The sequence below is a fragment of the Dermacentor albipictus genome, unplaced genomic scaffold, assembly GCF_038994185.2.
Source record: "Dermacentor albipictus isolate Rhodes 1998 colony unplaced genomic scaffold, USDA_Dalb.pri_finalv2 scaffold_80, whole genome shotgun sequence".
In the NCBI taxonomy this organism is placed as follows: domain Eukaryota; kingdom Metazoa; phylum Arthropoda; class Arachnida; order Ixodida; family Ixodidae; genus Dermacentor; species Dermacentor albipictus.
The window spans coordinates 147,303-219,391 of NW_027225634.1; the positions used below are offsets into that span (position 1 = coordinate 147,303).

At 46.7% G+C, this 72,089-nt stretch overlaps 1 protein-coding gene and 1 long non-coding RNA gene across 4 annotated transcripts; both read right to left on the minus strand.

The window, feature by feature from the left end:
* Nucleotides 1-10,400: 10,400 nt before the first annotated feature.
* On the minus strand, nt 10,401-17,321 carry LOC135913893 (uncharacterized). The gene is made up of 3 exons (XR_010568145.1): nt 16,976-17,321; nt 16,120-16,206; nt 10,401-10,562 (listed from the first exon to the last, which is right to left on the minus strand). It is a non-coding gene; the product is annotated as an uncharacterized lncRNA (long non-coding RNA).
* A 14,965-nt stretch (nt 17,322-32,286) lies between these two features.
* Nucleotides 32,287-41,877, minus strand: LOC135913894 (regulator of G-protein signaling 2-like). 3 transcript variants are annotated; one of them, XM_065446574.2, is made up of 5 exons: nt 41,740-41,877; nt 34,981-35,057; nt 34,443-34,558; nt 33,425-33,588; nt 32,287-32,972 (listed from the first exon to the last, which is right to left on the minus strand). In XM_065446574.2, exons 2-5 carry the CDS (start codon nt 35,043-35,045, stop codon nt 32,796-32,798), a joined length of 522 nt encoding a protein of 173 aa, XP_065302646.1. In that variant the 5' UTR covers nt 35,046-35,057; nt 41,740-41,877; the 3' UTR covers nt 32,287-32,795. The 3 variants fall into 3 exon arrangements, with proteins under 3 accessions (XP_065302646.1, XP_065302643.1, XP_065302645.1); XM_065446571.1 differs by lacking the exon at nt 41,740-41,877 and adding an exon at nt 37,517-37,588; XM_065446573.1 differs by lacking the exon at nt 41,740-41,877 and adding an exon at nt 35,136-35,502.
* Between the last annotated feature and the right edge of the window lie 30,212 nt (nt 41,878-72,089).

Below are 72,089 nucleotides of genomic sequence, written 5' to 3' on the forward strand. Positions count from 1 at the left end.
TCTCTTTGCTATTCTAATAATTCTAGAACTTTGAACCGGTACCATGACCTTTTATACGGTGTCCTGCTCTCTCCAAGTTGTTACTTTGACCACTTGAATAAGCCGCCGCGTCGAGAAAAAAGATCTTGCTGGTGTTGCGCGACCGACGTTTTTTACATCGACGGCGTGAAAAGCAGAGTTTTGTGAGCGAAAACTTATTGTCTAGTTATCCCTGCCTGTGTTCATAAAGCTGGTTGTTGAACACGAGAAGTAAACAAAAACCCATATCTGGCCGCTTTTGTGAGGGCTAATACGGTAACCATTCACCCTTGTCATTTAGTTATTGCGCTTTATGCGTACTGTGCAAGCTACAGTCTTGCGGCAGTTTTACAGCCTGCGTCAGTCCTACCGCGTCTTGCGTATAGACAGATCAAGCGATACACAGCCGATATTTGCCGGTCCGGGGTAATGCTCGCTTCATTCTTCCAGTCATCTTCATAAAATAATATACACGCAAGTCAGCTGACAGTACGCTACGTGAACAGTGCACAGTAGTTTAACGCTTGTTGGACTACGATTTGTTACCTTACGACTGCAGTCATGTGCGCCTGTGCACACGTTGTAGCCGCGCGTCGATGTGGCAGACGACAAGCACGAATTCTAGGTCCCTCTACGCCTGGGTCACTTTGCATCGATGCACAAATGAGAAATTCATCTCTCTGTTGGAAAATGGTGGAATGTCAAGCCGGCGTTGCAGAACACGAACGCATGAGCGAGAACAAGAAATTTTGAAGCAGTTACAAGGCTTCGCGGAGAATGTTTGTGTTCCAACGTAGCCGCAAAGGCACGAGTGGCAAAAACGCAAGCATGAATCGTCCTACAACACATGTAAGTTCAGATTGTGCATTTTTTCTTTCCCTGCACATAATATAGTGCTATGCCTGCGTCGTTATGGAGGTGCGTCTATTCGTGAATTCAAGTGCTCGGAATCGTCACTCATCTGTCGTATTCCAAAAAAAAGTCTTCCGTCATGAAGTGCGCATTCCAAACCTTCATCGCTTCTGTGACAGATTTGCCGATCCTCAGCTTAATAATCCGTTTCTTCCTCATGGACGCAGTCAGTGGGAATGAGTGAAGGCTCACTTCACCTACCGCATACTTTTTGCATTGCGGCACGCAGCAAATACGGTTACTTCTATGTTTGCTCCTTGTGAGCACGCTAAGTGTCCTTCAGGATCACACGGGAGCTTTTAACGCGTTAAAACATCAACCAAAAGTGAAGGAAAAGCGTAGACAACACCCATACGCTACACGAACGGGCGGCAGCCAGCGGCGAGTATAATAATCTTTCGACTGTTTCCGGCCGCCGCCGCACGACTGCACCACCATCTGTGAAAATTGCGAACAGAGACTTAACGTCCCACTCGGTTGCACGTGTTGAAGCACGTGGCGCGAGAGGGCGCTCTGACTACCCTGCAAAAGCAAATGTTGTAAGGATTTTGGACTCAATCCCCTTGCTCGTAATCAGTTGTCAAGATTGGAGTCGGTCATGAATGAGAAGATAGCTGACCCATGCCGTCGTCCAACTTATCCACGCTGAGCACGTTGTTGAAGGGAAGGACTGCTTCTCATCGAGAACGAGGAATATGGGTTTATTTACAGTATCTACATAAGGACGTTGCAGTTCATCAGTCTAGCATGATTGCGAGAGAAAGTGTTCTGAGCGGCCGCACAACAGCGGTTTATAAACTCTCGGTCCTCCCTCGATCCCAAGGTGAGGGAAACGTACGACCAGTCATCGTAAACAAGTCGCCTCTCTGCGCGAGGGATTACACACACACACTTCCGTACAGGTTCACGGTCCTCAACTGACGTCAAACGGACTTCGTAGAACTCGTCAGGAAAGGCGCCTTTTATTCACCGAGCTGACCCCCGCAGCGCGGCCGCCGGTTGCCCATTGTCTTGCGCCTTGAACAGCGCGTGAGAAGGGGCCTCGAACTACGTTCCCTCGGGGACACCCTTACCACCCCGCCATGCTCTTGCTATTATACTGCTTTATGTACTAACTAGGTAAAAAAGAGAAAAAGAAAAAAGTATGAACTACAACAACCCACAGCAGACCAGATCAGCGGTGGCGGGTTCAGGCACAAAGCCTGCTTCGTCGAACCCATCTTAGCTCCAGCGACGGAGAGTCGAGGGCGCGCGGGTTGTTCTCCACACATAGTCGACTTAGTGACGTCGTGGCTAGAGGTTTGCGATGGCGTTCCAGGAAAAGTTGACGCCACTGTCGCAACTGGCTGGCAAAACTTGCAACTCAGCGCGCCGTTCTTAGCAATGTACACGAAACACACCCATGCACACGAAAAAAGAGAAAAAGGAGGCAAACTCCCTAATTATTACTTAAAGGCTAACAAAAATCTGCAAATCAAAAACAGCAGCAAGCTCAAAGCATGCACAAAAACGTATGATTTCGTCGCCGCCACGGAGCCCTGAAAAGCACGTCTATTTGCCCCAAAATTTCAAGCCGCTCTCAGGATGGATGGATGTATGTTATGAGCGTCCCCTTTGGAACAGACCGGTGAGTTGCACCGCCATGCTCTTGCTATTATACTGCTTTATGCACTAACTAGGGAAAAAAAAGAGAAAAAGAAAAAGTAAGAACTACCACAACCCAATTTTCTGATCCCCTATTGCGAACTTTGCTTTTGTACGTCGACGTTTTTTGTCGTTTTCCCGCCTATTCTTCCCCCAATCTTCCCATCGCATCTTACTAATCTTTATTGCAAACATGTTTAGATTTCCACTGCTCTCGCTGAACCCAAGGGCTGCAAGGAGGCCAGTGGTGCCTAAATCGACCGCTGGGCAGACATTCTAATAAAATATGCTCCATCGTTTCCCTAGCTTTACCGCACCAAGCACATGCTTCTTTTTCCTTCTTATATCTCGCTTTATAGGTGCGTGTTCTAAGGCATACCGATCTCGCTTCGAAAAGTAATGAGCTTCCCTTTGAGTTATCATCAATTGTTTCTTTCCTGATTTCATTTTTTGTTCTTAAGTAGTTATTCATGGCAGGTTTCTTTTCCATTGCCACTACCCATGAGATTATCTCAGCCTCTCTGACTTTCCGTTTGACGTTCTTTGTTGCTGTGTTGCCCACCCTACAGGTCGCATACTTGCTGGTAAGCTTCCTAGTTCTTTCCCTCCACTGTGAACCGATGTTTTTCCTGTAAGGATACCTCAACACTCCCCAGCCCATTTACTTTCTTCCATAATCCTGAGTCGTTCTTCATAATGAATTTTATTGCGAGCTTCCCTCACTTCAGAACTAGTCCAGCCCATATCACCCTACACAGCTTCATTTGTAGCCTTCCCGTGAGCACCCAGTGTGAGGCGTCCCACTGACCTTTGGTTCCCATCGAGTCCTGATTGTACCCCTGATTTAAAGCAAACAAGCGCATTTCCAAAAGTAAGTCCCGGAACCATTACACCTTTCCACATACTCCAGAGCACCTCATACCTATTGTATCCCCATAGCGCTCTATGCTTCATTATGGCTGCCCATTTCTCTTCCCCTTCACTGTCATTGTTTTTTTTTTCTCATGTGTTTCCATATATCTATAACCTTCGTTTATCCATATACCAAGGTAATGATATTGCTACGGGGTCGTATTCCCCCTGACGAAGAGCCGCGCAGGAAGAAGACGAAGACGACGATTGGAAGCTAGCGCGGGCGCTGTTACCTCTTGGTCAACTGCGGCGTATTGCCTTGTAAATATACTTGTAAATAGCTTTTCGTCGGTGTCTTCCTACGTAACATATTTGGTGGAGGTGGACGTTCCCTGTACCTCGTCACGGAGCTTCGCAGTGGACGGTCCGTCGAGCCTACCTTCATGGCTCCCGGCGACGCCAACCCGACTCCACCGGCTCCGACACCTGCTGCCACTTCGACGACCTACACCACTCTCTCCGCTCCCCGTGATCCTGGCGTATTCTCGGCAAAAGATGGGGAAGACGTCGAGGACTGGATCAGCCTTTACGAACACGTCAGCCGCAATAACCGGTGGGACCCAACTATCATCCTCGCCAACGTCGTCTTTTACCTCGGTGGCACACCTCGAGTTTGGTATCGGACGCACGAAGATGAGCTGACCAGTTGGGATTCGCTTAAGCAAAAGCTTCGAGACTTGTTCGGCAACCCCTACGGTCACCAACTTGCCGCGCAGAAGGCGCTTTCCGGTCGTGTGCAGACGTCAACGGAGCCCTACGTCACGTACATTCAGGACGTCTTGGCTCTATGCCGCAAAGTTGACGCACACATGACTGAGTCCCACAAGGTCTCCCACATCCTCAAAGGCATTGCCGATGACGCCTTCAACTTGCTCGTGTTTAACAACGTCGCGACGGTGGATGCAGTTATAAAAGAGTGCCGCCGCCTGGAATTCGCTAAAAGCCGCCGTATCGACCAACAGTTTGCCCGTCTGCCCAACAGCCCAGCGACATCTTCCTGTGCCGACGCTCCTCGTCCCAACAACACTGGCGATGTTACCAGGATTGTCCGGCGTGAGATCGAGGCCGCCTATCCGGCTGCGTTCGACTCCAGCCCCTCCAATGCACCTGCAGTCACTGTTTCCCTGATCCAGGCAGTTGTCCGCCAGGAGTTCGCCAACATGGGTATTCACACCATCTGCTCGGCCCATCGCCCTGATCCCCACCCGACATCTTCGATTCCACCCCGTCCCGCACCTTCTTACCCTCCACGTTTCCGCAACCCCTCTGAATGGCGCACTGCAGACGACAAGCCAATTTGTTTTCACTGCCATCGAATTGGGCACATTTCTCGGCACTGCCGCAGTCGCTGGAGTTCCCTGAACCAGTCTACATATACTGCCTGCTCTCGCCCCTCAGGTGGCCGTTCTCGTCCCTATGCTGCCCGCTCAGATAATGCCGCCACCGATTCTCCTGCGCCGAACCGACCCTATTCTCGTTCGCCTTCGCCCCAACGACGACAATCTCGCTCTCCTCAGCCCCGTCGTTCCTATTCGCCGACTCCCTTCGGATGCCGCTCCCAGCCGGAAAACTAGACGATGCAGCGCCTCGAGGTGACGCTGCATTGCTCCCTACGCCGCCAAATCCTCTCCCGACGTTGCCCACACATCTGAACCTTCTTGACGTGCAAGTCGACGGTGTTCCTGTATCAGCTCTCATAGACACTGGGGCGCATTTGTCGGTAATGAGCGCGGATCTTCGTAACCGGCTGAGGAAAATAATCACGCCCACCACGACGCCTGTTGTCCGTGTCGCCGATGGCGGAACAGCCCCCGTAATTGGTATGTGTGCCGCCCGCGTCTCCTTCGCCGATCGCTCCACTACCGTGCTATTCACAGTCATCGCTCACTGTCCCCACGACATCATCCTCGGCCTCGACTTCCTCTCCGCACATTCTGCTCTCATCGATTGCTCCGCCAGTACTCTCCGCCTCGACCTGCCTGTTCTGGATCCCGCTGAAGAACACCTTCCTCGCCTCAGTTCCGTCGACTTCGTTCGCTTGCCACCTTCGGCACTGACTTACGTTGACTTCGTGTCATCCCCGCCAGTGCCCGACGGTCACTACATCGCGGCTCCTATGCAAGACGTCCTCCTTACACACGGGATCACACAACCTCATACTATTTTATCTATCACGGCGAATTGCGTCTGCCTGCCAGTGGTCAATTTTGCCTTGACGACACAAGTGCTGCCACGCGGGATGTCTCTGGCCCAACTTTGCTCATTCGAGGATCACTCTGTAGCATCGATTTCAATAGACGACAATTCAACCGATCCTCCTCTACCATCGCAGTCGGCGACTTGTACCATCGCCAACTTACAGAAAATGATTGCACCCGACATGCCGTCCGAGCACGCTCGTGCGCTCTACCGCGTTCTCATTTCCTACCAAGATATTTTTGACTTCAACGATCGTCCTTTGGCCCAAACAACAGCTGTTAAACATCGCATTAATACCGGAGATGCCCCTCCTATTCATCGCCGCCCGTATCGAGTATCACCGGCTGAGCGTCAAGTGATTCACACCGAAGTTCGCAAAATGCTTGCCAAGAACATTATTGAACCGTCATGTAGTCCATGGGCGTCACCGGTTGTGCTGGTAAAAAAGAAGTATGGCTCATGGCGCTTTTGCGTGGATTATCGGCACCTTAACAGGGTTACCAAAAAGGACGTGTATCCCCTACCTCGGAATGATGACGCCCTTGACTGCCTCCACGGTGCTCGCTATTTCTCCTCTATTGACCTTCCCTCCGGCTATTGGCAGATTGCCGTGGACGATCTCGACCGCGAGAAGACTGCCTTTGTAACACCCGACGGTCTTTATCAATTCAGGGTGATGCCGTTCGGCCTATGTAACGCTCCTGCCACTTTTGAACGCATGATGGACTCCCTTCTTCACGGTTTCAAATGGTCCACGTGCCTGTGCTACTTAGACGACGTTATAGTATTCTCCCCAACATTCGCTACGCACCTCGAGCGCCTCTCAGCAGTCCTGGACGTTTTTCGGCGAGCCGGTCTGCAACTCAACGCATCGAAGTGCCAATTCGGCCGTCGCCAGATTACCGTCCTTGGACATCTCGTTGACGCGAACGGAGTGCAACCGGACCCAGGCAAGATCCATGCTGTTACGCACTTCCCTGTTCCGAAGTGTGTCAAGGATGTGCGCAGCTTCATCGGCCTTTGCTCGTACTTCCGCCGTTTCGTCCAAAATTTCGCGGCCATAGCACGACCACTAACCGAGCTTTTGAAAAAAGACGCCCCTTTCCAGTGGGGCGATAACGAGGCCTCTGCATTCTCGCTTCTCATCGATCTTCTCACAACGCCCCCCGTTCTGGCCCACTTCGATCCTTCTGCGCCTACCGAAGTCCGTACTGATGCCAGCGGTCACGGAATTGGCGCAGTACTGGCACAACGCCAGCGTGGCCACGACCGTGTTATCGCTTACGCCAGCAGGCTCCTCTCACCCGCGGAGCGCAACTATTCCATCACAGAGCGTGAGTGTCTGGCCCTAGTTTGGGCGGTTGCGAAGTTCCGCCCATACTTATATGGCCGACCCTTTTCCGTTATCACAGACCATCACGCGCTGTGTTGGTTATGCTCATTGAAAGACCCTTCAGGAAGACTTGGTCGCTGGGCCTTACGCCTCCAAGAATATTCCTTCTCTGTCACCTACAAATCTGGCCGACTACACAAGGACGCTGACTGCCTGTCTCGCTACCCGGTAGACGAGCCTGACGACGCCGACAGTAGTACCGCCGACGGCATTTTCTCTGTGTCTGCCTTCGCTAACATCGCCGATGAGCAGTACCGAGACCTATCGCTGCGAGTACTCATCGAGCGTCTGCGCTCTGCACCTACCGGCGCATCCGTTCGCCGATATGTCCTCCAGGGCGGCATTCTGTACCGAAGGAGCTTCCTCCCTGACGGCCCTGATCTTCTTCTTGTCGTGCCACAACATCTACGACAGACTGTGCTCTGTCAGATGCATGACGCACCCACTGCAGGACATCTTGGCGTAACCCGCACGTACGACCGCGTCCGCCGCCGCTTCTATTGGCCTGGTCTTGCTCGCTCCGTCCGACGCTATGTTGCTGCCTGTGATCCCTGCCAGCGTCGGAAAACGCCTCAGGTGCTACCTTCCGGTCATCTCCAGCCGATCGCCGTCCCTGTGGAACCGTTTTTTCGTGTTGGATTAGACCTCCTCGGTCCCTTTCCCACGTCATCCTCTGAGAACAAATGGGTAGCCGTCGCAACTGATTACGCCACCCGATACGCTATCACGCGGGCTCTACCTACCAGTTGCGCCACTGACGTCGCGGACTTTCTCTTGCGTGACATTATCTTAGTGCATGGCGCCCCGCGACAGCTGCTTACTGACCGCGGTAGTAACTTCCTCTCGAAAGTTGTCGCCGACATTGTGCGTTCCTGCTCTATTCAACACAAGCTGACTACCTCATACCATCCTTAAACCAATGGCCTGACAGAGCGCTTAAACCGTACCCTTACCGACATGCTGTCCAAGTACGTTTCGAAGGACCACCACGACTGGGACGTTGCCCTTCCTTACGTCACCTTTGCTTACAATTCTCCCCGGCACGACACCGCCGGATTTTCTCCATTTTATCTACTCTACGGTCGCGAACCGACCTTGCCCCTTGACACGGTACTTCCTCCTGCTGCGACCTCAACAACCGAGTATGCGCGCGACGCCATCGCCCTCGCCGATCATGCACGTCAGCTTGCCCGTGCTCGACTGACGGACTCGCAAACCACGCAGCAGCGTCAGTACAACGCCCGCCACCGTGACGTACAGTTTTCGCCTGGTGCACTCGTGCTCCTGTGGTCGCCCTGTCGTCACGTTGGACTTTCCGAAAAGCTCCTTTCGCGATACACAGGGCCCTACCGCGTGCTTCGCCAGGTGACGCCTGTGCCTTATGAAATTGCTCCTGTGAGCTCAACCTCGTCATCTACTCTGGCATCCAGTGATGTCGTGCACGTCAGTAGGCTCAAGAGCTACTACACTGCTTCCGAGTCCAGCCTTTAGTCGCTCCGAGACGGCGCTTTTGCCGCCGGGGGTAATGCTACGGGGTCGTATTCCCTCTGACGAAGAGCCGCGCAGGAAGAAGACGAAGACGACGATTGGAAGCTAGCGCGGGCTGTTGCCTCTTGGTCAACTGCGGCGTATTGCCTTGTAAATATACTTGTAAATAGCTTTTCGTCGGTGTCTTCCTACGTAACAATATTCTCTTACTCGAGGTATTTCCTGGCCCTGTTTTGCCACTGTCTGTTCACTGTTTTCATTGAATACTATAACATTTGATTTTCTAACACTAAATTTCAAACCTAAGTTCTCGCCTTCCTGTCCACAGATATTATCCAGACGTTGCAAATCACTTTGCTTGTTCGCTATAGCAACACAATGTCATCCGCATAAAATAAACCTGAATGCTGCTGCTCTCCTACTGTACCCGCCTGTTTGTATGAGAGATTTAACCCTTTGAGGGTCGATTTTTTTTTCGCCATATGCGACCGCCCTGGGTAGATTTCTTTTATTGCAGATTTCAATTCTTCTTAGGGACTTCTTTCTAAAAAGATTTATCGCAATTTTTCTAGGGTTACCGTAAAGTAAGAAAAAAGATATTTTGCGTTGGTATATATGTACTCTTCATTCATGAATAATAAGAATAAAAAAGGAAATAAACTGATAAGGATTATAAATTTCATGTATTTTTGTACACATAGTTTAAGGCCTTAAAAATGCACACACGAGAATATATCGCAAGACTTAAATGTTCCTGCTCTTACACTAATACCTAATATGTACATCCATAGCGTAATCGAACTGCGTAGGTGCGCGCACTTAAGGAATCTGTGTGGTTCTGTGCCCGTCAAAAAAGCACGGGTGACAAACTTCCGCTAATCTTATCACCAACCAGAGGCAATTAATTTTCGCGAGTGTCAAAAATAAAAAGCAACGGAAACGCATGCACGGCGGCATCCTTCCTGTGCGCACCCCTGTGAGCACTCAACGAGCAATAAAGAGGCGGTGGCCCTTTGAGCCATTAGTAACGAGTTAGCCATCAGTTTTGCAAGCACAGAAAACCGACACCGCCCGCGGAACAAAAGCCGAACCACCACCCACCCGCGCACCAATGCGTCAGCGGTAGCATATAGAGGCGCGGGAGCAAACTATCTCTAACACAAGCCATGCAACGAAAACAAAGAGAGGGAGGTGCGCGAAAAAAATTCCCTGTATTCCCACATAACGGCAGCGCATGACAGAAAAGAAAAAAGTTAGGAAATTGGCGCGCTTTTTAAACGTACAGACGGTGCCGTAAATATCCCTTATGAAAATATGAGATGAGTTTCACAAGATAGTCTGACGAGTTTTGACATCAAAGCCATTAGACTTTCTGATGAGTTTCTTTGGAATTTTCTGATGTATTCCTAATGTCATTCTATAACATATTGGCCACCGTCTTTCTGTAGAATTCTTGACGAGTGTTTTTCTTGTGAGCATGAAATGTGTTCCTAATGTGCGCTCCAAAGCAGTTTTCTTGTGATTTTCTCACGTCTTCCTAATGAATCTCTAATGAGCTTATACATTAGACTGCTGGTGCTCATATTACTCCTATAACAAAATTGGCCACCACGTGTGGTAACATTTTCTCATGTGTCCCAATGGCAGTCAGACCTTATTTAAATATGTTACCTGTGCGTGACTGTCTTTGGTGCTTGATATATGCAGCCTGTATGCATGTATGTATGTCCAGCGAAGATGCAGCACTTTTGTCAACATTTACATGGGCCCTACATATGCTGCATGTTAGACATTACTCAAAGAAAGATATTTAACAAAAACATTTATTGGGCATATCAATGCTTTCTTAAATGCAGAAGGAGGTTAAATGGAAGGAAAACACAGTATCAGTCTGGTTACGGATGTGATATTTTCCTTTCATTTAATCTCGCTACTTATCACTGAGGAGAGGCTGTTCTTGAGGTGGAGTGTCGTCATCTTGAAGTGCACGTGTACCCTGCATGGTAGAAAGCACAGAAAATTAACAAAACTTGGCAATCAACCACAGAAATACACGCTGTAGCACTTGCTGCAGAACGATCTGGAGATGTTATAGATAGTTCTGCGAAAAATTTATGTGGGGTCGGTTCACACAAAGTTGTTGAGGAACCACTGTGTGGCCTTTGGGTGGAGCAGTAACTACAGTAAGCAAAAATTGCTCTTGGCTGTAAAAACGTGCAACGTGGATCAGCTGTGGCGTGTGTACATTTCGTGAACTACTTCAGCTATATCGGTTTCCACTTGACAAAGGACAGCAGTGTCTGTGGATTGCTAGCATGAATGAGAAAATCTCACTAATTACTTGGCTTGGACATGAGCGTAGGAGTGTTTGTGCACGGGCAACCCAATGCATCCCAGAGACATCCAAGTGCCAGTCGTTACAGAATATTTGCATCAGCTACGGGCACAGTTCTCATACATTCCAAGCCTACCATGTCATGCATGTTTTGGCCTCCTGAATGACGGCATACATCCAATTCAAGAAATACACCCCACCATTCCTGGTGTTTTAATCATTTAAACCCGAGCGCTGCTTTCAGAGGGAGGGCACAAGTTGAAAAACAAATGCGTAGAAGCATGATGAACACGCTTGCATAAAAATAATTTAATAAATAAGCATGGTGGTTGCTATCCCACGTCATTATTGAGTATTCCTCTGTCATGCAATCATAATGAGCGTTGACTGACACATGTCCCATTTTTGGATGTGGTATTCCTCACTGATTTTGTTGTATCAATCGGTCGGGATCGAATCCCGGCCACGGCGGCCGCATTTCGATGGGGGCGAAATGCGAAAACACCCGTGTGCTTAGATTTAGGTGCACGTTAAAGAACCCCAGGTGGTCAAAATTTCCGGAGTCCTCCACTACGGCGTGCCTCATAATCAGAAAGTGGTTTTGGCACGTAAAACCCCAAATATTAGTTGTATCAATCGGTTGCCATAGGCGAACGAAACAGATAAACAATCTAAATCTAGTGCACAGCTTGTCGTGTCAATGCATGGTCAAATGGGACGAGCACACTGGTCCTTTGAGTGAATTATGGTGCTCTCCTAGGCGCATGCTGAGGCACCGGCTAGTCAGCGTGCCCAATGTACATTGGACCAAATATGCACGTGATCAAAAGAATAGCCTACATTGCCCCTCAGAGATACAAAACAAATTTTGGGTATCTTTAACTAAGCAAGCCTCCAATGTCTGGGTGCCTTTGTCAATTCACTTGTGGATTGCAATGCACATATATTTCCCGCAAAAATAAATTAGGCAGCATATGCACAACAGTCATGTTGTGTGGTCTCCCATCCATCGCTGCGCAAATTTTGTCCTGAAAAGTTACATGAACTGATTGAATCGAAAATTGAATCGAGAAAGGCAAGAAGGCAAGCGAGGGTTGCTTGGTTAAAGGTGGCACCAAATTTGTCCAGTACGTGTCAGAGGCACTGTACTGTATTCCTTTAACATGTGGTCAAATGTACATAGTGCAGACTGGCTGGTGCCTAAATATGTACCTATGAGATCACCATATTTCACTCAAAAGACCAGTATGCTCGTCCGACTTGGCCACACATATCCGCAATGGGGCTTCAGGCCGGATTAGGATTGTTTATCTGTTTTCACCCATGGATGAAAATTGGCAAGAGAAATCAGTCAGGCACACCACATAAATAACAATAAGTGTCAGGCAGCCCCCATTATCAATGCATGAAGAAAGGCATCCTTTGTAGATTACAAGGGATAGAAACTAGTGTGTGCCGATTCACTTACTTCTTTTTATGCAAACACCATTTATCATGATTTTATGCCTTTGTATTACAACTTCTGCCATCCCTCAAATTAACTGGTGCAAAACGAGTGCTATTCTTGTTAGTCCTTCCTACAACTTAAAGAGTTGTTAGCCAAGGTCATGTTGCGTGGTCTCCCTTCCCTCGCTGCGTAAATGTTGTCCTGAAAAGTTACATGAACTGATTGGCAAATTCAAATACACACTACAAGTTTTGCCGAGTGGACACAGCTGGTTCTCAGAAATGCACAAAAACAGTGATGGGTATCTGTTGGTATCCTGTAGTGTGTGCAACCTAGCTGTGACATTGCTGCACTAGACACACTCACAACTGCTACAATGCCTACCAGCATTAATAGGGGCAGCTTGCAAAGAAAAGAATACGAAGAAAGTGAGAGAAAAAATAGAAAGCTTACCAGAAAAGACCTGACTACTTAAGGAACTGCAGTACAATGAATACTGGCCTTCCTATTTCATTTCAAGAAATTCGAATTCTGAGAACAAAACAGACATAATTGTAAATATCAATGTTAAACAATGGTATGCACACTGCGTGCTTAGACCTGTGACATATATGGCACACTACACTTCGAATTCTTACATGGACAAAAACAGCACATGTGTGTATCATAAGCAGAAAGGAAAACAGGGAAATATATGCTGCAGCATAAGAAACAGTTCCAAACAAATAAAACCAAAATAAAAATGAAACACACTGCGTAATAGGCAAAAATAAAATGGACTTGCAGCCAAGCAATTGATGCGAGAAAAATACTAAATGTCAGGACATGCGAGGTGTAGTTTTAACAGAACAAGATTACGTGTGCATAATGTCTACAAACACAAATAAGCAGCAAGTGGAATAAAGTTGCATAAATATTTAGCCTATTTAGCAAGATTCATTAAGTAATATGTCGATACACTTATCCACTAATGATATCGAAGCCCACTTTTGTGAACACGTACAGTCGTAAAATTTATGAGCGTGAACACGGGAAAGCGTGCCGAACTGTACAATCAGCGCAGTCTAGCGCTCGCTGGCAATAATTTCGCGAACGAGATATTCGCGGCTAAGGCTGTTAGATTAGCGGATGCACTCCCTGCCACCAATGCGGTCTGTTGTCCCTTCTAGACCCGCAATCTGCTGCGTTAGCTATCTGCAACACGTGGTGATAACTGGTCAAGAAAGGCGCACTGATATGAACCCTACATGCCGAGCGCGTAACGATAAGAATACTGACGTGCTGTCCAACTCTGGAGTTTTTGTGCTTTTGTTTACAGCGCAGCTCTTATGCGCCCGTCCTCTGGTTTAACCGCGCCGCCGTCGGCGTTCCCGGTGCAACCGAGCAAAAGGGCCCGTGCAGCTAAAAACGGCCGAAAGAAGAGCTCTGCGTCGCTCGCTGGTTGAGACGTTTGTGATTGGTTGAATTTCTTGATCATAAAATAAAACACACATGCTTTGATAACGCTGATACAGTTTTGCGTATAAAAACATTCCTTGAGCGGTTTTCTTTCACTTCTTCGGGAGCCACACCATGGCGCGTGTACCCGACGAACAGCGACGGCACATCATTGACCTAGCGTTGAAAGAATACAGCCAACGGTCTATTGCGGCCATGACCGGCCGACCGCTCAAGACTGTCAACAGAATATGTCAAGCCTATAAGACAGAAGGAAGAATCGGCGATGCTCCACACCGGCGCCGACCAAGAGCAACGACGGAAGAGGAGGATCAATTGATCATTGCGGCTGTGGCAGACGATCCTTTTCAGACAGCGAAGGAAATCATGGAAAATATCGGAGTCAATGCCCACCCAGCCACTGTGCGGAACCGGCTGAAAGAAGCGGGCTTGCACAGTCGCGTCGCCGCACAGAAGCCCTTCCTCAACAGTACGGACAAGACCAAGCGACTCCAGTTTGCAGAACAACACGCGTCCTGGACGTCTGAGGAGTGGAAAAGAGTAATATTTACAGATGAATCCACCTTTTGCACCAAACAAGCCCAAAGGAAGAGAGTCTGGCGGCTAGAAAACTAGAGGTGATGCTTGCATTTGTATTTTATTTCCCGTTGAGTAGTCTCAATAGAATTATCCTAAATGTAGGAGGAGGAAGAGGAGAAAAGCTTCACGCAATCAATGGCTTCTTAATTAACGATGTCGACTGCAGCTCGAAATTGAAATCTTCGGCTGCAAATGCTAGAATGAGTTTAGTGTTCGCCAGTCTCATTCAAGAAGCTTTATATCCTCGTTGCACATTTGTGCTTATTGTCCGTGCGCGCACTCTTTATTTGCCGGCACCATCCGACCAATATTCAAAGCGTAGCCGCAAGCGGCCGCACAACAGTAAATACCTGGGAGCCCTCTCGCATCTCGGACTGGGACCGCTGGTCCGTATCGAGGGCCACTTGACATCCGCCCGTTACAGCGAACTTCTAAAGGACGTTATGCTGCCTTACGCTCGCCAAGGACCCTTTCCCAACGGCAGTTTCATCTTTCAACAGGACCTTTCCCCTATACACACGTCTCGCCGTGTCAAGGAGCTGCTGGAAGACGAAAGTGTAGAGGTCCTGCAGTGGGCTCCAAAAAGTCCTGACCTGAATATTATAGAGAATGTTTGGGGGCGGATGAAGCAACGCTTGGTGCGGCGTCCGCTTCAAAGTACGAATGCTGACGGCCTTTGGCAAGCGGTGCAAGAAGAATGGGAGCGGCTCCGTGAAGATGGCGCATTTGTTGCCTCCCTCTACTCTTCTTTACCGAAGAGGATGGCTGATGTCATTCGCCTAAAAGGCTGTGCTACTCGCTACTAGAAGCAGGCGAAAATGTCCACAGTTACCTTAAGTGCAGGATGCTTTCCACAGTTCTCACTGTAGTGCGAGTAGCAGTTGATTTTTGCTAAATTCTTCTTTCTCCTCCGCTCTCAATAAAATGATTCTCCTAACCGCAAACTGTGCAGTGCTTGTGTTTTGTCTTTGACATATATGCACGCAAACTAGTCAGTAGTGTTTTACTTGAAAACATATCTGTATATATAAAATATATTCACACATAAGAGAACTAAAAACGTGAGCGTCTTTGCAGACTTAGCTTATGGTCAATTTTTCACACAACTGAGGCCACTACAATACGAAATATTGAGAGAAGCAGCAATGGCATTCCTCGAGATGTCAAAACGTATCTTTAGTTGTAGTAGTGCATGACTGTTGAAGGCGCCACCTCGATGAAACCACTGGTAAAGGTTATTTTAAAACGTAATTTTATTATTTTCTTTTCGCACCCGGAAAGTCGATCTGCAATTATAAGGTATACTGTACTCCACTGTTGAGAATATCTGAGCGGCGATGAAATGGTAATAACATCAAAATGAACATATGCATAGGTTTCCTTGCCATTGGTTACAAATTCGCACGCCCAAGATCCAGGCACTCCTTTTGGAAAGGAACACATGTTGCTTTAGCGGCTGGGAACCCGCATCAGATTATCACTTTGCGCATGCATGGGAAAGTGACAGCCACTTAGTGCCCGCGCCTTTGTTATCAGTTATCCGTTATCGCTGTGCGAAGTAGACAGTGAGCGGGAGCTGGCTGGGAGTGCATCCGCTGATCTAACAGCCTTAGCCGCGAATATCTCGTTCGCGAAGTTACTGCCAGCGTGCGCTAAACTGCGCTGATTGTACAGTTCGGCACGCTTTCCCGTGTTCACGCTCATAAATTTCACGACTGTACACTTAAAGCATACCTGATATGTCCATCCAGATTACATGCCGTGCTGCTGCAGCCATGGCCACGGGTTATGTGGACACTGTTGTGGGTCACGGCTTCACCACTACAAAGAGAATTCTGTGTTAACTTATAGCTGTGGCACAATAAGACCATCACATCGTGAACACATGCAAGGAGCATGTAAAAACAGTCACGAAAACAATGCCTGCACTGGTGCAGGGTGGCAACAGAGCACAAAGTCGAAGTCACTGATGAATGTCACGATAACGGGGACCCCTTCAACAAGGCAAAATTTTACACGCAGCAGCAGCGCATTACATGAATGTTTATTTACATAACGATTCTAGAGTTTCTTTAATGACTTTATGTGACTATCCCTTGTAATGTTTAGTTACGTCAAAGTTATGGCAACACCCCTTCAAAACAAACCTGTACCAGTAGCACGCTGTGATTGCTTACATTTCTTTTCTCCTAATACTACTCCTAAATCGAAAACTTTGTAAGCAGAGATTATCTACAACGTCGAATCATTTATAAGCGAGGAAACGTCATTGCAGTGAGAATCGGTCAAGGGGTAGACGAGTCGTTATTATGCGACATCAGCAGAAATGCGGGAGCTCACGCACAAGCGCGCATGATGAACACGATTATTTCCGAACTTAATCTTTCTCATCAGAAGAAAACGCTTATCAAGATTTTCAATTCCGCATTATGGCAATAAATTCGCGCAACTAAACTCTGACACCCAGCAAGCATAGGCATAGGTTTCACTGTTGTCGTGGGAGTTCTCTTTCCTACGTTCGCAAGGCAACCTATGCCCACACCGAGAAGCACGCACAACACGTGTGTAGTTAGCAAGCACGGTTACTCACCTTTTGAATGGCACGACGCGGTCGAAAAGCGCCCTCCAAGTTGCCGATGCTTCGATGTTACTCCCAGCAGACATACCGGTGCATAGTGGACGAGTGGTGGCACGCTAACAATACGCATTATTTCTTCGCGACGTCCACCCAACTTTCCACGACAACCAGAGACAAAGGGAACGCACTCCACGGCATGAACATCGTTGGTCCACATTTGGCTGGCGCGCCACGCACACGGCGACTTTGCAGCGAGACACAAGCTGTCTGTGGCACTTTTGCGCACGCGAACTAAGTCATATTTAGTTACAGCAAACACAAAAACACACGATCGAACAAGCACATCGTTGCAGCTCGCACGCCCGACCGACTCGTAAACAGAGCGACAGGCTTATTGGATTGGATTGGATAGGAAACGGGATGGTGGGTGGCGCCACCAACAGGTCGGCTGGGGCCGGCCAATGCCTCGGCTAGCGTCATCTGAGGATTTGTGCGGCTGCCTAATTGCGCATAGCTGTTGCAAGACAAGCAGAACCACAGATAAGTCTATATTTTAAGCTATAGTTTGGCATAGAAAGAAATTCTATAAAGCATTTTCAATTTGAATCGTTTCTGCTATCTGCAGACAGCAAAAGCATGGCCTTCGAGATCTGAAAATGTTAACCCTATAGAAAGCCGTTGCGGTGACGTTATTCGAACGATTTTCGCTTCGGTTACCTCTCATAAAACCCGTGAATTACGCATTTCGCTGCTCCCCGTGCTACCTGCGCCATCACTTCAATTTAAATAACTTCCTGCTGTCGTTAACATCAACTATATGGCCTCAGACATCGTTGACGTGATCTCCGAGGGACACATGTGTGCAGTGTGCGATGTTTTAGTGCCAGTTGCAACAGTGTCAGTCGGAAAGCGTCAAATCTGCTCGTGTGGCGCAGCTTACGCCCCTGTCGTCCGTATCTTGCTTTCGTGTTATGCCTGTTTCACATGCTGCGACTGGAACGACGAAAATCGGTGCTGTCGCACGCGTCGCAGAGCGATTTTTAGAGGGCCCATTTCACATGATTGCGATTTTAACAATGCGACTGGTGCGATTCCCAGGGTTGCTTACTGCCAGGTTTCATGGCACACGTTGCACAATTATTTTATTGTAATGAATAAAACGTTTAACTTATAATATTGTTGACTTTTCTTTATTAGGAGCAAATAATATGCTTGTTTTGTAATTTAAAAACGTGTTGAAGTTAACATTTGTTTCGGAGTGCGCGACGGCGGTTTCTGTAGTTCAGTGCGACATCGCGCACGTAAACAATGGTAAACAGCTGTTCGCAGGTAGTTCAGCGATTCTTTATTCTATGGTTCAGCGCTGTGTGTTATTTTATCTACCTTCTATGACCGTTTCGTTCTGCCTGCGCTACAACAATATACAAGATGACCTATCGACAAGTTCATATAGCTACCCTCACCGTATATGCAGTATTCGGAATTCGGCTGCCACGAAGTTGTCGTGTCAGCCCAACAAGATCCTCGCGCTACCCGTGCTCGGCGTCAGCTTCTGGAGAAATGATGCGTGTATATTGCCCGTCATTGCGCATATGTGGTGCCTGCTCCTAGCCATATTCTTACGCCAAACGCAACAAGAAGCACCAACCCGAACGCCCGCGTGTGCCCCTGAACGAAGCCTCAAACGATCTGTGTGATTACGACGTGGAATGAAAATTGTGTTGTGAAATTCAACCTTAGCGCTAGCCTGGTTCGTCCATCGCCGCGCTCGCGCTGCGAATGTATATATGGGAGCCCTCTCTAAATATTTCTAAAGGCGCAAAAGCCGACGCATCAAATGTTTCGAGCAGTTACCGTCACTTTTGTAAAAACCTGTACGTTGTAACATAGCATTCTAAAAGACACGCTTCTCGTCCACTTTGTTGTCCCGTGTCTCGCGCTGGTAGTATACTAGGAACTTCTAACAAGAAGACCATATCAATACGCGCTATTCATAACGCAGGATCGTAGGCCCACGGCAGGCGGACTTGCCGTAGAATTTTTCAGCTTTCTGCTCAGCCTCGCACGCCTCTCAAGGTTAGCCTGTTTTGTGGAAATAAATATTATTATTATATTATTAATGTTATTAGATATTATAGCTTCTTCACTGTAATTTATAGCAATCATCCGGATTTCTTAAGCTAGTCATGCATTTAACCTGTATTAGATCAACATTGTTACGACGTGTTTACGGGAGTCATTTAAAACTAGATTGCTCAGCCAGAGAAAGAACAAATGCAAGCCTCAGTGTTTATTCCAATTTGGTATTCCTAAACAGATTGTATTGGCAGAATTTTATGCCTGCTTGCATTTCCTGCAATTCAATGTTCAGAGCTGGAGAAACTTATTCCTTTTCTTGCTGTCGAAAGGCTGCTTCAATGTCGATAGCAAGCTATAATTATTCATTTCGAAAGTGTTAAGCAATGACTATATGTCTAAGCTTATCAATGCATTTTTGTTCTACGAACACAATTAAGTTTTCTCTCTCCCTCTCATTGACAGCCATGGAGTGAAACTGTTCACTTTCATAAGTATCCGGATGCAAACATTCTGGAGTTTGTCCTGAGCATTTATCTGCATCCTATAGTGTGCATGTATGTATCAAGTTTTTGTGTTACAATCGCAGTGATCTACACATATTGTTATATTGCAACAAACAAATTTATTTCACTTTGTTTTCAAATCTACAATGTGGCCATGCAGTAACGACTGCATTAATAAGCAAAGAAGAAAACTGCAGATTCAGTGTACGTGTTGGAATCTATGCGAAGTGAAGTTTTTGTCAAGTGGTCAATTAAATACTGTTAAAGTAACTGCGATATATACAATTTGTCTTATTTTCAACAATCCAACATGTCATCTTTTGCAAGGTTTGCTTATGCACCGCATAGGTCACAACCTTAATGTAATGTAATTTTTATGCATTACACTGTTCACAAACCATACCGAAACGCAAATGGCAGTTAATGTAGATGCACGCTGCGAGACATCAATGCAGTGACGTTTGTTGAGCAAGAAATGATGCGAGGTATATGCAGATAAATGAATGACATGTGCTTATATACATATTTATTTATATACCTCGCAGGCTGCAAGGTTGGAGTATTATGCGAGGGGGAATAGAAAAGTAGCTACAGAAGGAAGAAGGGCACAACATAAAAAAAAAACATCAAAAAAAGCAGTGCCAATACATTGCACCAACTAGCCCAACATGTTTTACTGGCACAACATTATACAATACTTACCAAACAATAACAGAAAAAGTTACTGCCCGTGCACCCTGTACAGACAGTAAACCAGCAAAGCTGAAATGTGCAGCCCCGGTGTTTATCACTGGGTTAATTTCAATGGTTTATTCAAGTCTTTCTATATTATTGGTTATGTCTGTGTTTCTTAATGAGGTTATGCACATGTTTGGCTTGGGTTTATCACATTGTTTATTTGGAATGCCACACATTGCACTTTGCAAGATCACTATCATGGAAAGTGCAATGAGTGGTTCATTGTGGTATTCCAGCGGGTCCATCAAAGTCTTTCTGAATTATGTTACACACTTGTGTTTTTTAATGCATTAATCATAATGTTTATGACTCAGTTATGCACTGCAGTTACGAAGTGACACACCGGGGCTGCACATTTCATTTAATTAAATACAGGGACACATTTTCGAACCTATTGGGAAGTCGGAGAGAGACTGCTGCACGCGTGCTCTGCTGCTAGAGAGAAACGACGTCACTATCGGTCTAGCCAATGGCCCACCACACCTTTGCTGTGAGATAATAATGACATCATGATCTTGTCTTAACCCCGTCCCCCTCTGTGTCCCTTCCCTGCAATAATACGCAGATAAATGTATGTTTGAAATGCATAAGCATTTCTGTCTACCCAAAAAGAAATGTCGCCGTCCATCATGCAAGACGAATGCAATGGCTCACACCCCCTTAAACAATGGCTCATACCCCTACACTAGGGTTTTTGGGATCGGACCATGAGTGTTTCGCCTAGGCATATACAGCTTCACTGTAAAAAGAATGAACACCTTTCTGCTAGAAACCAAGGCAATCATGAGGTGTATTAATATATGAAAGTTTATTGAACATGCCGAGTAAATGCTGTTCGACAAGCAATAAACCGAATTTACACAAGAAGCAGAAGCAAGATCTGATGTGTGTCCATACAGATTCCAACAGGAAACGCATCCATCTCTGAAAGTGTAACAGTGGCCATGCTGACACAAGATTCTCCCAGTGTGTTTGCATCTACAACATCCATAATTTCTCTAGGCAGCCGATCTCCACAGAATGCTAGCTTCTTCCTCTACAATGCACTCTCCACATCTGAGCGTGCATTGTAGAGGAAGAAGCTAGCATTCTGTGCAGATCAGCTGCCTAGAGAAATTACGCAAGCTGTAGATCTAAAAATGCTGGGTTAATCCTGTCAGCACGGCCTCCGTTAGAAATGGATGCATTTCCTCTCGGGAAACACACATGAATTTTTGATTCTCCTTTTTGTGCATGTTCAGTCTATTGCTTGTCAGCGAGCATTTACTCGGTGTGTACATTAAACTTTTGGTTGTTAGATCATCTCGGTTTTCTTGTTTGTCCTATGTGTTCTCTGGTGCCATCTGCAGCCAGGCTATTCGTTTTTTTTTTTAGACTGCAACAAGTCACTTTAATGGCCCTCATGATACCTTATAAAATCTTTTATTTGGCCAATGTAGCAAGAATGTACAGTGTGAAGCAGTAAGAACAGGGTATGCTAACTTCTGATTAAAAGGTTTATTGTGAAAATGCAGTGATCTATAAAGGTTACCACAAAGTAGTACAGCAATAAAACCTGATAAAGACTAGTGCTTGATGAAACCAAACATAAAAGCAGGAAAGGGAGAAAATACATATAGATATACAAGTCCAGGGAAAAAATAAACATTGTGATCATCAAGTGTGCATGTGGCTACCTTCCAGGAAACTCATTTTTTTCCCAGTGGCATGGAACTGGAAGTATGTGCTTGCATAAACAAGCTGTCAGTCCGTCTATTGGAATAACAACAAAGTTTCTTGAAAGGTGCTGGCATGCAGGATTGGCAATTGTAATGATTTTTTTTCTTCTTGCACTTGGAATTTTTCTATATTTTCTTTCTGTAGCATCTTTATTTATGTTTGCCTGTATCAAGCACCAATTTTTATCTATCCTTCAAAGATGTCTTTCTTTTTCTGGGGAAAACTCGGGGAAGGCAGGAGATGGAAATTCAAGACGATGAGCAACATGAGAACAAGGTGAAAGTAGGAGCCAACGTTTTCACACGTGGACCTTGAAGAAGACAAGTCCATTTGTCGAAACGTTGGCTCCTGCTTTCACCTTGTTCTCGTTTTGCTCATCGTCCTTTTTTTTGTGCTAATTTATATAACTCGCCACATTTTTACAAATGAACCTCAGTTGAAAGTTCGTCCTCATCCATATCTAGTGTCATCCTGTTGATACTGCTTCATGCTATCCACTCTTGCAACATTTGTGTGTGTGTGTGCACACGCGTGGATTTGGATGTGAGATCGGGCCCTTGGGCAGAGGTATCATTCTTCTCCTGTGCAGCCTTATGAATTCATTAACTATACTGCAACAGAAATTCGATGGACAGGAACGAAGTGAACACACCGAGTACTTCTTTCTTGTCTGTTGTCTATCTGTAGCACTTTAGTTAATAATGAATATACACAAACTCATCTAGTTCTCAGTTATTATGTCAGGCTTATAAGCCCGCTTGTTTCCTGAAATATCTGCATGGCTATGTATTCTGTAATTTAATTTCTGGCTATGTGCTTGCAAGTCGCGTGTCAATCTCCTGATTTTCCCGACAATCTTGTGTGATGTGCAGGCCCAGACAGTTTCTGGTGAATCCATGCAGGGTGTAATCTGCACTACAAGTGCTGCTTTGATTGCCTTCAGTTCAGCTTTTCTAGGTGTAGGATGACCTGGAATGGTACTCACTTATATGGCGTTTAGTTTTATGTAGTGTCATACTACTGTTACACTGGTATTGCCAGATGAGTCTACTATATGTGCCTTATGTTTGCTTGCATTTTCATGATTAGCAACCTCCTCTGTGTGTTTGGCAGTTGCATATAGTCTCCTGCCCTAATTGTTTGCCCCCATATTCCACGGTATGGGCCTGTTGTGTTTCAAGTTCAGGTACTCCCGAGGTTGTGTTTCTGAAGGGAGGGGTAGTCATCTTTGCATCTCGTATGCTAGCTGGCATAGTATCTTGGGACGAGGTTCTGAGCTCTTGAGACAAAGAATTTGTGCTGCAGGCTGCAACTCTACTCCGTCTAGGAGCTTGTTCGTCAGCTCTTTTTCATAGAGGTCATCAAGCATGGTACAGTTGGAAAGACCTGTTATTACTACCCGATGCCTGTATTCGATGAGTTGTCTTTTTTGTGTGCTGCTGGTAATTCATACCGTGCCATACCTTGGACACAAGCACAGCATCTGCGATTTTCTATAGTATGCACTAGTCAACCCCCATTATTTCGAGATTATTCTGTTCACCAGGTGTGGAAGTTGCGTCCAGGCATTGCATAATTGTTTCACCCACGTGCTGGCTCTGCCGTCACGGGCTTACACTAGCTGAGGATTTGTGGATGTTGACTTGCGGGCATATTTGTCCAGCTATGTGGATCACAATGTGCAATCTTGGGTAGTTCTTGATTCTAGTCTTTCTTTTTTTTTTCCGACGTCCATATGAGCTGACTTATCAGAAAGCGAGAGGCCAGACTGGCCAAGAAAGTCTGCAGTGTTGTCGAGGGCTTGTTGCATCATTCTTGATTTCTGTATAAGATAGCTTTCCCATGGACTGTAATACACCATAGGCTGTAGTGTTTCTTGTAGTATGCCCGTGTTGTTGGTGTGTGTGCGCCAAATGTACCTCCAACTCTCACCTGAAATTTTCTGTCTTTCAGAAAGTTGCTGTTTAAGTGCTCTACCAGAAATGTTTTTGCTTATCGTTCCTCTTATTAGAGCAGCATGAGGTACTGCTGTTAAAAGCCTTTTCACTCTCTTCACTCTTTCATAAGCAGTATTACACAATGTCCTGCCATAAAGTTTCTGCTGCTTATGTCCCACTCATATCTGCCAGAAGGGACAACTCTCGAAAAAGGTTTTCTTTGTGCTATGTGTGCGACGTAGTATGAGCATTCATGCCTTTTATACATCTGTAGAACCAGCTTCCTGACAGAGTACTTGCTACACCTGCTCATGCTTATTTGTGCAGTGCTGTTGAACAATACATATCGATGCAATGAATATTTACACACTCGAATTATCACGAAAGATGGTTGGTTTACAATTCTGCCCTTTGCTTTCTATTGGTGTTAGATTTTGCATAAGCATGCCCCCCTATGCAATAGTATTTTGAAGTGTAAGGGTTCAATAAAAGGTGATGAACTAAATCTAAGTGCAAGAGCTTTTTTTCTCACCTACAACTCCCATCGAAATGCGACTTCCATGGCTGGCAAATCAACCCCTCGCCTTGTGTTGGCAGCAGAATGCTATAGCCACAGTGGCAGGTGAACAAATTGAAGAACAATATTTCTGTCTATAATTTTTTTTCTTGCCTGTATGTAAGTAAAGTTTGGAATAAATTTGTCATGGCAAAAAAGCCCAGTTTATGGTCTTTTATTGAATAAGCCACAAATTGTGTATAGTTAAAATGCAGAAATTTGTTCTGAAATCCTTGGGTGATATATGTTCTTGCAAGTAGCATGGTATTTCATTACTTATAAAAATAATAATCGCAGCGGATATCGTTATATGGATTTACACACTAATATATGTGATCACAAACTTATTAGAAACTTACTAGAAACATGGAAGGCATGTTTCTGCACACTGGATCCGCTGTGAATGTGCAAGAACTGCTTGTACTGGCTGACTTCACTGCACAGTTTTGATTTACTTTTCTTCAGCGTGTCGTTTTATACTGTTTTATCCCCACAAGAACAGGCCGTTTGCCTGCTTTTCGCATTGTTGCACGAGTTCTACATAATTGTGCTGGAGGGTACGTTGTCACTTTGCCTCTATAGCAAGCAATTTAATTAATCTGCTAGCTGTACAGTTGATTACCTTGCAGAGCAAGTGTTCATACAGATGCAGTAAGGATACAAAGTCCGCAACATAGCCTATGTTTATTGGTTTCTGTGCAAGAAAAAAAAAATCTCCAGAGAAGAGGTGCAACTTAGCGTGCATGTAATATTTTATTCAAGCCACGGATTTAATACTACCGTAGCAAATTCATTACGATAGCCTACACTTTTGCTCTGTCAAATTTAATAAGAGGCAAGATAAGCTTTCAAGATGAATCGGGAAATTCATGCTTGAAAACCGACGAGAAAATGCAACTGAACGGTACCGCGTTCAGCGCAACGTAGAAACTTCGGGTACTTTGCTGTCTTGTCATTTGCCCTTGCCGAGGTTGAAATAATTCAAGCTGCTCCGTAAGCGCGATTTTTGCATGCTACTCAACAAAAGAAAATTGTGACGACCTCGTCGTCTGCTGGGGATCGAACACCTCCTAGGACTGACAACTCGCAAAGGCGCACGAAGCAAAGGTGAAAATGCACTTCATTTGCTGTGTAGCGTGTCAACAAACGCATAGCAATAGGAGAATGCAATCTGTACAAGTTTTTTATTCTCCCTTAATTCGCGCACGTACCTAATTCGACGATCCACGTCTCCGCGATTGCACTGCTCGTGCGAGACGCCATCAAAACAAACCGGCGCAATAGCTCCGTTGACAGCTCTCCGCGCAATTTCGACGGAAAATCGCAGCGATCGGTGCGACGGTGCGACTGTGCGACCAACCGGTTGGTCGCAGCCGAAAATCGGGGGGTCGGCACTGCGACTGCGATTTTCATCGCAAACGACGGAAATCGCACTTCCGGTGCGACGAAAATCGCATCATGTGAAACAGGCTTTAGTGCGTTTAATCTGCGCGGGTTGTACTACTGTCGCTCGTGCCTTCTGTGTTGATCGTGCTATCCACGAAGATTCCTCGAAAAACCCACATGTCTCGGTAGCGTGCATTTGTCCTATGTGGTATATGCCAGAAATGTGCGCTGGCGTACGATGTGCTTTCAACCAAGTACTGCAGTGCGTTCCAGCAAATAGACGCTTACGCGCAGTTTTTTTTTTCTTTTTACCCGTCATGGTTGGTCAGTGGCTATGGTGTTTTGCTGCTGAGCACGAGGTCGCGGCATCGAATCCCGGCCTCGGCGGCCGCATTTCAATGGGGGCGACATGCGGAAACACCCGTGTACTTAGATTTAGGTGCACGTTAAAGAACCCCAGGTGGTAGAAATTTCCAGAGTCCTCCACTACGGCGTGCCTCATAATCAGAAAGTGGTTTTCGCACGTAAAACCCCATAATTTTTTACGCGCAGTTTTCCATGTCATCATCATGTCAATCTGCACAATTGTCGGTTTGCCACTTAAAGACTAGTAACACATCCGAGAAATCAAACTGCTCAGAACAAGGCATACGCTATAGAATTGCACTGTTTACCAAATGTGATAACGGGGTAACACCATCTTACAGTGCTCTTTAAAAAGGAAAGAAAATGACGTCGTTGTTTTGTGCCTAGCCGTGATATATCGGAAGCGTTTCCTGAGTACTCGGCGCTCACGCTGTGTTATATCGTTTTCATCATTTTTGTCTCTTAGACTGTCCCTAACGATGAATCGGAACCACTTCCACCAAAGGCCAAGGGTCCGAGTGACTTAATTAACTGTATCCTAATTAACGGTTCCTTACTTAACATCGTCATCATTAACACCAATGGTCACGGGTTGGACTCCCACCAATAGTCATGTGTCCGAGTGCTTTCATCAACTATATCTTAATTAACTGTACATTAATTAGCATCGCCTTCATTAACGACAAAATTCGTGGGCACAACTCCTACACAAGATCATGGGTTCGAGTGCTTTCAGTAACTATATATTAATTGAATATGCCTAATTAACATAACCTTTAACAACAAACGCCGTGAAATCCAGTGCCTTAACTGATTATATTAATTAACACTACCTTAATTAACATCGCCTTCATTAACAACAAAGGTCGTGGGTTGGATTCGCACCCAAGGTACTGGGTGCGAGTGACTTAATTGATAAATCTTAATTAACTGTGCCTTAATTAGCACCATCTTCATTAACAAAGGCCGTGGGTGCGAGTGCCTCAAATAACTGTATCATAACTGCGCCTTAATTAACACCACCTTCATTAACACATAAGATCGTGGGCTCGAGGGTGTTAATTGCCTATATCTTAATTAACGTTACCTCAATTAATATCGCCTTCATTAACAACAATGGTCGTGGGTGCGATTCCCACACAAGGTAATGTGTTCGAGTGACTTAATTCCTAGATCGTAATTAACTGTACCTTAATTAGCATCGTCATCATTAACAAAGGTCGTGGGTTCGAGTGCCTCAAATAACTGCATCTTAACTGCGCGTTAATTAACAGCGCCTTCATACGCACCAAGGGTCGTGGATACGAGTGTCTTAATTAACAACATAATAATCAGCTGCGCCTTAACATATTAATTAACAGGCTTCGACTTCCACTAAGAGTCGTACGTGCGTTCGAGTGCATTAATTAACCATATCTTCAATAACATTCTTAATTAACGGTGCCTTAATCAACACCAAAGGTCGTGGGTTCGTAGCCTTAATTGCCGCCAAAGGTAGTGTGTTCGACTCCCATGAAAGGTTGAGAGTTTGTAACCTCTTTGTACATCGAGTGCTCACGCCGTCAATGCCGGATTTTGCGGCTCATGAGCCATTTAATGCTATCGCATTACAAATAATTTTTCGCGACTTGGCATCGTACACATTCATATATGATGTACTTTGACATTAGCAATAACACAAAAAAGCTGTACACTCCTCTCATCAGAAATCCTAAGGTGCATTGTCATTTGAGTCTCTGATGTACTTGTGATGCCAAAAAACATTAGACGATGCATTCCTTATGAATGTCTGATGTCACCTTAGGAACACATCACGTCCTCCACAGAAACTCATGGTTCATTTTCATAAGGGATACGGCATCGATCATTTTGGCACTTCTTCGTGGCGCCGTATATTTACATCATTGACCCTCAAAGGGTTAAGCCAATATTACTTCTTTCTAGTGCCCTCACCATGTACATCATAAACAGCAGCGGGGATAAAGAGCACCCCTGCCTCAGTCCCTTATTGATGTAAACTTTCTCCTCATCCCTTTCCATTCAACGCAAACGGTATTTTCTAGGTAAATCTCTCTCAAAATCTGTAGACAATCGTCACCTAAGCCTTCCCCTTCCAGAATATGCCACAAAATGTTGCTGTCTACGTTGTCATAGGCTCCTGTAATGCCTAAAAAGGCCACATATAACAGTCTGCTTTCTACTTTTGATATTTCAATACACTGAGTAAGGACAAATAAGTTATCATCTAAACGCCTACCTATTCTGAAGCCATTCTGAAGTTCTCCCAAAATGCCATTATTCTTTGCCCATGCTTGAAGCTTTAATTGCCTAGAGTTACTGTACACGCTGCCTTTGGTAGCATATACAGTAACTCTACAGCCCATTCGCGTGCGCCACCGTGCGGCTCCACAGAACTAGTGAGACGCGCGGCGCGCTGCTGTCGCACCACCTTTTCTTATTATACGGTGTTCGGAGGGATATCATAGAGTAATATTATAGAGTGATACAGTAAACGTCAAGAGTGGACGGGCCTCTTCGATTTTCGGAGTTTCGGCAGCCCGCTGGAAGCCAGATGGCAGCCAGCTAGTTCCGGTTATGATTGGAAGTCACGTGGGCTGGGATCCCAAGACAACCCGAACCTGCCCGAAGTTTGCAAAATCGAACGCCGGTACAGCTATGGTACAGCTGGCCAAATGTAAACATGCTACCAGCATGGCAGCGCCCGGCGAGGCCGGCGCACGCTCGGCGTAGTGGGCCCATTTGTGCGTTGCCAGCTTGAAAATATTTAGTTGCATTCAGAGATACGATCACTTTCGCACGACTCGGCGTATAAAAAGGCCACATATAAAAATGTACAATATGTATAATATGTATATGTAGTATATATATATATGTAGTATGTATATAATATGTATATATGTATATAATATATATAATATGTATATGTATAAATGTATAATGTATGTATAAAAAGGCCACATTTAACGGTCTGCTTTCTACATTTGATATTCCAATACACTGAGTAAGAACAAATAAGTTATCATCCAAACGTCTACCTATTCTGAAGCCATCCTGAAATTATCCTAATATGACATTATTATCTGCCCATGCCTGCAGCTTTAATTTGATTGCCTGCATTGCTAGCTTGTATATTACCGATGTAATGGTCCACGGTGTGTACGAGCGAATTCTATCTTTCTCCCTATTACCTTTACAAACTAAATTCATTCTACTTTGTCGCCAACTATCTGGTATTCGTCTATCTGTTAAAAGTTTTTTCCACTGCTTTCCCGAGAGCTTCCTTACTTTTTGGTCCTAGTTCATGAATCAGCCTAACAGGAACCGCGTCTAGCCCTGTGGCTGTGTGCTCAGGAATTTTCACTTCGGCTTGCTTCCAGTTGAAATTTGTATGCACCAGCTTCTCTTCCATCTGGTTCTCTTTCGCGCTAATTTTTTCTTCAAATACAATCTCGTCATTGCCTTGGAAAGATTCGGCTGTTATATTTCGGATGTAGTTTAATGCCGCGTTCCCTTCCAATTTGTTTCCATCTTCGTCTAGGATATGTTGTTGTATTGTTCTCGACTTCCTGCCTAATAATTTTATGTGGTTCCAAAATACTCTAGGTGCGGCCTTCTTTTCTCACGTATTTCTGAAAACCAACGTTCACTTTCACCTTTCATCTGCTTGCACCAGTATTTCAACCATAGACTTTTTCTCCCGGTATATTTTCTATTTACTGGCTATATCAACCTGCGGCAACTGCACCCTCTTTGCCTGCCTGTGCTCTCGGGATGCTTTCTGTAGTTCATCGATTGCTTCTCGTATCTCCCGGTTCAACTGGCTTTTCGGTTTGTTTTTTCCTTTCCAACGAACATGTTTCTTTTTCCGTATTTCTGTCGTTATTACACTTAGACGCTAACTATATTCGCAGTCATGGCCATTTGCCAAATTCTTCCTCGACTCTAGTGACTACATTTGTCATTTGTTCAGCGTTCAAATTTGGGCCAAGCTATTTTGTACTCCTTCCTCTCTTTCCCAACTACATATCCGCTTCCTGGTTCAGCAGCGATATGTGGCGTCCATCTACGTAAGTTCCATGCGCTCCCGCTGCTTATTTACGTACCACTGTGGAAGGTACAGATTCCCTTCTCTAAAGCTGGTTCTTTATTCTATGGCAGTGTGGAAGCGCTTTTTATTTGCAAATAGAAGGCTAGAAAGGAGGGTGTGGGTGGTAGCACAGAAAGCCGAGGGGGATGCTTCGAAGCGTTAGCATTCATAGTATGAGCGAGCTACTATATCAACGGTTGGGCGTCTGTAGTGGCGAAAGGTGCCAGCGCGGCGGGGGTGCCACCCGGACGTCCCCCACCCTAGAAACGAAGTCCCTAGAACAGAGCGAACGTGGGTTTTCTGTAGCGCGAATCGTCGCGTCGGGGCTCGGGGAGGCGCCGCCGTGGCCGCAGTTACGTGGGTTCTCCTGCTTAGGCTGGCTTCCCAATCCAGTGCTTTCAGAGGTGAATTCCCTCTTTCTATGGAGGGAGAGAGTGCACAGTTCATTGTGTACGACTGTGTGCTGCGCTGACCTGCAGACCTTAGTCAACAGTTTCAGGCAAAGGCGTTCGTGCGTCTACGCAGGGGGGACAGTATTGCAAAGCAGTTGTGTTGAGGGGAGGAGTACGAGGTGAGACGGCGCGCGAGCCGGTATGCGAAAGCTTGCAGTGAACACAAGCCTCGCGCCAACGTCAATACGCATCACAACTTAGAGAAACACTTTTTCGAATATGTGTCGGAGTCGCCGACGGCGACAGAAGCAAAAACAAAAGTGAAGGGTGGGGAGACAGCAGGCGGCCGGGGCGCGTATTTCCAATTGCTAGTGCGTACAGCAGGGCGTGGCACTTGCGGAGACGACGGACGTTTGCGCGCATGCGCGAGTAAGAGCGGGTGCGAGAAAGGAAATGTGGGGACTTTTGCTCCTTGAATATACGACTCTGCCTAGGCACTACGGAGGAATTTCTTAGCGCGTGTTGCATGCGCTTCTGCCTAACGCACCAGTAGAAGTCTGTTGTTTGCTAATTAAAACAACGTGTCACTATTTCGCATTATTGGCGGCGCCTCCAGGACGCCAAAGCGGCAACGCGGATCCTGCGTCGCCTGCTTTAATATAACCTCAGGTGCTCTCCTGAGGCCTCGGTCTGCCAGTTAAATGTGCCCTCCTGGAGCAGTGCTTGTAAAAAATTCAATCTATCGTCGCGAATAACAAACTGATCCGCGACTTATACAACACCATTCAGAACCTTGCCCCTTCAGAGGGCGTCCGTGCCCACCGCCTCACCGCTCGGGCAGTCAGCGGCTGAGCGTAAACTCTACTCCCCTCCGTCATGCCGGCATGCCTAGGGACAAACGCATGCTACACGCGCAAAGAAACTTCTCCACCGTAGTGCCTAGGCAGAGTCACATGTTGAAGGAGCAAAGGCCCCCAGATTTTTTCTCACACCCGCTCTCACTCGCACCTGCGCAGAAACGTAGAGCGCCGTCAAAAGCGCCCCGCCCCGCTGTACCTACTGGTGGTGGTTTCTATACGTCCCACGACAGTGGTATGTGCTGAACAATAAGCAGTGTCCGTGTCTGGCTGCAGCCATATTCAAATAAGCTATGACCTAATACGAACGCCTGCGAGTTAGTTTAGACGGGCAGAAATTAAAAGCTCATTTTAAAAGGACTGTTGCAGGTCGCCATACTGGCCTTCATGAAAATAAGCAAAGATCAATTAGTTAAGCTCTAACTGCCGCCACTTATATCAAACACATCAGCTTTAGAGTTCATGCTAGTGGTTTGGCAGTTGGGCCACTTGACGCGCCAAGCCACAGAAAGCTACAGAGCTACACATCAATGCAAGGCGGAAAGGATTTGATATACAGGAAAAAAAAAAATACATGAGGCGTTCTATACGAAACGGACGGCGCTATGCTAGCGCTAGAGCGGCCTATAGTAATGAAACATTAGGAGCTTTATTTTTCATCCTATTTTATTAATTGGTCCTTTCTCGTTTTATTGAAAATGCAACGAAGTGATAGGCTGCCAGAGGAGATGCGTGTATAAAGGAGTGAGCAGCTGTGTTGTGTAAGAGAGAAAGAGGCGGCATGACAGACGGGCCGCTTAGGCTTCAGCGGGCTTGGCGACGCCCCTAGTCCGCCGCGCCTCTGCCGAGGAAGGGGCGCGCACCGAAGACAAGAGTTTGCGCCGCCGGCAGTGAGCAGAGACCGACAAACGAGTGGGCTCTATAACCTCAGTTGGCATTTATTTCCTGAGGCTTCCGCTGCTTGTCTCTCTATGTGCACCGACGACGGGGTCGGGGAAAATCAGAGAGCCAGTGAGGAACGAGTGAGAGCCCCTCCCGCTCTTAATGCTTGTACAGCGCGTGTGTGATAACGGGGACGAGAAGAAGGCACCAGTGGAGAGCGATATCGAACGGTGGTTGTGGGTGTGGTGACCAAACGAAAATGAGAAGAAACAGAGGGGGGCTTAGGGCGGCGTACGTCGTCGGCGCGTGCTATGGTGCGGGCGGTCTGCACAGCTCCTGGTACAGATCGCACTGGAGGAAGCGCAGGTAGGCATCTCTCTCCAGCAAGCCCTGGACGCGGCGTTGAGCCAGATCTAGGCAGGTCCGGTCGGGCCTCTTGGCCAGGCTGGCCGTCACCTCGGCTCGCGTAAGGGCATCGAGGTTCACCTGCGCGCAACGTGGGCGGAAGAGGCGTGATGTTTTGGACAGAAATTGCTGCTGTGATCACAAGAGAGAAGGAATGATCTCTTTCGTGCACAACTGTAGCAGAGCGTATTGAAGTCTTCTGGTGCCAGATAGCAGTATTTACGAGTTTTTATGCGTTTTTATTACTAAATAGAAGATGATATTATGCGAATTGGCAGAGACTGAACGAGGAACGAGGAAGTAGAAAAAAAATTAGAATAGTCACCATTAAACAGTATTTCTCTGGTTTGCTTGCGTGATAGGAAAGTAAACAGGGTATGTGCCAGCATTCTTTTCTGTACGATTGATGCAAGAACCGCAAACAATTTCCTTTGTATAATCCAATCTCTAAAACTAGACCGATACTTTTTTCTGTGTCGCTATCAGTTTTCAGTTGCGCTATGCTGCAAATGTACACGTGAGTGTCAGCTCACCTCTTTTGGCGAGTGTGGGGCGATGAACTCGTCGAAGATTCTCTGTGCTTTGACGGAAAGCTTGTTGGGACGGCAGGTCTTGAGCTCTTCACAGGCCAGCCAGAACTCAATGTTCTCCTCGCTGTACTCCCTCGCAAGGAACACGTGGAAGAGGGCTAGGCCATCTGCGTAGATGTAAAATAGCACGCGTTCAGCAAGCCAATTCCACACAAGCCCGTTTCGATTCTGCTGTGAATCTCGGAAGCAGTGCTACAGGCTGCTTCAGCAATATAAGTGTAGGACGAACTGCGCGCTATGTGCTGATAATCTATAATCACACTTGCCCTCTAACTCTCTGTCGGCGTCCAGTATAGTGCTAAGGACGTACCGATAGCGTGACGAAAATTTTATCCGGCTCTGGGCAGCCCAGCGGGCCAAAGAAGCCGCCGAGAGGCTAGAACTCATGGCCGTAACCTCGGAGGGTGCCCCAGCCCACTATTTCGCCGTACACGAATCGTTCTGATTCGAAATAAAGTATTCTCACTCACTCACTCATGATCTCAATGAAGGTGTCCTGACGCACGGGCCAAACAGAAGAGGAACCCACGACGATTTCGACGGCGGTACTTAGACGCGGTGTCAAATTTGCACGGCACCATCCTATAGCGTTAAGCCAGCGCAAGGTGTGGCTGTCGGGTAGAGGCTGAATATTTGTAGTTTGTGGCTGTCCCAAACAGACATCGCCGCAATGTTTACTATCAACGTTTGCTTATGCCTCTACTGACCTTGATGCAAGACAAGCTGTTTCGAGCCGAAATTAGCAAATTAGGAGGTATGCGACTGATAACTTTGTTTTCGAATCGGAACAATAGCTAATCTCGCCCTTAGTACATTCCTTTCTTCGATAGAAGCCCAAAACCTTAGGCATCAAACTTTCTAGCCTGACTACGTCGTCATTACTAGAATAAAGCTTTACATAATAAGCAAATACAAGTAACGGAAACTTGAAAACATGCGCAGTCAAAAAGCTGTCACTCACATTTGGAGGCAGTAAGGTGGCGGAATGATCTGGCCCATTCCTTGGCTTCCTCTGGGGTCGGCCGCACAGATGGTGCCGGGCGCCTTCGAAGAAGGTTTGCCGGAAGCAGTTCAATTCTGCAAAGGGCAACAAAAGGAAATAACATGGCGTTCAGTGAGTGCTGCAAAGCACATCGTGTTTCAGTATTTCGCGGGCTGCTTTAATATTACGACTGTTTAAATTGACAATGACAACAAATGACGTAAGCATTGTAGGCGACGGTTAGTAGCGAAGCTTGAAGCATGTAGGCTGAGGAGTCCTACTTGCCTGCTAGCTTCGCTATCAACCAGATCAGCATTAAGGGTAAATGCACATATGCATAGCGGCGGCATTGGTTGCAATGAATTTAAAGCACTATTTCATTGTTACGCACTGTTTACAGCTCGCGAAAAACAAAGCATAAAGACGAGGTGCGGCTAACACAGCTGTTGACTGTATGCTGCGTTGTATATTAAGTACCCACCTTTCAAAGCGCGACGCACCTAATAAATATACTTACAGGCAGTTTTTGTGCAGCTTCTCCAACTTCTGCTGGGGCTCACTGGTTATGCAGCTAGAAGACATCTTTCTGGAACTCTGCAGCGAAGGAAAACAAGAGCGAGATATAGCGTGCGTTAGACCAGACGACAGCCTAAAGAAATACAAGTGCACTACCTTAGTTCACTCCAGCTGCAGGTTGGACACTTATAGTTTCGTAAGTTCCTATAGCGGTTAGACTGTCGAGCGCAGGTTTACATTAGATCCCACCGATTCGAGCGAGGCCGAACCGCGGGCTTCCATAACGTATGGCGTATTGCGCTACGTCGCAGCGAAGAGATGACACAACTTGAAAGTAATCGGTAACGACTTCCTAACATTTAGGCTAACGTCAAATAGGTAGAGTGCTAGAACGACCCATCTGGAATCAGTTTGCACATGAACACCATCGTAGCGCACTTTCTTCGATAAGGCTTCGACTCGTTATACTGCAAAACAGACGACGTACTGCGCGTCTCATGCCATCTGGAGGATGTTTGAGCAATCACGTCTTACAAACGCTTGCGCCTCCTAGCGTTGAGTGTAGCAAGTATATAATCTTTTGCGGAAAAGGCACCCCCGCCCTTTCCTAAGGCGAGTTCCATCCGGTCGCGATGCCGCGGAAAATTAAACTCGCTTCCGGAAGACGAGGGGTGCACTCCCCTCCGGCGAACGGAAGCTGCGCGCGGACACCCAGGAACCCGCTGCAGCACTCCTCAGCGTGAAGACGCGGTTATAGAAGCGCTGCTGTAGCGAAACTCAACCGGATGTAGTTTAGAGTCGAAATCAATCCCGTTGTTTACATCACAGCCTCCTAACGCTCCTTCGTTATTCGTTTGCGCTGATCCTCACGCGTGAGAAAGTCAAGAAGAGATGAGTTACAGAGCTGCTGCAAGAAACGGACCACAGGCTCCAGGAGCATGTGTTGCGTCATGGTTTTACACCTGGGAAACAGAACGAAGAAAGCGTTCGTCTTTGTCAACTAAAAATGTTCCAAAATTTGGTCGTTGCACGTGTGATTCAGTTCTTTCGATAATTGTAATTTTACGCAGGCATCAGGAGCCAAGTTGCAAGGCACGCATTCTGTCACCTAGAATGGGCGCAGGTGAGAACTCACGAATGATTGGGAGAGATACAAAAAGAAGACGTGACACCAATTGCCAACCTCTTCTTTATTTTATCTTATTTTCTTAATTTGTTTTAATATTTGTCTTTAAGCAGCAAATCTTTCCTGGGCCAAAGATGGAACTTTTCTTCTTCTGGCTCGTTTCTACCATTAAAATTTCTCGTCCTTTTAGCGCTCGCAAAATAACAAAGAAGAAACACCGAAGAAACTTTGCCGAGGTGATAAACAGAAATGGTTGCACCGAACCAAGGCAAGCGTTTTTGACAACCGGTACGAGCCATCGACAGATGCACACTTGCCGAACATATGAGTGAGAGGATGAATCTTAGAAAACAATTTGAGAAGGGAAGTACTGTTTGCGGCTACCAAGCTCTTAACTTGCGCATCTTGGAAGTGCAGCAACGTTGATTATTGCATTAGAAGTCCGCATACGATTTGTCATTCCCCGACTTGACTCAATATTTAGGAAGCTGAACTAACGCCACGTCAACAAACGACGCATATCAGAAACGGATCTCTAAAGCAGCACGAAAGTGCACTTTTGCTAAAGTAATACTAGTGCAACGAAGGGGAAGCGCTTCCATCGCGTAGAGTCACACCTGCCAGGTTCGGCGCTTCGCAGCTTCAGAGTGCTTGAAGTCCGCACGCAGCAGCCCGGTGCCGTTATTTCGCAGGGCCACCGCCGATCGAGCACCGGGACAAGGTGAAACTCAAGAAAGCCTTGGGAGCCGCAACGCTACGAGCGTTGTGTCTCACACGCTGCTGCGCTCGGGTCCCCAAAACCGCCAAGACACATCAAGCCCGGTGAAGCGTTAAATAAAACGGAGAATGTGTGTTTATTTAACGCAAGTAGCGAACGCCTCTCTCATGCACGGAGTAGTTAGCTGTCTGCACAACGGGGCGGCCGCACGAAAATTGCAGTTTATACTTATCAACAATGATTTGATCCCCGCAAAAATGCGCAGGCATGCAAAATTTTAAGTGTTCTGCATCGCACCACTATGCGAACATGCGACTGCGCTACAGTCCACACCAATGCGAATGAGAGTGGGACTGCAAGTAAAACATTCAAAAGTGACGGCTCGCAATTTCCCTGACTTTGAGCATATCCTGCGTCGTCCTCCCTATATACGAAGCCCTCGACGAGCCCATCGCGCTTACAGCTAAAAGTGTCCTACGTACTAACAAATTACTCCATTGCGTGCAACTGCTTCAAGTTGAGCACTTGGAGCAGATGCGGCACAACAGAGCATCTCGATTATGTTCGTCAACGATGCAACGTGGAACAATTTACGGCGGTCCCTGAAAAGACTGTCGAAGCACGACATCCCTGCGGAACATCTGACAACACAGCGCGCGCCGCGTGGAGCCAGCCGGGCCGGCGACCGCTCACCTGTCGCTGGGAAGGGACGGCCGAGTCCGAAGTTACCTCAGGCATGTCTCGCATCAGCTGAGCGGACGGAGCCCGAGGACGTGCTCCTATAAAGCGCCCCATCTGCGTCAGCGATCGATAATCTCCGGTCCGCGCGACGTCAGCGCTGCTCGGCCAACCAGGAAGCGGCCAGCGGGAAGCCGGTAACCTTCTCTCAACACTCTCTCCATAGTCGGGAAAACTAGCTCAGTAGGGACAGCTTTAGACTGTAAGCGCCCGTCTCCAGGAGTAAACCACGCTGAGAACCGCAGAACCGAAGGCACTCAAGAGTGGACTGGAATGCAAGCGGCAGTAAAAGGATTCGCTTCGTTTTGCTAATGCCATGCTTCAAGAGGAAAGGTTCCTCTACGGAACGCAGGCGACGGAATTTTCAACTTCCTGTCGTACTCCTCCTTGCAGCACTTGGGGGTAATAGACGATACCACGGCGAGGTAGACTTATTATTTTCCTTCTTTTATTGGCGCACAATATATGAATGAGTCCGATAAAGAAGCAAACGGCCAGTACATGCTCCTAACCAAGTCAGTGAAATTTATTATCCCTGACATATTAGTTTTCTTCACAGGATGAGCTAACTTTACGAGGTTTTTGTTACGAGCAATATGCTTATCCTTACGACCAGCGGAGAAAGTCAGAAGCAAATCGAGCCATGAAGGTTACCTGGCGACCGTTCAACCTACCAAAAATCTTTGACTTCTCCTTAAGAATTGTTCTGTCACCCACATTTTCTGTTTAACTTGCACAAGTCATCGAGGTTGATGGCGTAGTGTTTTCCACTTGTTTTTTACATTCCGGGTCGCTTTCTAAGCGCTGAGTAGGAGGGTACTCATGCAACGCTGCAGTTTCTCCTGCGGCCTATGTCACCACGTTCATTCCTTTTTTCGCCTCAACATGTTCGATAAAGCGCCCACCGTTGCGACAGCAACCTGTTGCCGCCTCACGTGACGCACAGCGTCCGCTTCAGCCGCATTGCAGACGACGACGATGCAGCTAGTGCGCGCATGAACCGCCAGGCAGCGGTGCGGTCGGTATACATGAAGGGAATTCTGGCGTGCGGGGTCAGCGAAACGGGTGCGCGTCGTTGCCGCACTAGGACGCTTCTCTAGGTCTGACGGCACGCGCCCTCGCTTTCCGCTTCTGGGAGCCCGTTTTCCCGCCGTGACCTCCGCTGCGCCGTGCGTGGACGACCTCAATGAACGAAGGGAAACGAAGGGAGGACGAGGGTACGGTGTGGAAGGGGAGAGGGGAGGCGTACCGTCTCACCTTCTCCCAATCGCCCCCATCTCTCTCCTTCTCTGTGGGCGTGAGATTCGGAGCCCTCCACTCTTCGTCGCGGCACCCCTGGTGCGGCCCCCTCGAAGAAATGGGGTCATGAGTGCGCGAGCACCAGCGATCGCGATTAGCCGTGTAGAATGCCTCCTCCGCATCGCATGCGGTCTCCTCTGCGTGTCAGTGAAAGGCCTATTTCCGCGTGACCGTCCGCTCACCCAGGGCGTCGCAGAAGCGCAAGGAATATTGGACGCCGCTGGGATGAAACGCCTAGTCGTTAAACTGACACCGACCGGTCAATGCCCCCCCCCCCCCCCCACCTCTCCTCCTCCCCCGCCGCACGACGCGTGAGTTTGGCGCGCTTTTTAACGCCGCCTATCTCGCCTATCAGCGGCGCGCGCCAAGGTATCCATTCTCCTTCCGGGAAGCCCGTCCCGTTTCTCCCTGCCGAAATCATACCGCGCCGCGCTTTAGATAAATGCGAAAACGCAAGCGACAGTTTACCGGACTTGAGAGATCTCACCTGTCGTCTGGCCAGGGCTGGGCGGCGCATGCATGACTTCTTCGCGAACATTTCTTCAATAGGCCTCGGCTGTACCAGTTTCTGAGTGATGCAAATTTCTAGCTCCTACAAATACGGTGACATGCTGCACTCCCGCTACCATGGATCCCATAGAGACTGAGATTATTTATTTATTTCTACACTCTTGCTATGTATATTTAGCTCCAACTTCTTTATTCTCTTTTCCCCATCAACGTTCCTATTGCGACTGCCAACTAATTTTCCACGTAATATCCGAATCACTCGGTTACATTTATTTATGTATCAACGGTGCCCGGGACTTTCAAATGTAGGGGAACAAAAACTTTTTTCTTTCGCTTACTTTTGTGAAAATAGTGAGCCAGCAATTCCACGAAGCTGTATATATTCGCAGGGAACATTTGCAGATAAAGAGGGCCAAGAGAGGAATGCACTTCCGGCCATGCTTTCTATATAATCATCATCTTAAAGATATCCGAAGGCGGCCTTACAATTACAGCACAAATGGAACTCGGAGCTGCGGGGCATCCTGAGCCCATTGGTAAGTACCACCAGAGCGCCAACAGGCTGGAGATTTTAGCTAGGCTACAACTGCCAGGTTCTCGCTAAAGGGCCTTTCGCCAGGCCACATAGCAAGTTTTGTTTATACCCTACAACTTTTTACGTGCCCTCTAGGGAGTGTTCTACCGCAAAAATTTTTCAAGTTGGTTCATTAATAGCCGAGAGGAAATATTTCCGTGCCGCTATTCCATGAGGCTAGCGTCACCGCCAACACGGACGCTCTCTCCACTTGCCCCTGTATAGCCTCCGCAAGCGAAATTCCTTCCCTGCATTATCCCATACCAGATGTCGAGGACCGCGTGACGCACACGTCAAGGGCCCCGCCTTCATTTTCTTATTCTTTCTCGCGTTATTGCTGCGCCGCGTACTTCTGTTGGTCTCGTTTCACACAGCACGTGATTGTCAGCGCTACACGAACACCGAGGCAGACGCAAGCGGTTCAAAGGGCATGATGGCGCTATGGAACACGCTAGAAAATGACACAGTTTCGTTCTCAGGGCTAGCGATTGCACGGCACGGGTACACGAAGACGAAATGGAAGTACATTTCTGTTTCTACGGTAGCGAGTAAAACAAAGACACTCAGAGATTCGGTTTGTAAGGGCTTTATAGTTTCTATAAACTTTAATTTATCTATTAAAGCTCCAGATCAAACAAATAAATGTTGTTGCAATGAATAATTCTCAAAGTCACGTGCCACTGTGAGTGACGTTACAGCACGATGAACTCCGTAGGCACACTTGCACGATTGACGTCGCAGGGCGCTTGGTTTCAAATTCAAGCTCATCTCGCGGCGCGCAGCGGTGTAATATGTGACATATATAGGCGGAAAAGTTGTAATTTTTCCGGGGAGGGTGGAGGGAGGCTGGGGCCCGCCCAGCTTTGCGTACCCTACCCATAGATAAATAGAAAAGTAAATAAACCTATAAATATATATATATATATATATATATATATATATATATATATATATATATATATATATATATATATATATGTATATATATATATAATATCGTAAGACGCCAACAAATACTGACACCAAGGACTACGTAGGGGACATTACTTGTGCTTAATAAATAAACTAAGGAAACGAAAAATTAATGGAAATGACAGTGGATGGCCTCACGCCCCACACGTGAGCGTGGGGCATGGCAGCGCAGACGCAGAGGGTCGTGCATCGACGACTACGGCATTGAGGATGGAGCACGCAAGCTACGGTGGCAGCGACTTCGATGTGTGCCCAGCTACCTTGTTTGGACAGTGCCGACTATTGGTCAACGAACCTTGGGCGGATGAAAGCCGTGTCTACAGTGTACAAAAGGCGGACTGGATCAGTGCAGCATCGGGGCGTGAGGCCGGCACCAACATGATTGTGCCACTCACGCATTTTCTTCTGCTAACGCAGGTTGGGGATTATTCTAATGAGAGTTTCACCTTTCACGTATTCATGGTGCCGGTTACGCCCCGTGGTTTAAGTGTGGATTCAGAGTACCGTATTGTGCGTTGTCATGCCAAACGTCGTTTCTTTTTACTGCGAAGATATGCATTCTATTTTTTTTTTGCTTTTATTCCTGTGCGGTGACGTAGAGCTAAATCCTGGCCCAACTACTGCTGAAACACTGAATCTAATTTTGGATGGCCAAAGGGAAATAAAGGCCAAATTACAGGCCATCGAAACATCGCAGAATCAAGGCCAAATAACTATAGAAGAACTTAAGTCACGATTAGATTCTGTGGAAACTGCAATAACACAGTTCGCAAACCTAAGAGGAGCTGTTACTGAATGTAGGAAGAAAACTGAAGATACTCACAGCACGGTGAAGGCCTTATCCCGTAAAATAGACGACTTGGAAAACCGCAGCAGGCGATGTAACCTGATATTTTATGGTGTCCCTGACAGTGAAAGTCGTGAACTGCTTGCTGTCTCCGAGAAAAAGTACAAGAAATTGCATCACGTTTAGCACTAACACCAGTGCAGATTGAAAGGGCACACAGACTCGGCCTGTCCCAGACCAATAAACCTCGGCCGCTCATTGCAATGTTTTCAATTTTTAAAGATAAACAAGCGATTCTAGCCAACGCCAAGAAACTAAAAGGATCGAATATTAGTATATCAGAAGATTTTTCAGAGGCAGTGCGCAGAAAACGATAGTTTCTTTGGTAATTCGGCAAAAGGAATGCCCTTGATGGTGCTCGCGCAAACCTAAAATATGATAAGCTGTTTATTAATGGGCAAGCATATGTATATGATGAAGGTAGTGGCCAGGTTGTGCAAACGACATGACGCATGCGCAGCTCCGTAATAGATGTAACTTTCCTTGTTGACAACTGCCGTAGTATCAAGAACAATATAGATGATTTCCACAACCTTCTGTGCATGACCAAACCAACTGTAGTGCTTGGAACGGAATCATGGCTAGATGAAGAAATAACGAGCAATGAAGTCTTTCCAAGCGGCTACACATGCTTTAGGAACGATAAAAACCGTCATGGTGGTGGGGTCTTTATACTTGTTCACACATTGCTTTCTTGTTACGCTCTCGATATCGGCAGCCCAAATTGCGAGGATATATGGTGTAAGATTCGGTTACCAAACGGGAAAACATAATCAGTATGTTCATTTTATAGGGCTCCTTCAAGCCCTCTTGCTGTCTTGTCTGATTTTTCAAAGACGATAGAGACAATCAATACAGATTACCTTGTCATTGGCGGGGACTTTAACATCCCAGAGCTTTCTTGGAATAAGCATCCTTCTAATACTAGGGCTACATCTGAAGTAGCAAAGGAATTGTTGATGATACTAAGCAGTTTTTCCTTAACCCAGGTGGTAACAGAAGGTACGAGACAAAATAACGTCTTAGACTTAATTTTAACCAATCAGCCAAATTAGATGGATTAGGAAAGTTTTGGTGGTTCCAAGTATTAGCGACCATAAAGCTGTGGTTTGTGAAATGAAGTTGACGTACGAAAAGACGCAAACCTCGGGAGCCCGAAGGATGTATAATTACAGCCAAGCCAACGTAAATGAAACAGGACTTGCATTACAGGAATTCCTCCCAGAAGTGGAAATACTTTCTGCGACAATCGGCGTTGATGAGTTATGGGTACCTTTTAAAGCAAAAATGCTTGAGATGCAAGAAAACTATGTGCCGTCATGGGTGCAGTCCAAACGGCGTGCCAAATCTAAGCCATGGTTTAATGGTGAGCTTCGACGCCTCACTAGTAAAAGAAATAGGATATACAGGAAATATAAAAGAAACTCCATTTCGGAAACTTGCGATCAACTTGCGACCATAGCCAGAATGCTGCAAAAAAAAATCCACCAGGCAAAACAAGAATTCTTTGGTGCTTTGCCTTCTCGATTTCAAACTACAAAAAAGCTATTCTGGAATCTTGTTAAATATAACAGAAAAAACAAAGTATGTATTCCATCACTTCACCATGACGGAGTGGAAATAGAAAATAGCTTAGAAAAAGCCAACTGCTTCAACAAGTTTTTTGCTTCCATTTTCTCACCCAGTGCCTCGAGCGCAATTCCGCATCCGTCTACTAATGAGGTCATCGAAAACATGGATGATATATTTATTGATGAAGCTGGAATACAGTCTCTTCTTGAACGTATAGACTCCAGTAAAGCAGGGGGGCCTGATGGATTGACGGGTGCTTTTCTCAAATTGTGTGCGTCGTTCATCCCTCCCTTTCTTAAGATACTGTACTCGAAGTTATTGAACACCGGGGTCCTACCTAATGAATGGAAGATGGCGTGCGTTCTGCCAGTGTATAAATCGGGGCCTCGCGAACTGGTCGGCAATTACAGACCGATATCTCTAACAAGTATTGTCTGCAAAGTATTAGAGCACGTCTTGTGCAGTAACATAATGACACACATTACCAATCATAACCTCCTGAATCAGAAACAGCATGGTTTCAGGCAGGGGCTTTCCTGTATAACTCAATTAACAGAATTCTTTCATGAAGTTTGTGGTGCACTGGATGCTCGTTCTTGTGTTGACTCGGTGTTTGTAGATTTTAGAAAAGCTTTTGACCTGGTGAATCACAAATTGCTTGTATGTAAACTACGCTGGTTTAATATCAATGAACAAGTAATTGCATGGATTCAGGAATACCTTTCTTTGCGGCTTCAGCATGTAGTGATAAATGGCGCAGAATCTAGTGCGGCCCGCGTAACGTCTGGCGTCCCCCAGGGCTCGGTATTGGGCCCATTACTTTTCCTAATATTTATAGATGACCTTCCCAACACTATTGCTTCTTCTGCAAGATTGTTTGCTGAAGATCTGATAATATATAGAGAAATTACAAGCATTGCCGATACTGTTATTTTGCAAAATGATTTAGTTAAACTACAAAACTGCTGCAGAGAGTCACATATGCAAATAAACACACAGAAAACAGTCCACATGCGCTTTACTAAAATGTGTATGCCAGAAGCCCTATATTATCTATCCGGTTCCCCATTGCAGATTGTTTACGAGTACAAGTACTTGGGTGCATTCCTCGCACCGTCCATATGTTGGCACAGGCATGTTGATTTCATTATGGCAAAGGCATGCAAAGTGTTAGGATTTCTACGGCGCAATACAAAACTCTTTCCCCAGCAGGCTCGTGATCTTCTGCACAAAAGCTATGTTAGACCCATTTTAGAATATGGATGTACCGTATGGGACCCTCCTACGTGTACCGACCGAGATAAACTTGAGAGAGTTCAGAATATAGCAGCATGGTACGTAATCGGCAACTATGACAGAAACCTTAGTATTACTAGCGCAAAACAAACATTAAAATCGGACACCTTAGAAAAGAGAAGGCAGGCATTACGCTTGAAACTTTTTCACAATATATTTTATGGCCAAATTGGAATAGACCGCAATAAGTATATTCTTCAGCCACATTATATATCCAGACGAACAGATCACGAGCTCAAGGTTAGGGAATACACTTGTAGAACTAAACTTTTCAAAAGCACCCTTTTCCCCAAAACCATTTTAGAATGGAATTGGCTGCCTGCTGCCGTAGTTAGTATACTTAATAATGAACATTTTGCAAATGCTCTTTGAAATTTTCTTCTTTATTTTACAGTATACAGTAATTGCAGAGTTTGCTATCATTATATAGTGCTTTATTACTTAATTGTATGATGTCGTTTCCTGCGTGCTGTACATTGATATCCTGATGTACCATTTTTGTCATGTCATTGTTGCGTTTTTTTTTTCTCTTTTTTTCTCTTTTTTCTCTTTCAGTGTATTGTACATTTTAATGCTGTTTATTCGATGCCATAAGTTGTTTACACTCATGTATGTAACCCCCCCCCCCACTGTAATTTCAGATGGCGCTGTGGGTATGAGAGTAAATAAATAAACAAATTTTGTGGGATCATTCCCCACTGGCGGCAAATTGTTCTTTCATCCACTTTTATATCCAATAATACATCGTTTCTTCATTTCATCTTTCATCTTCTTTATTAAGAACAAGTAATTTCCCTTATGTTGACCTTGGTGTCAGTGATTGTTGGCTTCTTATGATATGCCTAATAAAAAAAATGGCTGTGGCTTAGGTAAGGTTAAGCCCAGGATGCGAAGCATACTAGCCTTTATTTTAGTTGTTGAACCACTGTTTAGCCTGGTGAACTGCTGTTGCTTGGCTATATTTGGTTCGGCTAGACGAAGAAACAACTCATGCATTACTTCTTCGCCTTCAAGAGTGGAACGCGACAGCGTTCCCGTCGACCCGCCAAGGGGTGTAAGACAATGGGCTACAGGGCAGCGACTACGCGCCCCGCATTGGACGCGGTGAGCGTCGAGCAAAGCAGCGTTCGGCGCGGCAACGAAATGTGCGCCTGAGCAAGAGACGCACGCCTTAGAAACAGCGCGTTTCTAAGGCAACACCGCATTCACTAGAGGCGCTTTTGTACCGCTTTGAAGCGTTGTACTCGTGGCTCAGTGGTAGCGTCTCCGTCCCACACTCCGGAGACCCTGGTTCGATTCCCACCCAGCCCGTCTTGCAAGAGTTGAGCCAAAGCCAATTCTCCTCTGTCGTGACGTCACGGTGTCACGTGATTTCATGGTCACCGCCGCGCCTGAGGAGCTGGGTTGAGCCCTCGTAATATGCTTCGCATAAAATCGGGCCCCTCGGTCAACCCCCTTTCGTCTCGTTTATTAAGTACAGAGGGTCTCGAATCCGGCAACCTTGATGCCTTCAGGTAGCATCTGTGGGTTTATTGACCAGTTGCCTTCATCCAAATAGATTACACACTCGTGACGCCTACGGCAGAAAGGATGTTCTACATCCGCCGCCAAAGCTTGTGAGTGGTGGCGCTGGCTGACACTCCCAGGGTTCTACTAGGAAACGTAAATACCCAATACAGTCGATGGGGAAACAGCGCCGCGGTAGCTCAATTGGTAGAACATCGCACGCGTGATGCGAAGGTTCTGTGATCGTTCCCCACTTGCAGCAAGTTGTTCTTTCATCCACTTTCATTTCCATTAATTCATCGTTTCTTCATTTCATTTATTAAACACAAGTAATTTCCCCTATGTTGTCCTTGGTGTCAGTGTTTGTTGGCTTCTTATGATATGACTAATAAAAACCGGGCCCCTCGGTCAACCCCCTTTCGTCTAGTTTATTACGTACAGAGGGTCTCGAATCCGGCAACCTTGATGACTTCAGGTAGCATCTGTGGGTTTATTGACCAGTTGCCTTCATCCAAATAGATTACACACTCGTGACGCCTACGGCAGAAAGGATGTTCTACATCCGCCGCCAAAGCTTGTGAGTGGTGGCGCTGGCTGACACTCCCAGGGTTCTACTAGACAGAAAAAATAATGCAGAGAAAGGCAGGGAGGTTAACCAGAGGTAGTTCCGGTTGGCTACCCTGCGCAGGGGGAAGGGTTAAGAGGGATAAAAAGAGAAAAAGAGTGGAAGGGGGAGATGGAAAGAAAGGGAGACAAGCATGAACAAAGCGCGTACACTACAGAGCGGTAGGGGGCGGCATTCTTAGAGTCTGTCGTGAAGCCCCGTAGAGCGCAAGAACCTTAATAGCGCGAGTAGTGCATTCAAAGCGGATGTTCTTTCGGAGCATTGGCCTAAAGTATTTAGTTCTGAAAGTGGACGATTGTCCAACTGGTCTAGTACTCTGCACATCACTTGTCCCTCAGCACTGTATCGTGGGCAGACACAGATAATGTGTGCGAGCGTCTCGTCGATGTTGCATGTGTCGCACGTGGGGCTTTTGGCCATTCCTATGAGGAAAGCATAGGCGTTTGTAAAGGCAACGCCTAGCCACAGACGGTAGAGCATGGTGTGTTCACGTCGTGGTAATCCAGGCGGGAGGTGCATTCGTATGTCTGGAGACAACGAACGCAACCGAAACATGGTGAAAACATTTGAGTCCCACAGGGGCAAAGTACACTCACGGGACATCAATCGCAGCTCAGCCGCAGCGTCTGTTCGCAAAAGCGGAATGAAGACTCGTTGACCACTTTCATGTGCAGATCGGGCGGCTTCGTGGGCGTGGTCATTCCCGCTGATGTTACAATGTCCTGGAAGCCACTGAAAGATTATGTTGTGTCCCTTGTCATAGCTTTGATGATATATGTGCCGAATTTCTGAGGCCAGTTGTTCATTGGGTCCGTGGCGCATTGGGCTTCGTATGCACTGAAGGGCTGCCCTGGAGTCACTGAAGACTGTCCATTGTTGCGGTGGCTTCTGTTTAATGAAATCAAGTGCAGCACGGAACGCCGCGAGTTCTGCACCCGTCGATGTGATCACACATGAAGTTCTTAATTTGATTTTCTCAGATTGTGCCGGGATGATGACTGCAGCAGCAGAGCTGTTGAGTTTTACTGAACCATCTGTGTATACATGTTGGCGGAATCTGTGCACGTTTTGAATGTGCGCCAAAGCTGCTTGTTTTAAAGCTTGCAATGGCGCTCCAGCTTTCTTTCTTATTCCTAGAATTGTCAGTTGCACTTGCGGCCGGTGCAGACACCACAATGGATCTGACAATCGTGTAGCGGCGTAAATTCTGATGGCAAGTACGACTGATGTCTTACAATGGTTTTAGCAAAAGTTTAAAGTGGCCTTTTTGCTGGCAAGCAAGCAAGATGGTGTGAGGGAATCCGAGTCAGGTGTCGGATGTGCGCTCTCAGGATATCTGTATCAATGTAGACTGTCAAAGGAGCGTCTCTGGCTATGGCCACTGTTGCTATCGATGACGTTGTTTTGGGAAGACCGAGACAAGTCCTGAGTGCTTGGGCTTGCACACTCTGGAGTTTGCGAATATTCGTAGTGCAAGTATTTCCTATTACAGGTAAGCTGTACCGCAGGAAGCCCAAAACAGTGCTTTATATAGTTGCAACATTGACGGTACTGTTGCGCCCCAGGTCTTCCCGCCAAGAAACGCAAGAAGGTCCACAATGGCAGCCAAACGCTTTGTCATGTACGAGATGTGAGAGCTCCACGACAAGTCTCTATCAATGATGACGACAAGAAATCGGTGCGTTCATCTATATCGTATAATTTGGTCATTAATCCGCAAAGCATACGGGGCCATCGATTTGCGAGTAAAAGCAACGAGTGCACATTTCTCAGCGGAAAGCTCCAGGCCTTGTCTTCTTAGGCATCTTGACGCAGCCGTTGAGGCTTTCTGAAGTCGTGCGCGGACTTGTACACGTGTCACGCCTGAAGCCCATATGCAAGTGTCGTCTTCATATACGGAGAGCTGTACGGTTTGCGGTAACGAATCAGCGAGACCAACGAGTACCAGGTTGAAAACGGTAGGGCTGAGTACTCCGCATTGCGGTATACCGTGACTGGTATAGCTAGGCGGCGTTGGTCCGTCTTCAGTCAAAATAAAGAAACATCTTCCATTCAAATAGTTGCATATCCAGCGAAAGGTGCGTCCACAAATCCCTACAGCTTCTAAGGCGTCCAGAATTACATGATGATCTACATTGTCGTAAGCACCTTTAACATCAAGGAATAGGGCCGCAGTGATTCGTTTCAGATATTTCTGGTGTTGTGCGTATGTTACCAGGTCGATAACGCTATCTATTGACGAGCGGGCACGTCGAAAACCAGCCATTGCCATTACACAACGGCACACCCTAAAATGGGAGATTGGGGTTGAAGCGGGATGTACAAATCACGCCAGCTGCAATAAGTCATTTGAGACGATCTTCGCTTGTTGATGATTGTGAATTCGATACAACCGCACAAGCCCACAACTGGGGATCAGCCTAGAAGCGCTAGGTACAAGTCCCATTAACGGCAACAAGTCATTTGAGATGATCGTAGCTGGTAGATGCGTATGATTTTGGCACAACGGCACATGTCTAAAAGGGGTGATTGACCTAGAAGCGGGGGGTACAAATCTCGCCCACGCCAACAAATCATTTGGGGCGATCTTCGCTTGTTGATGATTAAGAGTTCGAAACAACGGCACATGCCTACAATGGGGGATTCACCTAGAAGCGGGAGGTACAAATCGCGCTAACAGCAACAAGTCATTTTAGATGATCGTCGCTGGTAGATGCGTATGAATTCCGCACAACGGCCCATGCCTGCAACGCGGGATTGGCCTAGAAGGGGCAGGTACAAATCGCGCCAATGGCAACAAGTCATTTGAGCCGGTCATCGTTTGTTTATGACTATGATTTCTACACAACGGCACATGCATACAACGGGGTATAGGCTTAAAGCGAGAGCACAAATCGCGCCAACGGCAACAATGCATCTGAGACGATCGTCGTTTGTTGGTGATTATGATTTCGATATAACGGCACATACCAGCAACGACATATTGGCCTAGAAACCTATCGTAAAAATAGCACCAAAGGACACCCTGTATTTGACATGATCGTCGTTTGTTGATGATAATGATTTCGATACAATGGCACATGCCTACAACGGGTCATTGGCCTGGAAGCGGGAGGTACAAATCGCTCCAACAGCAACAATGCATTTGAGACGATAGTCCCTTGTTGATGGTTATGATTTCGATACAATGGCACCTGCCTACAACGCCGGATTGGCCTAGAAACATGAGGTAAAAATCGCACCAAAGGCAACGATGTATTTGAGATGATCGTCGTTTGTTGATGATTGGGATTTCAATGCAACGGCACGTTCCTATAATGGCGGATTGGCATAGAAGCGTGAGGTACATATCACGCCAAAAGCAACCGTGCATATGAGATGATTGTCGTTTCTTGATGATTATGACTTCGATAGAACGGCAAATGCTCACAAAGGGGGATTGGCCTAGAAGCGGGAGGTACTAATCGCCCCAACGCCAGGAAGTTATTTGAGACGATCGTCGCTTCTTGATGATAATTATGATTTCCTTACAACGGCACATAACTACTATGGGGTATTGGCTTAAAAGCGAGAGAACAAATCTCGCCTACGGCAACAAGCCATTTGAGACGTAGTACATCGTTTGTTGATGCTTATGATTTGGACACACTGGCACATGCCTAAAACGGGGGATTGGTTTAGAAGCAGGAGGTACAAATTGCGCCAACGGCAACAATGCTTTTGAGACAATCGTCGTTTGCTGATGATATTGATTTCGATACAACGGCACACGCCTAAAACGGGGGATTGGCCTACTAGCGGGAGGTACAAATCGCGCCAACGGCAACAAGTCGTTTGAGACAATCGTCCGTAGTGGATGATTATGATTTCCACACAACGGCACATGCCTACAACGGGGGATTGGGCTAGAAGCGAGAGGTGCAACTGCCGCCTACGCCAAGTCATTTGAGACGATCGTCGCTTGTTAATGTCTGTAATTTCGATACAATGACACATGCCTACAACAGGTGGGGGATTGGCCTCCAAGCGGGAAGTACAAATCGCGCCAACGAACAAGTCATTTTAGACGATCGTCGTTTGTTGATGATTATGATTTCGATACCCCGGCACATGCCAACAACAGAGGATTGGCCCAGAAGTGGGACCTACTAATGGCGCCAACGGCAACAATGCATTCGAGACGATCTCCGTTTATTGATGATTAAGATTGTGATACAACGACACATGCCTTCAACGTGGGATTGGCCTAGAAACGTGCCGGAATAATCGCACCAACGCAAAGCAATTTTTCGCGATGATCGTCGCCGGTAGATTATTATGATTTCCACACAATGGCACATGCCTACAGCAGGGGATTGCCTAGAAGCGAGAGGTACAAATCGCGCCAACGGCAACAATGCAGTTGAGATGATTGTCGTTTGTTGATGAGTATGATTTTGATACAACGGCACTTTCCTACAACGTCGGATTGGCCTAGAAGCGTGAGGTACAAATCCCGCCAAAGGCAACCATGCATTTGAGATTATCGTCGTTTGTTGATGATTAGAATATCCATAGAACGGCACGTGCCCACAACGGGAAATCGGCCAGGAAGCGGGAGGTACAAATCGCGCCAACGCCAACAAGTCATTTGCGACGGTCGTCGCTTGCTGATGATTATGATTTATACACAATGGCACATGCCTAAAGCGGGAGATTTGGCTTGAAGCGGGATGTACAAATCACGCCAACGTCAACGAGACACTTGAGTCGATCGTGGATTGTCGATGATTATGAATTCGATATAACAGCACAAGACCACAACTGGGGATCAGCCTTGGAGCGCTAGGTACAAGTCCCATTAACGGCAAGAAGTCATTTGAGATGATCGTCGCTGATAGATGCATATGATTTCCGCACAACGGCACATGCCTACAACGGGGGATTGGCCTAGATGCGGCAGGTACAAATCTCGCCCACGCCAACAAGTCCTTTGGGACGATCGTCGCTTGTTGATGATTATGAGTTCGAAACAATGGCACATGCTTCAACGGGAGCTTGGCCTAGAAGCGGGAGGTGCAACTGCCGCCAATGTCAAGTCATTTGAGACGATCGTCGCTTGTTGATGATTATAATTTCCACCCAACGGCACAAGCCTACAACGGGGGATTGTCCATGAAGCGGGAGGTACAAATCGCGCTAACGGCAAGAAGACATTTGAGACGGTCGTCGCTGCTAGATGATTATTATTTCCACACAACGGCACATGCCTACAACGGGGGATCGGCGTACTAGCGGGAGCTACAAATTGTGCCAACGGCAACAATGCATTTGAGACGATCGTCGTTTGTTGATCACTAAGAATTTGCTACAACAGCACATGCTCAGAACGGGGGATTGGCCTAAAAGTGGGAGGTACAAATCGCCCCAACGCCAACAAGTCATTTGAGACGATCGTCGCTTCTTGACGATAATTATGATTTCGTTACCACGGCACATAACCATAACGGGGTATTGGCCTAGAAGCGAGAAGTACAAATCGCGCCAACGGCAGCAATGCATTTGAGACGATCCTCGTTTGTTGATGATTATGATTTCGATCAATGGCACATTCCTACAATGGGGGATTGGCCTAGAAGCGGCAGGTACAAATCGCGCTAACGCCGACAAGTCATTTTAGGCGATCGTCGCTTCTTGATGATAATTATGATTTCGATAAAATGGCACATGTCCACAACGGGGGATTTCCCTAGAAACGTGAGTTACACATGGCTCCCGTAAAACACGTAATAGACACAAACCAACACCCACGACCAATCCAGATCATTTGGGCACCAGCACACTCCTACCTGCCCGGCAACGATGCCGCCCACACCGCCGCTCGAGGACTCGCCAACCGAGCACCCGGACGGCTCATGCTAGGGTAAGGGAGGGATCGCATGGTCAGTTACCAGGAAATAACTCAGCACTACAGGTTAACCAGGGCAGTGTACCCACCAGCACACAAATCGCTTAACAAGCGACAAGAAGTAGCTTGGAGACGACTTCAGACGAACACCTACCCCAACCCCGTAGCCTATCACTAATACTACCCGGACCAATACCCTAATACATGTAAGCATTGTAAGCAAAAAGCGGATCTATTCCATTATATGTGGTCGTGCCCAGCCGAAAATCACACAAATCACGAAATAAGTAGTACTGAGCAGTGGGAGGCCGTGTTGCTCAGCTCCGACCCTGACCTGCAAGCCAACCGAGAGGTACGAAGGACCCGACAACGAAGAACTGGACCGGCCGTTTACCATGATGGAGCTGTGGACAGCTATAGATGACAGTAACAAGAGAAGTGCACCCGGCAGGGACGCCATAACTTACAAATTACTCGGTAACATGAGCGGTACAGCGGCCCGCGGCCTCCTAGAGCACATTAACGAAGCCTGGGAGAGCTCGCAGTTGCCGAAGGAATGGAAGGACGCCGAGGTCCGCTTCATTCCAAAGCCCGGCAAAGCCCTCACGATAGACAACATGCGGCCCATCTCCCTCACATCCTGCGTGGGGAAGGTGATGGAGCGTGTGGTCCTTCGCCGGTTGCAAAAGCACTTCGAAGAAACGGATCAGATGCCAGAAACGATATATGGCTTCAGGCAACATCTCAGCACCCAAGACGTAATGATCCAACTTCACGAACTGGTCGTCAAGCCGGCAACGAGGCATGCGCCGCGCGGGATACTCGCCCTCGACCTGAAGGGAGCGTTTGACAACGTGTCCCACGCGAGCGTGTTGCAGAATCTAAACAAAACCCGGTGTGGCAGAAAGACATTCGGCTACATAAAAGATTTTCTGTCAAACCGAACGGCGACCATCAGGATAGGGGAGGAGAAGTCGGACCCTGTCGAGCTCGGCGATAGGGGCACCCCTCAGGGATCGGTCTTGTCGCCCCTGCTCTTCAATCTGGCCCTGCTGCCCCTGCCCGGTCTACTCAACCAAATCGAAGGCGTGGACCACGCGTTCTACGCCGACGATATTACGCTGTGGACGGCCCGAGCCGGATCCGATGCCTGGATGGAGGAAGTCTTGCAGCGCGCGGCAACGACCGTGCACGAGTACGCAAAGTCGTGCGGACTGAGCTGCGCTCCCCAGAAATAAGAGCTGCTCATGATCCAACCGGGAAAAACCAAGAAGGAGCTGCCGCCGAACGTGATTATCACGATCGCCGGAACGACCATCAAGCCAACACAGCAGATTATGATTCTCGGCCTACTACTTCAGAGCGACGGAAAGGCACAGGCCGCCATCACAAAGATCAAGACTACATCCGAACAGATACTTGGTATGATTCGGAGGGTATCAAACAGAAACCGAGGCCTTAAAGAGGACGATGCCATGCGCCTGGTACGCGCGTTCGTCGTGTCGCGGGTTACCTACTCCGCCCCGTATCTCCAGCTGACGAAGGCGAATAGGGACACCCTAAACACGATGCTTCGTAAGGCAACGAAACAAGCACTGGGCATACCCATATACTCATCCACGCAAACACTGCTAGACATGGGGGCCCACAACACGGTGGAGGAGCTCATCGAAGCCCACCTCTCTAATCAGAGAATCCGGCTCAGTCACACGGAACACGGACGAGCCGTCCTACGCAAGATAGGATGGCAGATCGAGCCAGTACCCATCAAGACGGCCCTTCCAGAAGACTGGAAAATGATAATTCAGACAAAACCCCTTCCCCGGAACATGACGCCGGGCAAGGACGATGAGAGGCGCACCGCGCGAGCCAAAGCCCTAGCTCGTAAGCTGGAAGAGAACCCCAGGGTCCTCTACGCGGACGCCTCGCTCCGAAAACACAGTGACCGTGCAGCCGTGGTGGTTACTTCAAAGGAGAGGCTGATCGTCAGCGCGTCCCTGAAGACAACAGACCCCGCAGTTGCCGAAGAAGCGGCCGTAGCCCTCGCACTCGCACAGCCGAGCGTGGGCACCGTAGTCACCGACTCAAAGACAGCCTACAGAAGCTTCCGCAGGGGGGTAATCTCCTCCGCGACCCGAGCCATTCTAGCCAAGCACAAGCCTCCGGGAAGAGCCATAGAGCTCATGTGGGTCCCGGCTCACTCGCAGGTAGCAGGCAACATCATCGCCGACTACCATGCCCGAGAAATGTCAATCCGGGCCGAGCACGAGCCGGAAGAGCTACCGCACCCGGTTACCAGCTTTCGCGACATTACCCGGATGTACCGAGAAGAAAGGTGCAGGCTGCCAGAACCGCACCCCAAACTCACCAGGCAACAACAGACGATCCTGCGTCGAGCGCAGGCGGGATCGCTTGCGCATCCCGTACTGATGAACCGCATGTACCCTGCGGAATACGATATGCTCTGTCCTTTTTGCAGAAGAGAAAAGGGCACCCTGCCGCACGTCTTGGCAGAGTGCACAGAACTCAAGACCCCCCCTCCTCCCCTTCCCACCAACACCCCCAATCCCCAACCCCTTGAGCGATGGGAGACCTTGTTATCCAGCCCCGCCCTACCGATTCAGCTCGCACTGCAGCAGCTCGGCCAGGAGCTGCTGGAAACATATGGGTCCCGTAACTAGGGAACCACCCCGTCTGGTGCCTGCGTGCACCACCGATTTATTTCGGGCCCAGTGAATGTTGCTTCATCATCATCATGCAAGCCAAGGTCATCGAGAGAGCTGAAGAAGCCGCCCGGGCCCAGGGGCACGTGGCTACCTAACAACAAGGTCATCCGTCAATTCCTTGTTTTCAAATAAAGTCTTTACTCACTTACTCACTACACATCGCGCCAAACCCCACAATGCATTTGAGACGATCGTCGTTTGTTGATGAATATGCTTTCGATGCAACGGCCCGTGCCTACAACAGCGGATTGGCCTAGAAGCGTGAGATAGAAATCGTGCCAAATGTAACAATGCATTTACCGACTTAAATAAGCTTTTCTTGTTAGGATTTCGGGGTGCTTTCTGGTCGTTGTTAGCAAATTTCCTTCGGGGTAGCTGTGAGGTCGTCTCAGTTGGGGAAGTTCATAGTGCATTCTCCATTATTAATGCTGGAGTTCCGCAGGGATCTATACTCAGCCAATTATTATTTAATATTTTTGTAAATGACCTCTCTAGCGTGATACCCGTTTCTCTTTATCAATACGCCGATGATACGATGATCGTAACTACCGCCCACAGCTACTATGATGCAATTGCTTCTTTACAGTCTGCTGCCACAAAAGCTATGGATTGGTTTCAAAATAACCTAATTACTATAAATGTATCTAAGACGCAATTATTCTGCTTCCATAATCCTTTAAGGAGGGTAGCCCTTGACTATCCTCTTGTTTTGCATTCTTCAGATTGTTCAGCTTGTTCTTGTAGACCTTTAAAGTACTCACCTGTTGTAAAATATCTTGGTTTATATCTTGATAGCGAACTTTCTTGGAACAGTCACCATGCTTACGTTTGTAAAAAGCTTCGAGCCGTATCCTGTCTACTGTACAATACAAGATACTACATGCCCTTATCAGTAAGGAAAACTATAACACATGCTTTAGGCTACAGTCTACTCCGGTATGGAATAACAATTAACGGGCACTGTGCTGTCCGCTGGCACAACAGAATAAATGCGATACTGCACTCCCTCTTAAAATATATCTTATGATCTGAACCTGAATGCTGACACAGACCGCTTCAAAGTACTTTCGATGCCGAATTTCAATGATCTTTTAATGCAAACGGTTGTTTTGAAACACTTCTGGTGCAGTCAATTCCTAGTTCCATACACAGCTTCCCGATGCTTAAGGCCCAGGGACCCCTTTTGGAGGCCACGTTGTTCCACAAGGTACGGCACTAGAGCTCGGGCCCATTATGTGCCCACCTACTTCAATAAATTACCGCACAGTACATTTTGTGCAAAAACGAAATATAAGTTAAAGAGACTGCTAAGGCGTGTCTGTTCGTAAAGGCGTACTTGTTCCTTTTTTACCGTTACTGTTTGTGTTTTGTACATGTGGTTGTGCCATTCCTTTGCACCATGATGGTCAGTCTGGTATATGGTTATGCATCCTCACACGGTAATTTTTGTTCACACGCATTGCTGTACTTCTGTGTTTCATTACGCTCAATGAAATTTCTTTTCATAGACACTGTATAAATTCTCATAACCTTTTTTGGTGTTGTATACTTGATTTCGCTGCTTACAACTAGTATATCAATGTACCGTGTATGGTTTTGCTGCCTGCCAGGCACTGCCACTCAAGCCTTCAAAGGCTTTGGCAGGCCTGTATGAATGTACTGATTTGATTATTTGCAATAAAAGTATTATTATTATTATTATTATTTGAGATGATCGTCGTTTGTTGATGATTATGATTTCGTTACAACGGCACCTGCCTACCACGGTGGATTGGCCTAGAAGCGGGAGGTACAAACCGGGCTCACGGAAAGTCATTTGAGACGATTGTCGCTTCTTGTTGAAGATAATGATTTCCATACAACGGCACATGCGTCCAACCAAGGAATGGCCGAGAAGCGGGAGATACCAGTCGCTCGAACGCCAACGAGTCATGTGAAAGATCGTCGTTTGTTGATGATGATTATGATTTCCATACAACCGTACAAGCCTACAACGGGGGATTGGCCTTGAAGCGGGAGGTACAAATCGCACCAACGCCTACAAGTCATTTAAGACGATCGTCGCTTTTTGATGATGATTATGATTTACATACCACGGCACATGCCCAAAACATGGGAATGGCCAAGAAGCGGGAAGTACAGCTCGCACCAATGTCAAGTCATTTGAGACGATCGTCAATGGTTGATGATGTATGTGATTTCCATAAAACCGCACATGCCTACTTCGCGGTATTGGTCATGAATCGAGAGGTACAAGTCGCACCAATGCCAACAGGTCATTTGAGACGATCGTCGCTTGTTGACGACGATTATGATTGCCGTACAACGGCACATGCCCACAACGGGGGATTGGCCTACAAGCGGGAGGTAGAACTCGCACCAACGCCAACAAGTCATTTGTGACCATCGTCGCTTGTTGCGGATTTTTTTAAAATTTCCATACAAAGGCACATGGCTACAACGCGGATTGGTCCAAGAAGGGGGAGATGAGCAATCGCTCGAACACCAGCAAGTCATTTGAGATAATTGTTGCTTGCTGATGATGATTATGCTTTACTTACTACGGCACATGACTACAACGGGGGACTCAACCAAGAAAGGAGAGATACAAATCGGTCGACCACCAGCGAGTCAATTGAGATGATCGTCGCTTGTTGATGATGATTATGATTTACATACTACGGCACATGCCTACAACGAGGGATTGGTCCAAGAAGTGGGAGGTACAAATAGCGCCAACGCCAACAATCCCCTTGAGATGATCGTCGCTTGTTGATAATGATTATGATTTGCATACAACAGCATGTTCCTACCACGGGGGATAGGCCAAGAAATGGGAGGTAGAAATCACGCCAACGCCAACAAGCCGAATGAGATCATCGTCGGTTGTTGATGATGATTATGATTTCCATAGAACGGGACATGCCTACTACGGGGGATTGGTCCAAGAAGGGGGAGATACCAATCTCTCGAACGCCAGCGAGTCATCTGAGACGATCGTCGCTTCTTGATGATGATTATGAGTCACATACTATGGTACATGCCTATAAAGGGGATAGGTCCAAGAAGGGGGAGATACAAATCGCTTGAATGCCAACGTATCATTTGAGGCGATCGTCGCTTGTTTATGAGGATTATGATTTCCATACAACGGCACATACCTACAACGGGAGATTGGCCAAGAAGCGGAAGATACAAACTGCGCCAACACCAAGAAGTGCTTTGAGATCATCTTCACGTGTTGATTATGTATATGATTTACATACTACGGCACATTGAAGTGGTCAGCTAGCTGTAAAGCGTTGGCTGACCAATTTAATACTCATTTTGTGAAGGCAGGCGTAGCGAACAGCCACGACCCCGGAATTGCTTATTCACTGAATAATAGTATTGCAAATACTATATTTATGGAACCAACAAATGAACATGAGGGGTTTTAGAACAATAATGAATTTAAATAACAGCAAAGCATTAGATATCGATAATTTACAAATCGATCCAATAAAGTACGCTATGGAACACTTGCCTTTCACTCGTGCGTTGGTTGACATATTTAGTTTAGCGCTAGAGTCAGCTACTTTCCCAGATCGTATGAAACAAGCTAGAATATCGGTGTTATTCAAGTACGGTGATTTAATCAAAGTCTCCAATTACCGGCCAATATCTATATCACCAATTTTTTCCAAAGTACTAGAAAAAATTATTTCTACACGCCCAACAAAATTTCTAGACAAACATGCCGTTAAAACAAATTCGCAATTTGGCTTTAGAAAGGGAAGACCTACGGAGACAGCGCTTTTATCCTTGAAAAAAAATGTTGTGTTAGCTATAGACGATGGCAATTTCGCCCTCGGGATTTTCATGGACCTCAGCAAGGCGTTTAATTGCCTCAATCATGACATTCTTATATGTAAACTTTCGATGTATGGAGTTTGTGGAGGTCCCCTCGCCTTGATGAGGTCATATTTGAAAATATGACTCATTGTGTATGTATCGATAATGTCCAATCTTCTTTCTTGTCAATTAAAAGCGGGGGTGCCATGAGGAAGTGTTTTGAGCCCACTCTAATTTAACTTGTACGTTAATGAGTTCGTAAATATTGATGCTACAGTTCATTTCTTTATATATGCAGATGATTGCACTTTAGTCTTTACTGGAAAAGATGCGAACGAACTATTTATTAGGTGTAATGCACTGCTACGTAATCTGTCTGAGCGGTCACAGTTAAATGGAATCAGAATTAATCCTGCTAAGTAGAAAGCTGTTTTTTTTAGAGCAAGAAATGAAATTTTTGAACTGCAAAATTCAATAATGTATTTAGATAACAATATTGAGCTAGTTAACGAACATAAAATATTTGGTATTACTTTACCCGGTCATCTAAATTTGGAAGCTCATTTTAATCAACTTCGTAGTAAATCTGCCGCAGTAGCCGGGATGCTGGCTTGATGCAGAGCTCTCATGCCGGTAAAAACCAAGTTACAACTTTATCATTCATTGTTTACCTCCCAATTTAATTATTGTGGTTTAGTATGGGTTTAGTATAGTTTAGTAATTAGTATAGTTTAGTATCTTCCCTGGAACCCAACACAAACAAACATGAATAAAATATTTACATTACAGAAGGCGTTCCTCCGGCACATTGCCAGTACCAATCCCGTATCGACGACAAAAACTTTGTCAGGGAAATACGAAGTTTTATTGGCAGACCGCTATTACGACTATCGCGTTTTACATATGTTTTATTTTGCAAAAGAAGAGTTAAGGAATTGGCTTACATCCATAGCGGCCTTGCCGCGCCATAAAATACCAGTAATCTAAGAAACCCTGATCCTTGGTATGTACAACGTTTTCGCACTGAATAGAAATTGCACTCTATAAACACAATTTACAAAAATCCTTAATAATTACGCTGACACTTATAATTTTTCTCGCAGGGACTTGAAGATGTGTTTTGTTGACATGTAAACATATATATTTCACGTGTAAGGATTCTAGTTGTGTGGTGCCCTTTGATGATTCTTTTTTCTTAATCTTATCAAATAGCTTTGAATGTTGTTTGTTTCTGTATCACAAGACAATTATCCTGTCAATAGGCTTGTATTTGAAAATGTTACAATTATTTTTGTTTTATGTTTGAGGTTATATGCTTGATGTTATAAAGTGCTATACGTTATCGCGATGCCTTGCACAACAATGTCTCTTGGGTCCAGTAAGGTGCTTATGGCAGCTTTTAGACCAGGAGGACGTTTGTAGTGTGTACTAGAAGAATGAATAACGTTGAAGTTGAAGTTCAAGTTGACGGCGGATTGGTCCAAGAAGGCGGAGATACAAATCGCGCCCACGCCAACAAGTCATTTGAGACGATCGTAGCTTGTTGATGACAATTAGAATTTGCATACTACAGAACTGCCTACAACGGGGGATTGGTCAAGAAGCGGGAGGTACAAATCACACCAGCGCCAACAAATCATTTCAAACTATTATCGCTTGTTGATGATGATTATGATTTTCATACTGCGACACATATGCGCAATGGGGTACGGGCCGAGAAGCGCCCAGTAGATTTAATATAAATAGGAAATCCAGAAATACAAGCCGATAGACCATTGTATTCTTGAGGACGAACGCAGCCTTTAACTAACGACACGCTGCTCTCCTCCCTGGAATACGCGGATCGCCGTTTTCGCCAGCCACAGCTCGAACGGTAGCGGGGCCGTTGTGAACTAGCGTGATTCTTACGTGTTCTGTCCGTGATTGGAGCTATGTCAGAGTATTAAAGGTCGAGGGGCTACCCCTTTCTCTACTAGGTTGCAAAACTAATTTTCGCAAGCGAATGTGAAATGCATCTTCAGCTGCGGCGGCTGCGTGGACTGTGCCTCTGCCGTTTTAGACAAGCGTCGGCTTTGGAAAGCCAGCATTATAAGTAAGTACTTGACCATCAGCTTCGTCGCGTGTATCTTCACATGTTTTTGTTCCCAGTGGGCGCACGGTGATGAACTTGGCACCCGTGATGAAATTGGGCTATTAAAGAAATGTGCGTATTGGAGCCGGTCAGCTAGTGCCAATGGACAATATAAGCTATTCGTGCGACCACACTAAATTTATTCTGATGAAACGCGTTCTTAGGTTATCATGCTCGGCAACGAACGTTTTGGGTGACAGTCCACTGTTGATGTATTATGAGAGCCGGACATGCCGACGAAGAAGAAGTAGGTGTGTTCTGTTTTTATTCTTTAACCAAAGCCGTCGGGACTGTGTGCCCGGACTGGCCCGGACGGCATAACAAATGCAATGTTAAAGATTTTATTTCAAGAAGCTCCACGTGAGCTTCTGAAGTTGCTAAACTACTCTGTTAGTAATGCATGGATTCCACAAGAATGGAAGATCGCCCAAATTATTCCGTTACTTCAAAAACAAGGAGCAGGGTATACTATCGACAACATCAGACCAATCGCGTTGATATCAAACATTCTGAAACTTATTGAAAGAGTGCTTCTCGGACATATAATAGAGTTTATTGACGACAATCAATTGTTGAGTCCGTGTCAAATTGGATTTCGATTTGGCTATCCAATATGGCATGCGCATGTAGACCTTGAAAGCCGCATTAACATCGCCAGACCCAAAAAACGATACGCGGCTCTAGTTATCTCAGATATATGTAAAGCCTATGACAGCATTGAACATACAATTTTAATGAATCGGTTACAGAGCCATTGCTTTCCAGGCTATAATGTAGCATGGGTGCATGATTTTTGAAAAGACAGGGAGTTCTATTGTTTTCGAAGCGGCTATTCTTCTAGTAAACAAAAGCAAACAAGAGGTGGGCCTCAGGGAGTGGTACTTCCACCACTCTTATTTAATATTTACTGAGCAGAATCCCCGTTCACCCAGGTGTCAGTACATGCGTTTATGCTGATGACATTGCCTGCTTTGGTATGCCTAGTGACATATACTCTCTTTACGAAATACTGCAGTCGTATCTAAGGGAACTGGAAGGCTGGTTGGATAGCTTACAGTTAAACCTGAATTGTAATAAGTGTGCTCTCCTTGTTTTTTCCCGTTAAAGACCCAGTATACATATCGCTTAACTATAATCTCGAAGGTATCCCACAAGTAGAGTCACTCAAATACCTTGGAGTTATTTACAATGCAAATCTTAACTGGCGGCCGCCTATCGAATATATTGCGACAAAAGGAGTTCGTTCAATGGGCATTTTGCGCAAGTTGAGCAATTGAAGAACAGGTATGCGAAAAAAATCACTCTTGATGGTATATAAGATCTATGCTCGTCCGGTGTTAGAATTTGAATGTGTTTTATTCTCAGGTGTTCCATCATACAAGCTTCGGCCGCTAGTTTTTTTAGAACGAGAGACACTACGCCTGTGCTTAGGCCTTCCAAAATACGTTGCAAATGCCGTACTTTACCTGGAAGCAAGAATCCCACCCATATTATGCCGATTTCACCTTCTGACCGTTCAGACATTCTTAAGGCTATATGAATCACCATTAAACCGTCCTCAAATTATTTTCATCTCCGATCCAGAATTATTTTTCCTGTTCATTGGCCCAGGTTTCTTAGACCACAGATCATATTTGTGCAAACATTACTTCAACCACTAAATGTGCAAATTCGCGATGTGCTTCCTAATAATACGCATTCAAATTACCGAGAGATACGTTTCGATGACATTTTCTGAAACCACGCGAAACTACTCACTTACGACATCTTAAACGTCATGTTGCAAGACCACCTAAGCACCCTAGAAACAAACGTTATCATTGCAACAGATGCCTCACAGTGGGAGGAAAATGCTGGCATTGGAATATTTTGTCCTGCACTCGACTGGTCTTTTTCTTTAAGGTTGCCTGATATTGTGCCTATTTTTCTGGCCGAATTGTTAGCAGTAATCCTAGCTTTACGTAAATTAGACCCAATGATTACAACGGCTGCCATTCTGACTGACTCCCTTTTAGTATGCTCTTGCCTTACCGCTACTAATGAGTCACCCATGCTAAATCTCTTCCGCTTGCTAGTTCCAGCCCATGTGCAATGGGTTCATTCGATTTGGGTACCTGGTCATAACGGTTAGTTTTTTAATGAAAATGCCGATTTACTGGCAAATGCATCACTATCCGGCCCTGTTCTTCCTATTCTACCAGTGACAGCACAGATCACGGCGGCAAGATTTCGGATGCGATCAATAAGATTAGCCTTATCAAACCCACATTTGACTGCTTCTCCAGAGTATAAGCACCTGGCATCTCCCTGGCATTTCCCTGGCATAGCGAATCCTGTGACACAAAGATGCTTGAGGTCTGCCTCACCAAATTACGCTGCCGCATACCCTCGCTGAATTTCTATTTACACAGGTCAGGTTTGGTTCCCTCCCCCCTCTGTTCTTTTTGTAATGAGGAAGAGACGATCCACCACTTTTTTTTATCTTGTCTCCGCTTTAGTGCGGGGAGAAAAAGATGGTTAGAAATACCTTTTCGAAGAATTGGCCTGGACTTGACAGAACCTGCAATTCTTTCGTTCGGAGTGTCCACTTTGGGATTCAGCCACAGGGATGCATGCTTCGCTGTCCAAAAATTCCTCACGGAATCTAAACGAATGCCCTGCTAAATTGTTTTCTTTTTGTTTTTACTTTTAAATTAATTATTACTCATTCAATATGACCTTCCTGATTTTATTTAACGGGTAATTCTGCGCTATTCAATGCCATTTCAATCGATATTAGGAAATTTCTGCTTCATATCAATTTCGAATAATCCACCCATTTCTTGGCCAATCCCCCATCGCGGGTAGGAGCCACAGGCATCACAGGTTACAACAACAACAACAACAACAACGACTGTGTGCTGATCGCCGCTTGTTCTCCTGGGCTCTCCCATGCTTCTAAATCTCGCCTGCAAGCTCTCTTGCCGACACCGTCATCGCGCGCTGTATATGCCTTTATTTAATGACAAAACAACGTCGCTCTTGCAGAGAGTAGCATTTAATTTTCTCCGAGTCGACGTGATGCCCTTGCACGCACCACTCGAAACCTAAGTGTGCGCATATTCTTTCAACGTGACACGTGCGTCTGGTTGATTGTTACATAGTGGCGGTCACTGTCAACAGGCCGTTTTATCGAGTTCTCTATGTTCACGGCCCCTACGCTCGAGTATTTTAGAGTCCTTTATTTAGTAAAACTTGATGCCTGGGTATCGGGTAAAAATGTTTAGAAGATCGTAGCACGCCATTTTTTAGGAGCACGAAAGGTAGCAAAATGTGTTTCCTCGGAGCTCCACAGTTACCTGTACTGGGATGTACGCTGGTGTGGCGCACCGCATGGCACCTCTGATTGCTGTCGCCCGAGTGATACAGTAATAGAGTGCAAGGCTAGACATACAATAATAACACGTTACATGCATACGTTACGTATCGACAATTATCAGGCTTAACTCGCCTCCTACTTCGATCGTGTGGAGAGCTGCGGGAGCGCCTCTAGGCCCGTCGCTGTTCGATATTGCGGCTATATCGAAGCGACAAGGTTAGTGGCGACGCGCTAAGAGGTTTTCAAATACAAATAGCTTGTTGACACCTCTCGGGAAAGCGCGAAAATTTTGCCACTCGTCGTCAACAGCACGTTCACCGTGCACCTCCCACCGACATCCCACACACGAGCTTGGCGCCACACGATAGACGGCGCTTTGATCGAAAACTGGCGCGCCCTCGATAAAACGGTCTATATCAGATTTATCACAATGCATATATCACAGGTACGTGAGATCATGTGCGCGCGCCAGTTTACCTTCACGTCAAACACGCAGTAATGAGATGGGCAAATTTATGGCATTTCATTGTCGCTTCACGAAATGTTCGCTTCGAATACATTGCAAAACTTACGTTAGGTCTGCATAAATTTCTTTTCGTAATTTTTTTCCCAACCATGTGCGAAACAAGGTTACGTCAAGAAGTCTTTGCCAGTGAACAATTAGTTGATTGGTTCTATTAGGCACCGCATGATTTGTAGAACCTTAGTCTGGGGTAAAACTCGGTCAAGTTACTAGAAGCAAGACTAGGTTTTTGTTTCATTTTTATTTTTGGACTTGTCCGTGAATGATATCATCGTTTTGTACTCCTTGAATATTCTTTGCATATTCAGCTGTATATTTTAGTTCAGTACAGCTCTTTCGAACCATCGTGCTTTGACCAGGAGGTTCGCAGAATCTTTAATAAATATATATTGCATGAATAAATGAATGAATGAATAAATAAATAAATAGTTGTAACAATAATTTTTTTATTCAAATATTCTTTATTGTACGTTGGTCTTTTACGTCCACAATGGCGATCACGAACTAGAGGATCTCTTCTCCCCTCAGCCCTCCCGCTCCTTTCAAAATATTTCTCGCCCCCTTCCTTCTTTGACGAGTGTCATGAAACATTACTGGTGACAGAAATGAAATAAATTGCTATTTATGTGGAGGGAAATGAACCTATGCAATGAGCCATGGCTTGTGCAAGAACAATGGCCTCTCAAGCTAACTGCAAGTCTCTGGCGAAATGTATTGGAATGACATTATTTGTTAGTCCTTTGCACACACGCCCGCAAGCTCTCAGACCATATAAGCAAGAGGGCGCGCACTGCGGATGTATGTATGCATGCGCCAGTGCGTCCCCAAAAATCTGAAGGCGAGAACAAGGAGAGGTGCAGTGAGAATGTAAAATGGGTCGAGGAGCCCAAGAGCGGCCAAACATCCGCGTTAGCGTGACCTCTGGCCGTAGCACAAAAGCTTCAAGAGCCACTATAGTGTGAGTGCATTACGCGGACGATCGCGGCAGCGAGATGTATTGGCGGCCAGTAGCCTAGATACGGCGATTTTGCCGTTACATGAGCCAGGCACTGCGGAAGTTCTTGCGCCAGAATAAAAGCGCTCCTCGCATGGAGCCGGCAGTGTATGCACGGTCGCCAGGAGGCATTCATCACCTTTTCGTCCTTCCTTTTATTTTTCTCGGTGTCGAGAACACACACAACACCCAGGAGCCGCAAGTGGGGCGTCCCGACACGAGCAATTGGGTCAAGCTTCTGACGTAAAAAGAGAGGAAGGCGCAACTGTGGCCTCCACCCCCGGCTGAGCTTCGCTCTCGCCTTCCGACAACGACACGCCGGCTGACCGGTCGGCAGGAATGCGCGGGCTCGGCGCCGGCAGTGGAGGGGGGATCATTGTGCGCGCCCGCGTTTCGGAAACGATACTTGTGAAGGAGGGCGGGGGGGGGGGGGGGAGAAGGAGCCTCCGAGGCTGTTCGTCAACACACCACGGATCGGTGGCTGAAAGCTTTGTCTTCGCAAGCGATGTTTTGCATTGGCCGGCTTCCCTCGCTAATATGTCCCGTATCATCGCTACTGACTGGCACTTTCCCTTACGAACAGTTATAGCGTAATGGTGTATCTCCCACAGGTTATCGGGTATTTACTATTCTTGTTCGCCGACTTATGTTTAACTATTAAATGCATGTGTAGGGGAGCTTGGCATCCGGATGCTCGCTACTCCCTCTCGCTTAGCCAAACAAAGTAGTTCAAAGTTAGACCGGCTCATACAAACATATGTACAGACGAGACAGAAAATTGACAGTCACTTAAGTATCCTTACGTGATTTGAATGCGCAAGCAGTCCAACTTCTCTAAATATTTGGTTACGTCCATGGTACGTGACGTCATAGATTATCACGTGTCCTTCACAACTGTACATTAATTCACATTAATTAACCTTGCTACAATTTGTACCAACCTTATCCCACCTTAATCCAATTTAATGCACCTTAATATACACCTTCATCCACCTTAATCGACCTTGCTCTAATTTGTACCAATCCTAATCCCCTTTGATTCACCTGAATCCACTTTAATTCCCGTTTATTCACTTTGCTTCACCTTAATTCACTTTATTCCAGCTTAAGACGCCTTACGCTTACTTGTTCTAACTTGAATTTATTTACTTCACTTTAATTCACTTCAGTTTAATTCACATTCATTACCGATAAGTACTACTAATTAACGTTGTTGCTCTATTTAATAGCTTTTGAGTTACTACTGACGACATACAAGACGCTGATGAAATCCCGGATCATGATTTTTGGTACCATCGCTTGATTACGCCGGATTTTCTGCCTCGTAGGACATATAATGCTTTCACATTAAAGACAAAGTATAATGTAAAACTAAGGCGGAAACGCAGCAGCACAGTATAGCTCACTGCAAGTTCACATAAACGCACTGTGTGTTACAACGGACACAAGTTGCAGAGCAAGTGATGAGCTTGTAAAAAAGAAAATTGTAGCGCAGGCAATTGCTGTTCACAGCTAGAAGGCGCAGCTTACAATAAAAATGCACAATGTTGCACCACAAGCTGTAACGAGCCCAAGAACGTGTCCTCAACGGCGGAACTGGAATATTCCCGTGGATATATGCCTGGTTTTTAACTCCTGCCTATGTGCCTTTGCATGCGTCTCACTGTGCATGTCTTCGAGGAAGCATAAGTGGGGCATCGTGAAGAGAGCGCGGCTATCTGCAGGCGCCCCACGATCGGGTCACATGATCTCGGATTACGCGTACAACTGAGACCTCTGCGCATTCAGCCCACTGGCTATAATTTTCTACTCCGTTATCTTGAGTATCCCCCCCCAAAAAAAAACCAAGAAAAGAAAAAGTCATTCACTCAAAGAGACCGTCCGCTCTACCACGTTGCGCGCATACGCAGCACTTTTATTTAAAAAAAATAAAAAGTTACAATCATAAGAAATCCAAACGCTAACACCGGTTCCTGCATATACATTCCCAAAAAACTGCTCCAAGATGCGTTGGCCTTTCGCTAGCTACGCGGGGCAACACTAAGTGGAACTCCAGTGTTCTGGTGTAGCACATCTTAGGGACGTGTTTCTCCAAAGGGGTGCTAATCTCAGGATTCTAATAAATGGCCTCGGTTGACCTAGGGACCTCATCAGCGAGTAAGAAGACACCCGTCAAATGACTCGACCTCCAAGGCCAATCATCTCAAGCGTAGCGAGAATGGCTTGGAGAGATGCATTTTCGTATACCCCTTTGGGGTATACATCGCACGCGAAATGCGAAGCTTGTGGGTTTGGTTCCCACCTACGGCAAGTTGTTTTTTCATCCAGTTTAATTCGCATTATATTTCATTTAATAAGCAAAAGTAATTTCCCCTATGTTGTCCTTGGTGTCAGTGTTGGCTTCTTATGATATGGCTTTGGCATGTAGGAACACAGCGGCAGATAATAGCTTGCGTGATTTTCGAGATCCACAGCATCGTATATTGATAGAAGTTCTCGTCGGAAACCAGGCATATAATTTTGATACCACTCCACGCGGGCAAGGACCATCCTTTCCATTATCTTTACGACACAATTGGCCAGTGTTATTGGCAATATAGAATGCCGAACTCGTAAGTAACCGCAGCTGAGGGCATGCCGAAGCCACTGCTGCAATTTTTAATGACAACAGACCTGCGCGAGCGAGTGCAGCCTGAATTGGTGCTCGTTGTAGTGCATGTAATCATGTGCTGTGATAGTTTGCGGTGACCGGGACTGGCTGTGAACATGTGTCCCAGCGCCCTGTCTCCCTACTTTCTCATCTTTCTACATTCCCTGTTCCACATTGCAGGATAAAACCAGATTTTCCGCACTAGTTAAGGTCCTTGCCTTTTCTCCTGTCTTTTGCCTCCTCCCCCTCTCTCCTAAACCACACCAATAAAGCCACAGCTGTTTGCATACAAAATATGCGCGTATTAGTCCATGCATAATTATTCGTACTACAACGGGGGTGTTTGCCTAAGAGCACTACTTCTAGGTTGTAGCGGTAGGCTTAAGCAGGTCGGTACTATGGCGAAACGGGGAAGTCAGCAATTCTTGTTGTCTTCACTTTCACAAGCACTATGCCCACTGCTCAGTGCCTTCAGTACAATCACTCCCCGCCGAAAGAGGAGCCATCCTGGCGACCTAAGGGTAGGAGAACACAGGGGGGTCATAGCACTGCTTCAGCCGGGAGACGTGGACAATTTCCTGGCCGTGACGACGCTGGTCGGAAGGCGGTTTCATTGGCTCGATAAGGTAGTTGACCGCGGATGTTTGTTTCAGTACCCGATAAGGACCGTGGTACTTGGAGAGCAGCTTGGAGGAAAGGCCTGGAGGGGTAGAGGGCACCCACGACCAGACCAGCGAGCCAGGAGCAAAGCACGTAGCCGTAGTGGATGAATCGTGGCGATGCTTTTGGCGCCACTGGTCCTGGGATGTGAACGAACGGGCGAGCTGGCGTCATTCTTCGGCGTAAGCAGCCGCTCTAGAAACAGTCGTCCACTCCGAAGCGTCCGGCTGGTAAGGTGAAATCGCGTCCACAGTACATGGAGGTTCGTGTCCGTACAGGAGAAAAGAAGGAGAGAACCCAGTGGTGCTTTGCGTGGCGGTATTGTAGGCGTAGGTGACGAAAGGCAGAATGCGATCCCAATTCGAGTGGTCAGATGAAATATACATGGACAACATGTCGCCAAGGGTGCGGTTGAAACGTTCTGTCATTCCATTAGTTTGAGGATGATATGCCGTGGTAGTGCGGTGGATGATGCGACACTCCTTTAGCAATGCTGAATGACGTCGGAGAGGAATACGCGACCGCGTTCGCTCAATAATTCTCGAGGTGCTCCATGGCGTAAAATCAGGTGTTCAAGGATAATACTGGCGACGTCTTTTGCTGTGGCAGATGCAAGGGCTGAAGTTTCAGCGTACCGCGTAAGGCGGTCGATAGCAACAATAACCCAGTGGTTGCCGCTTGGAGCGTTGGGAAGCGGACCGTATAAGTCAATGCCGACGTGGTCGAACGCGCGCGCGGGGCATGGTAAGGGTTGCAAGGGGCCAGAGGCATGTTGAGTTGGCGTCTTACGTCGTTGGCATATGAGGTATGACCGGACATACTGGCGAACGAAACAGTACATACCGCGCCAGTAGTACCGAAGCTGGAGGCGAGTATGTCTTCAATACACCAGCGTGGCCGCATTGTGGGTCGTCGTGGAACATAGCGCAGATGTCGGAGCGGAGGTGTCGGGGAATGACAAGCAACCACTTGCGGCCGCTCGAATTGTAGTTGCGTCGGTACAGCAAGTTATCCCGAATGATGAAGTGTGCGGCTTGACGACGGAGCGTCTGAGAGGTCGGCGGTGGCGACTGTCTAGACAGGAAGTCAACAAGCGAAGAGATCCATGGGTCCTTGCGCTGCTCTGATGGCATGTCGGAAATATTGAGGGCGAAGGCACCGCAGGTGGAAATAGACGAGTGGACAGGACCAGAGGGCAGGGGTGACCGGGATAGAGCGCCTGCGTCTGAATGTTTTCGGCCTGAGCGATAAACAACGCGGATGTCGTACTCTTGTAGGTGCAATGCCCAACGGGCGAGCCGACCCGTTGGATCTTTTAGTGAAGATAACCAGCATAGGGCATGATGGTCGGTCACGATGTCAAATGGACGCCCGTACACATAAGGACAAAATTTTCCTATAGCCCAAATGATGGCTAGACATTCCTTCTCAGTAACCGAGTAGTTCGCCTCGGCTTTGGTAAGGGTGCGGTTGGCATACGCGACGACGTACTCTTCGAAGCCGTCCTTGCGTTGTGCAAGAACAGCGCCGATCCCGACACCGCTAGCGTCTGTATGGATCTCAGTTGGAGCAGAGGGATCGAAGTGTCGCATGTACTGGAGGAGAGGTGAGAGCACGTCGCAATTCTTGGAATGCGTCATCGCACGCTGAGGTCCAGGCTGACAGGTCAGAACTTCCGGTGAGAAGCTGCGTCAAGGGGGCGATGATAGAGGCAAAGTTACGGACGAAGCGTCGGAAATATGAGCAAAGGCCGATGAAGCTGCGAAGCTCTTTCATGGTGGTTGGTTTAGGAAACTCGGATACGGCGCCAAGTTTTGTGGGGTCCGGGAGGATACCGTCCTTTGAAACTACGTGGCCAAGAATAGTAAGGGTGCGAGCGCCGAAGTGGCATTTCTTCAGATTTAGTTGGAGGCCTGCAATGGAGAGGCACGCAAGGACTTGCTCAATCCGACAGGGGTGTGACCGAAAGTCGGTTGAAAAAAACCACAATGTCATCTAAATAACAGAGGCACGTTTTCCACTTCAGCCCTCGAAGAACGGTGTCCATCATTCGTTCGAAAGTCATATAGCCCATCAGGTGTTACAAAAGCTGTCTTTTGGCGATCGGCCTCGGCCATTGGCACTTTGCAGTACCCGGAGCGCAGATCCAACGAGGAAAAGAATTCCCCTCCCTGCAGACTGTCCAAGGCATCGTCGATGCGCGGCAGAGGATAGGCATCTTTGCGCGTTATTCTGTTAAGGCGGCTGTAGTCGACGCAGAACAGAATGGAGCCATCTTGTTTTTTTAACGAGGACCACCGGAAATGCCCATGGACTGTTAGAGGGCCGCTGATGCCACGCTCCAGCATGTCGTCAACGTGCTGGTCGATGATACGGCGTTCAGCAGCCGACACACGATATGGACGCTGGCGCAATGGTGTTTGTTGACCGGTGTCGATACGGTGAACGACTGCGGACGCTCGGCCCAAGGATGGTTGTTAAATGTCAAATGAGGCACGAAAACGCTAGAGGAGCTTGATGATTTCGGTGTGCTGCGCAGCTGTGAGTTCTGCGTCGACGGCACG

Bases quoted from the DNA above. Each gene is read 5' to 3' on its own strand.
- LOC135913894 (XM_065446571.1), bottom strand. From the start codon at position 37,570: ATGCGAGACATGCCTGAGGTAACTTCGGACTCGGCCGTCCCTTCCCAG. The intron at 33,589-34,442 runs GTGAGTGACAGC...ACATCTACGCAG, and splicing joins CCACCTTACTGCCTCCAAAT to ATGGCCTAGCCCTCTTCCAC. The intron at 32,973-33,424 runs GTGAGCTGACAC...CGTTGCGCGCAG, and splicing joins CCCCACACTCGCCAAAAGAG to GTGAACCTCGATGCCCTTAC.